The sequence below is a fragment of the Aegilops tauschii genome, chromosome 5 (assembly GCF_002575655.3).
Source record: "Aegilops tauschii subsp. strangulata cultivar AL8/78 chromosome 5, Aet v6.0, whole genome shotgun sequence".
Classification (NCBI taxonomy): domain Eukaryota; kingdom Viridiplantae; phylum Streptophyta; class Magnoliopsida; order Poales; family Poaceae; genus Aegilops; species Aegilops tauschii.
In genome coordinates, this window is record NC_053039.3 from 234659310 (window position 1) to 234731009 (window position 71700).

The following is a 71700-nucleotide window of genomic DNA, read 5'->3' on the forward strand; positions in this document are numbered from 1 at the left end:
CCTCGGTTCCCCCTCCCCCGGTCTATGGAGGACCGGTCCCTAAACCTCATATTAACCACCTTGGTCCTCCTCCTAAGCTTGTAAAGGGTGATTTTCCTAATTGGGTTTTTTGCATCAAGTCTTATTTGAATCACAGCTCAACAAATCTTTGGAGAATCATCGAGCAAGGCTTCTACCCACATGATCCAAACAATTTCACCCCAAGAGAAGAGGCGGACAATCAATACAACCACCCCGCTTTGTTCATTCTTCAAGCCGCGGTTCCTCCTGAGGATCTAGCTCACTTGCGTCCCTTCACTCGTTCAAAGGATTGTTGGGAACACATCATATCTTTGTACAAGGGGAGCTCAAGCATCCAACGGTCCAATTTTGAAGTGGTCCTTGATGAGGCCGATAAATTTGTGATGCTAGAAGATGAGGATCCTCATGATCTCTACAGGAGGGTGACAACTCTTGCAGTTGCTCTACAAGACCATGGGAGCAAGGATACAGATGACAATTGGATCAAGCGCAAGTTTCTCAAGGCCATCATGCCTTTCAACAAGGCCATGTCCTCCGTGATTCGTTAAAGACCGGACTTCCACAGCTTGTCCTCAAGTGAAGTGTTGGATGAGTTTATTGCCATGAACGTCATGAACAAGATCACTGACAATGCTCTAGCCCATGTCCGGTCAAAGAAAAGCTCACCCACCCTTGCCTTGAAGGCCAAGGCCATTCTGGAAGAATAAGAGGAGAGTTGCCCCGAAGATACCAAATATGCTTACCATGACATGGCTCTTGTGTCAAGGCAATTTTGGGGGAACAAGAGGAACTCAAGGCCCAACTTCACCAAGAACAACTCAAGTGGCTCAAAGAACAAGCAATGAGTGAGGACTTGCTACAATTGCGGCAATGTGAGTCACTTTGTGGTGGATTGTCCTTATGAGAAGAAGGAAGACAACGGTGGCAAACTCATTCACAAAGACAAAGCCAATTCCTTCCTAAACAAGAACAACTTCACCAAGAAGATACCTCCAAAGGGCTTGGTGGCACATGAAGAGTACACCTCCGATGATGATGATGATGATGATACAAGTGGTGAAGGAATGTCAATGGCAACCGTGGCCATTGCCACCTCTTCCCCTTCCAAGGTGTCTCTCTTCGGCGCCCCCAACGAGAACCTCATCGCCAACTGCCTTGCCAAAGGTATCAACAAGGTAACCCCCAACATCAAAACCACCATCATTACTACTCCCTCATTGTTAGATTGTGTAGATGATAGCGAGGTGATGAATGTTGATGAGAATGAGTTTAATAAATTCTTGAGTAAGCTCAAGGGTGAACCCAAGAAGCACTTTGTTGCTCTCTTGGAACAACTTGGTGAGGCCAATGATATCATTGAGTCTCATGAGGATACTATCTCCAAGTTGGAGGGACATAGTCATGATTATGCCGATGAGATTTCGGATCTTTCCATTTCTCTTGAGGAAGAGCGAGGACTTTGTTTGGCTCTTGAGGAGTCACACAACGTTGTTCTTTCTAAATTGCAAAAAGATCTTGATCATGCTAATGTTCTTTCTCATGTGCTTAAATCTAAGAAAGCTGCACTTGGGATTGATCATGGGAAACTCAAAGAGGAGTTTGATATACTCAACAAGGCTCACAAGTCTTGAAGGGTGTTCACACTTCCCTCAAGGAGTCTCATGATCAACTCCAAGTGAAGCTAACCAAGGAGATAGCTACATGTCCTCCTTTCGTTCTAATTGATAATGCAAATGCTACTAACCCTTGTTGTGAGCATGTGCACCTTGTGGTGGAGAATGCCAAGCTGAAAGATGGGAAAATTTTGTTTTTGCCACTCTAGCTTTTGCCTACTTTGCTTATGCCACTCTAGAATTTGACATATCACTTTTGCCACTCTTAGTTTTTGACAATACATCACAAATGCCATTCTGTGGCAAAAGCAATAACTTTTCATTTCACTTTTTCCACTCTAGATTTTGACAATGTATCGCAATTGCCACTCTAAAATTATTGCTTTGCCACGGAATGGCAATTGTGATGTATTGTCAAAAACTAAGAGTGGCAAAAGTGAAATGTCAAATTCTAGAGTGGCATAAGCAAAGTGGTCAAAAGCTAGAGTGGCAAAAACAAAGTTTGCCCTTGAAAGATCAACTAGAGAAAGGCCTTGTGACTTGTATACAAGGCGAGAAGAATCTCAATGACCTTTTGAGTAATCAAAAGGAAGTTGTAGCAAAGGAAGGACTTGGGTATGTACCCAAGTCAAAGAATAAGAAGAAAAACAAGGCCAAGCAACCCATCCCAATCAAAGAAGTCTTCGTAAGCGGGAGAGGGTGCTCATGAGAAGAAGAAGAAGAACATGGGTATGGGTGGTAATGCCAAGAAGGGCAAGGCTACCCCATCTAACCAATCTAGCGACTTTAACCCTTCATATGTTCTATGTCGTGCTAGTGGTGGGCATGTTTATGCCAAAGTTGTTGGTTCTTCTTATGAGTACATTTAATGGTCTATATGGGTTCCTAAGACCCTTGTTGCTAACCTCAAAGGACCCATTCAAAAATGGGTACCTAAATCCAAGCATTGATATCTTGTAGGAGTTTGCTTCCAGTGGGGTGTCATGGTTGCTCAATAGTGGAGCAACAAATCATATGACCGAGAGCAAGGACTTGGTGGTGGATGTGCATCCAATTCCATCTATGCCCACCCATGTCCAATTCGGTGATCCTTCAACATCTAAGGTATTGGGACTTGGCAAGGTGGTCATCTCTCAAGATTTTATCTATTGAGAAGGTCATGCTTGTGGAGTCCCTTGCATACAATTTGCTTTCTGTTCGTCAACTTGCACTTATGGGATTTGCAACATTCTTTGATCTTGATATTGTGGCCTTTTTGTGGAGCAAGACTCTTAAAGTAGCTTTTGTTGGGCATGTCGAGAACGGTCTCTATGTGATGAACTTTTCGGAGCGACCCACTAAGACCGCAACTTGCCTAATGGCTAAAGTTGATGTGGGATGACTTTGGCATCACCGACTAGCCCATGTCAATATGAGATCTTTGCAAACTATCCTCAAGGGGGGCCATGTTCGTGGACTAACAAATGTGAGTTTTCCCAAAGACCGTGCTTGCAGTGCTTGTATCGAAGGAAAGCTTCATGAAACGGCTCACCGACCCACAACTATCATCTATTCGAAGAGGCCCTTGGAGCTCCTTCACATGGATCTCTTTGGCCCTCCATCCTTTGATAGTCTTGGGGGAATAAAGTATTGCTTGGTGATTGTGGATGATTACTCAAGATACACATGTGGGTATATTTCTTCAAGAGGAAGAGTGAGACTCAACAAACCGTCGTCAACTTTGCAAATGAAGCTCAACGTCAATATGAGGCAAAGATATTGATGATCCGAAGTGACAACAGCACCAAGTTCAAGAACTATACCTTGGGTGAGTTTCTTAGTGATGAGGGAATCAAGCACCACTATGCCGCACCCTATACTCCTCAACAAAATGGTGTTGCGGAGAGGAAGAACCGGACATTGATGGACGCGACAAGAACCATGCTGGCAGAATTCAAATCTCCATACAACTTTTGGGCCGAAGCCATCAACACTGCATGTCATGCATCCAATCGGCACTACCTCCGCAAAGGCCTAAACAAGACTCCCTATGAAATACTTACCGGTAACAAGCCCAACCTCAAGTACTTCTGGGTGTTCGGTTGTAAGTGTTTCATTCTCAAGAAAGGTGTTCATTTGTCTAAGTTTGAACCTAGAGCTCAAGAGGGCATATTTGTTGGTTCTGCTACAAACTCTCATGCTTACCGTGTCCTCAACAAGTCCACCAGACTCATTGAGGAGACGTGTAACATGAAGTTTGATGAAAATAATGGCTCCCAAGTGGAGCAAAGTGGTCTTTGTGATGTAGGTGATGAAATTTCTCCCCAAGCCATAAGAAGACTGGGGATTGGTCAAATACTCCCCATTGAGGAACCCCTTGTGGTCGAAGGAGAAGGACAATGCTCTACTCAAGTGGAGCCATCACCGACGCTAGACCCACACGCTTCCGAAGAACAATGTGAAGGCCCTCAACCAAGTGAACAAGATCAAGGGCAAGGTCAACCTCGTGATGAAGGTGGTTCACCGAATGATGCCCAAGATCAAGTTCATGACACCGAGCAAGCTCAAGATCAAGAGCAAGCTCAAGACGGTGCTCAAAATGATCAAGATGGTGAACCTCAAATCCCTATTGAGGAACTTCTAGAGCGCCGTGCCGCCAAGGTGGATTCCAATCTCAAGCATCAACAACATGTCATGGAGAATGTGCTTGGAAGCTTGAGAAAAGGGGTAACTACTCGTAGACAATTGTCAAATTTTTGTGAGCATCACGCGTTTGTTTCGTGTGTTGAACCCCAAAAGGTACATGAGGCGCGTGATGATGTGGATTGGCTCGAAGCCGTGCATGATGAACTCAACAACTTCAAGCACAACCAAGCTTGGGAATTAGTGCCAAGGCCAACGGGGGAACACAATGTCATTGGGACCAAATGGATCTTCAAGAACAAGAAAGATGCGAACGGTGTGGTTGTTCGAAACAAGGCAAGATTGGTGGCACAAGGCTACTCCCAAGTTGAGGGTATCGACTACGGTGAAACCTTTGCCCCCGTTGCTTGTCTTGAATCTATTCGCATGTTGCTTGCATATGCATCTCATCATGATTTTAAGTTGCAACAAATGGATGTGAAGAGTGCATTTCTTAATGGTCCTTTGAATGAGTTGGTATATGTCAAACAACCTCCGGGATTCGAGGATCCCAAGCTCCCCAATCATGTATACAAGCTCAACAAGGTGCTCCATGGCCTTAAACAAGCCCACGTGCGTGGTATGAGCACCTTACCGAGTTGTTGCAAGATCGTGGGTTTGAAATTGGGAAAATTGATCCCACTCTTTTTACTAAGAGGGTCAAAGGGGATTTGTTCATATGCCAACTATATGTTGATGATATTATATTTTGTTCTCCTAACAAATATTTCAATGATGAGTTTGCCGCACTAATGACCGAGAAGTTTGAGATGCCTATGATGGGAGAGTTGAAGTTCTTTCTTGGGTTCGAAGTCAAGCAAAGGAGAGAAGGAACGTTCATCAACCAAGCCAAGTATACCCAAGACATGCTCAAGGATTCAAGCTAGATGATGTCAAGCTGGTCAAGTTTCCATGCCCACCAAATGCAAGCTTGACAGTGATCCCAATGGTAAAGCGGTGTATCAAAAGGTATATCGCTGCATGATTGGATCCTTGCTTTACCTTTGTGCATCTAGACCGGATATCATGTTGAGTGTGGGAATTTGTGCATGGTTTCAAGCCGCACCTAAGGAAATCCACTTTGTGGTGGTCAGGTGAATCTTTCAAGATTTGGCTCATACCCCAAACTTTGGCTTATGGTAACCCAAAGGAGCAAGCTTTGATCTCATGGGTTATTCGGACTCGGATTGGGCGGGAGACTATGTGGAGAGGAAGTCAACTTCCGAAGGGTGCCAATTCCTTGGTCGCTCTTTGGTGAGTTGGTCTTCGAAAAAACAAAATTGTGCGTCTATCTCCTCCACTGAGGCCGAAGATGTAGCCGTTGCAAGTTGTTGTGCACAATTGCTATGGATGAGGCAAACTTTAAAGGATTAAAATGTCACTTGTGACAAAGTGCCTCTTCTATGTGACAATGAAAGTGCTGTCAAGATTTCATACAATCCGGTGCAACATAGAAAGACGAAGCACATTGAGATTCGTCATCATTTCATTCGGGACCACATCAAGCATGGAGATATTGAGATCATCTACATCAACACTCAAGAGCAACTAGCGGATATTTTCACCAAGCCTCTAGATGAAGCAAGATTTTGCGAGTTAAGGCATGAGCTAAATATCATTGATTCGAGCAATGTGGCTTGAACCTAGGCACACCCCACTGCATTCATCATTGTATCTCGTTCTAGATGTAGGCATGGACATAGGGGAGTATTGTTCTCTCAATGAACTCTCCCTCCCCCCATTATGCATAAATCAATCAAGTCTTTCACATTAGCCATTTCTTGATGGTACTTGTGCTTCAAAGATGAGTTTTGGCCATGGGCCCAAGGTTAAAATCATCACGGTGCCATACCAATTGACTCAAACATAGGTGGCTTCGGCCACCGCCCTCTCTTTGAGAGGTTACTTCTCAAGTTGGCTATTTGTTGTATCTAGTCTTGAGGACTTTGTGTGTGTTTTGAGTTGCTTCAAGGTTTCTTCTCTTTTCTCTTGCTTTAGTACTTGGAGTGTCTCTTCCTTTTGCTTCTTGTTTCTTGTCTCATCCCGAGCCTTTCCTTGTTCTTTCCTTCATTTTGCATAAGCCTCCTTTTCCATTTTTATTCCTGCTTGCTGTCGTCTGTGCGGTACTACCATGGAGTCCGGGTGGTACTACCGCCTTGCTCCCCTGTACTACCGCCCGAGCAGTACTACCAGGCCTCCTGCCATGGGTTCGTACCAGCGGGGCGGTAGTACCACTCCCCGAGCGGTACTGCCGCTTAGTGAGTGGGTGTGGGGCGTTATGAGTCGGGCAGGGGGAGTTTCCACTCCCCCATACCCATTCACCTCCCGCCTCCTCTCCATTCCTCTGTCAGGCAATGAGCAAGCACCGGAGGGCTGCCGGTTCTGGGCCGTCTCCCTCGATTCCGTCCTTTGGGATCATTCCCCACCCTCTCCTCATGCCATGGAAGCCGGTATTGCCCCCGTTCCTCTCTCCTATGACTCTATTTCTTGAATCTAGGTCTTGGGCTCTATGAGTTGATTTCATCGATTTTTGGTAAAATCGAGGATGAGTAGGACTTGGGAGACTGCTAGAGTAGGTAGATTGAAGGTTTAACCGCGAAAATTTGAATTTGGCACCTCCGGTAGTACCGGATCTCTCCGCGGCAGTCATCAGCCCCGCTGACTTCCGCCTCGAGCAGTACTACCGCTCCTCTGGAGGTACGGTACTACCGCCTCGAGCTGCCAAATTCCAGTTTTTACAATTCACCCTTCAGTCTTGTGTATCTCCTTTTCTTTGGCTTATGCAATTTGTTTACTCATGTGTTCCTTCGTGCTTTTGTGTGTGTGTTCCAGGTGGTAGTAGCTCCGGGCATCAGGCTCGTTGCAAGAATCCCGCACGTACCGGTGGCTCCAAGCGTTACCGTTCTGCTGATGTGCCAGAGAGTGGCACCGTGCCAGAGAGTGGCTTCATGCCAGTGAGTGGCTCCAGTGATCAGCCAAGATAGAGAGTCAAAGTGATTGCTTCCAAGGGCAAGGGGACCAAGGGTGCTCATCAGATGCCTGCCCTGGAGTTCTGTTTGGCGCATAAGCGCAATCCGTACCGGGTCCCTCAGGATCCTTCGCTTGCCAGTCATCCGTTTGGAACAAGATGCAGCAGTCTATCTATCATGATGTGCTGAAGGGAAAGAAGAATTTGTATGTGAAAGTCAAGTCCATTGACCTCACTCATATGGAGAAGGACTTGACTTACTTTGGAGCCGCTTTGTAGAGGTGCGAGGAGCTAGATATCAAGAGGATCATATCATTCAACAAGGACTTTGACGCGGAACTTGTGGCTCAGTTCTATGCCATAGTGCACTTTGGACATGATGGGGACAGGACTCTTACTTGGATGACCAATGGTTGATGTCTGTTAGCTTCTTGGAAAAGCTTCATGGAAAGTCTATCCTATGATGATAAGGGCGCCCAAAGCCCAATTGGGTTTCGCCCTCACCGGGAGGCTACTACTACTCACAAGGAGGCTCTTTGACCTTTCTCTACCAGGAAAGTGTCTGAAACTGGGCACGTCTCCTATTAGCTCTGGCCCTTTCTTGATATCATGCATCGGATCTTCAGGAACACTCTGTTTCCTCGCCTTGGCAACCATGATATGGTGCACTCCTTTCTGGTGGACCTACTTATCTTCTGCCAGAAGCAGCAGGGCACTCAGGAGGTGTTGGACGTTTCTCATGTTATGTGGTCAGAACTTCGCTCTGCGGTCATGCACTAGTACGCGTCGGTGCTATATACACAATTTTAACCCCTTTCCGCGACGGCATTTGGAACCGTCGCCAAGTGAGTGTGGGCGACAGGAGGGTCCTTCCCACACGACCCAGAAACCGTCGGGGATAGGCCCTCCTGGCACACAGGCTGGGGCAAAATGAGCTCGTGTGCGATCGGGCGAGGCATCAAAACCCAATCGTTTCGTTCGTATGTACATCCCACTCGTTGAATCCCAGAAAAACATTTCCGTTCGTATGTATATCACACACAGTCAATCCAAGGAATACGTTTCCGTTCTTATGTACAGCCCACACAGTCAATCCAGGGAAAACGTTCCCATTTGTATGTACATCCCACACAATCAATCCAGGAAAAAAGTTTCCGTTCGTATGTACATCACACACAGTCAATCCAGGGAAAATGTTTCCGTTCGTATGTACATCCCACATAGGTTTATCTATAGGCTCATGTGTGATAGGTGTAACTATCGCACACGCTCTGCCTTGGTTAACCATTTGCTTTTATCAACTACATCACACACGATATGATGAAGAAAACTGTGTGGCATTGGGCTATCCATCACAAGCGCTTTTACTGCTAGAACCGTTTGCAAAGTTCCATGACACATTTAGCAGGTTTATTAGTTTACAATTAATAATTCCAGTATTATGCAAATTCACATTTCATATCGAATAGTTGTTTGCCAATTTCATATCAGGCACATAAATATATTTTAACATCACAGTACGATAGCTACCTGAAAACAGCACAATACAACATATAGCTAGTTCAACTTCATAAGAACAATATTAGAACAATATATTCATTTCCCTAATCGAGATCATCCATGCTCGTCTTATCCTCCTCCTTTGCCAACACCATCTTAGCAAAGTCTGATTTAAAAAATCTGAGCTCATTCTTCACCTTCCTCTTTTTATCCCGCATCTTCAAACATTCTTCAGCATTGACAACACTTTCTCTAAGCCTACCTCTGTTCTCTTCCTCATACATGCTCCAGAGCTTTGCTAGGCACATCTTCAAAGACTGTGGCCACTCTTGATCAACCCACTCCAAGTAAGAACACTTCCGTTCATCCTATAATATTTAAAACTAGATCAGTAACAATTGTAGGGGAAATGGGTTTATAGAAACATAGAAAATCACCAATACTTATTTTGAAAAACTGAAGAAACAAGTTAATTATGAAATATCTTCTTAAAAAGATCAATGTGCAAATGAATTAATTGCTACTGAGACAACAACCAAATTCTGAAACATCAGAAGCTATAATTAACTACAACAACGCTACAAGTTCTTACTCATGTACTATAAATAACAAATTGAACATTTTATGAGGAAGGTAAATATAACTGCAACAGCATAGCGAGAGTGTTTGGATGACAACAAATTGGTACTAATAGGTGTGTACATGCACAAATTTAGTAACATAGAACTAATAGCACTAAGGCCGTCCACTATGTATGCCAAAACCGATGTAAAGACAACTGTTGCTACATCTCGCACCGGTGCCCTAGCCGATGCAGTGGGAAAAAATCAGGGACCCGGACTCCAGAGCACCTAGTTGCTCCGATGCCCAGTTCCTTCGTGCCATAAAGATTTAGTATTTTACTGCTTGGCTGCTCGGATGTGTGGACCAAAGTTGGCTGCACAAACTGCTGAAGCGGTGCCAAATAATTTTCTAATGGCACCGTTGATGAGATGGCAACATTTTTAGATACTAGGTACAAACTGTGACACTGTATTAGGATGCGTTTGGTTGAAGGTGTGGTATGAATGGGTTGGTACCGTGACAGTGTCTGAATCACATCTAACAAATGATTTGTAACAACGAAAGAGGGTCTAACCTTCTCTGCACATGCGAGAAACTTCCTCCCGCTGTCCATAGATTCAAACGCAACTAGCTTCACGCATGGAGATTGATGGTGACAACGAGCAGACAGATCTTCAGCCACCCCGCTCCATTCGTTGCAACTAATGGTCCTAGGGATCTACAAGAGGAAGAAATGACTCAAATCGACCGTCGGGTTAAAATCCTTCATTCCAAGTCATAGCCCGAGATAGAGAAGAGAGGCACACCCAGGTGGTGAAGGAGTCGTCGTCGGAGGAGGAACCATTGGAGAGGTCACTGAAGAAGACCATGGCGACCCTGGCGGTAGGATGCGAGACGGCAACAGCGAGGAAGCAAGTGAGGAAGCAGCTATAGCTTAGGAAGGAAGGAAGGAAGGAGGAAACAGGGGAAATGTGACTTGTGGTCGGGGAGAAAAGGGGGTGGGGAAGGGGGGTGGGGGTAGATATTTCGGCGGTAGGCCAAAAATTTCGAAATGTGGAGGGAAACTTTGTGCGCGGTGCCACCGGACACCATTCACTTTGAACGATTGTGTACATCGCAAACGATTCTTCTGCTTTACGCGCATGGGATGAGTTTGATAATTCAAATTTTGGGAAATTTCCCCGGGTACGTCATTGCATAATTTAACATTGCTTGCTAATTTGGGCACACAAAAGAGTGTACACCACACAGGCCACACTTACTGAATCGAGCAATTTTAGTAATTAAACAGAGTCAATTGACCTAAACATTGCTCTAACAAAAGACCAGCATTAAAAACAAAGCCTAAGTATGCATAATTTTAACAAATCCGCCGCCGCACCGGCCTATGCATCGCCGGTGTGAGATAAGACGTCGATGACTTGTCTGGCGACATGCCACCGTTGGTGGACTCTGTGTCCCCTGCTGAAGTCGACCGCATCCTCGTCCTCGTCCTCGGCGCCGCCCTCAAGGTTGTAGTATTCGTAGTAGTGGCTGCGCCAGAGCTCGCGTTGGTACTCCATCGCCAATTCCTCAATGGACAAACTCTTCTCTACCTCGACCTCGGCCACACGCAACTCCTCCTCCCGGTGCTCCTCGATCTCCGTCTCCCCCTGCATCTCTAGCTCCCACTCGACGATCTCATGAGGAAGCATGTGCTCCATGGCCACCGCCGCCTTTTTGGACGTGGGTTGCATGCTGGATTCCGAAGTGGCCTGGAATATATTGGCATGCGCGTCCTTGATCTTGGCGTGGATGGCCTCGACCCGGGCCAGGGCGACATTGGCGGCACGGATGCCAGCTCGAGCGCTCTTGGAGTTTGCAGCCGCCCTCGCAGCAGCAGCTGCAGCCATCTCGGCTACTGCAGCTGCCATGTCGGCTGCTGCAGACGCCCTCTCGACAGATGAGGTCGCGCTCAATGCGGATGCGGTGGCACTCTCGGCGTAGGCGGCGGCACTCGGGGAGGACGCGGCCATCGTACGGGCCTTCATGAAGCGTTTCCACGGCGTCATCTTTGCAAAAAGGGGGTGCGGGAATGGGGATGGGGATTCATGGATTCGGGGGTTGCCAGCACTGGAGCAGACGAGCCGGCGAAGCTTAAGGAGGAAGACTTAAATAGACCCAGAAATTTTCATCGCAAACGGTTCCTACAAAAAAACTGTGTGTGATGTTGTGGATATTTTTTACTAGCTGTGAAAGACGAATTTGGAGTAAAGTGGCAATGGATGCTGTTTTAAATGTACGAGAAAATTGCTAGTACTGATACAACTGTCATGTCAAATTTTGGAAAATTTCAGGGGTCATTTGATGTTTTAAGAAATTTAAGTGATTTTTTAGCCATTTAATGACCGTAATTCAAATTTGAACTACATGTACATGCAACAACTAACCATAATGGTTTGAAAAGTCATATTTTGTGTACTTGTGTGCGATTTAATTCCATGTGCAGTAAATTGGAAGGAATTTTCAAACATATTGGTCTAACGGCTATGACATAATTAAGCATGGAGTGCCATGGCATTTAAATTCCAAAAAAATAAAAAAAGATCAGAAACACATGAAACCTTGCTTGATGTAATGTCATGCCACCAAGATGATGTGGTAAAACATTTGGCATGTTTGACGAAAGTTTGGACACACACCCCTCACAAACCGAATCAACTCACTAGAAGGCTCGTGGTTCCGAGAGGGAACAACGCATGTTTGATGGCGAACGGGAGATAGCTTCCCCTTACGGCCTTCAAATTTTTTCTACATTTAACGTGCACTAATACAACTGTCATGTGAAAATTTGGAAAATTTGAGGGGTCATTTGACCTTTTAAAGACATTTAAGTGATTTTGTAGCCATTTAATGACCGTAATTCAAACTTGAACTACATGTACATGCAATGGCTAACCATAACGGTTTGAAAAATCGTATTTGTGTACTTGTGTGCGAGTTAATTCCATGTGCAGTAAATTAGAAGGAATTTTTAAACATATTTGTCTCACGGCATGGACACATGCACGGAGTGCCATGGCATTTAAATTCCAAAAAATTAAAAAATAATCAGAAAAACATGAAACCTTGCTTGATGTAACGTCATGCCACCAACATGATGTGGTAAAAAAATTGCCTGTTTGACGAAAGTTTGGACACACACCCCTCACAAACCGAAGCAACTCACTAGAAGGCTCGCGGTTCCGAGAGGGAACAATGCATGTTTGATGACGAACGGGAGATAGCTTCCTCTTACGACCTTGAATTTTTTTTCTACGTTTAACATGCACTAATACAACTGTCATGTGAAAATTTGGAAACTTTCAGGGGTCATTCGACCTTTTAAAGACATTTAAGTGATTTTCTAGCCATTTAATGACCATAATTCAAATTTGAACTACATGTACATGCAGCGGCTAACCATAACGGTTTGAAAATCATATTTGTGTACTTGTGTGCGAGTTAATTCCATGTGCAGTAAATTAGAAGGAATTTTCAAACATATTGGTCTCACGGCATGGACACATGCATGGAGTGCCATGACATTTTAATTCCAAAAAAATTAAAAAATGAACAGAAACATGAAAACTTGCTTGATGTAATATCATGCCACCAAGATGATGTGGTAAAAAATTGGCCTGTTTGACGAAAGTTTGGACACACACCCCTCACAAACCGGAGCAACTCACAAGAAGGCTCGTGGTTCCGAGAGGGAACAATGCATGTTTGATGACGAACGGGAGATAGCTTCCTCATACGGCCTTCAAATTTTTTTCTACATTTAACGTGCACTAATAACAACTATCATGTGAAAATTTGGAAAATTTCAGGGGTCATTTGACCTTTTAAAGACATTTAAGTGATTTTCTAGCCATTTAATGACCGTAATTCAAATTTGAACTACATCTACATGCAACGGCTAACCATAACGGTTTGAAAAATCATATTTGTATACTTGTGTGCGAGTTAATTCCATGTGCAGTAAATTAGAAGGAATTTTCAAACATATTGGTCTCATGGCATGGACACATGCATGGAGTGCCATGGCATTTTAATTCCAAAAAATTAAAAAATGATCAGAAAAACATGAAGCTTGCTTGATGTAATGTCATGCCACCAAGATGATGTGGTAAAAAAATTGGCTTGTTTGATGAAAGTTTTGACACACACCCCTCACAAACTGGAGCAACTCTTTAGAAGGCTCGTGGTTCCGAGAGGGAACAATGCATGTTTGATGATGAACGGGAGATAGCTTCCTCTTACGGCCTTCAATTTTTTGTATATTTAATGTGCACTAATACAACTGTCATGTGAAAATTTGGAAAATTTCAGGGGTCATTTGACCATTTAAAGACATTTAAGTGATTTTCTAGCCATTTAATGACCGTAAATCAAATTTGAACTACATCTACATGCAACGGCTAACCATAACGGTTTGAAAAATCATATTTGTGTACTTGTGTGCGACTTAAGTCCATGTGCAGTAAATTAGAAGGAATTTTCAAACATATTGGTCTCACAACATGGACACATGCATGGAGTGCCATGGCATTTTAATTCCAAAAAATTAAAAAATGATCAGAAAAACATGAAACCTTGCTTGATGTAATGTCATGCCACCAAGATGATGTGGGAAAAAAATTGGTCTGTTTGACGAAAATTTGGACACACACCCCTCACAAACCGGAGCAACTCACTAGAAGGCTCGTGGTTCTGAGAGGGAACAATGCATGTTTGATGATGAACGGGAGATAACTTCCTCTTACGGCCTATAAATTTTTTCTATGTTTAACGTGCACTACTACAACTGTCGTGTGAAAATTTGGAAAATTGTAGTGGTCATTTGACCTTTTAAAGACATTTAAGTGATTTTCTAGCCATTTAATGACCGTAATTCAAATTTGAACTACATCTACATGCAACGGCTAACCATAACGGTTTGAAAAATCATATTTTTACTTGTGTGCGAGTTAAACAATCATCAGACGATGTAAATATCTGGTGTTCAAAAAAGAAAGTGTAAAGATCTGGCAAGACAACCGGCCCCCACACGATTGGCACTCTATTTCGTGCCTCGAGATTTGGTAGGTGAGTGGCGGGGCTTATTAATCAGACACGGATTTTGCTGCAGGAATCATGTATAATTCATACTACAGTACTCGTAAATTCTGGCGACCGGCATGTGTACTATTCCCGTCGATCTAGATCTGGCCGCCAATAAATACTACCTTGCTCACGTCGTCCCGCCTACATTCTCATCTACTTCCTCCCCTTTGCTCACCCTCTCCCTCTCTCTCTCTCTCTCTCTCAAATCTCTGCCATGGCGCCGCCGGTCTGCCCACGCGCCGACAAGGAGTCACCGCCCCCCGAGGATGCTCACTCTAAGAGCAGCGACGAGGACCCCTACGCGCCGCCGGACGAGGTTGCGCTGGACCCCCCAACTTTGGATTGGTTTTGGGGGCAGTACAATCTTTATCTATGGAAGTCGCTGCCGCCGACTGAGAAAGCCAGAAAAGTGGCGTTCAAGAAGGAGATACCGGAGGAGGAAGCCAGGTACCAGGCAGCCTGTGAAGCCCGTAATGCCGCCTGGAAAAAGGAGGCGGTGGAGCTTTGGGGGCGAGCGTGTCGTCATGCGGAGGTGTTGGAAATATGCCCTAGAGGCAATAATAAATTGGTTATTATTATATTTCCTTGTTCATGATAATCGTTTATTATCCATGCTAAAATTGTATTGATAGGAAACTCAGATACATGTGTGGATACATAGACAACACCATGTCCCTAGTAAGCCTCTAGTTGACTAGCTCGTTGATCAATGGATGGTTACGGTTTCCTGACCATGGACATTGGATGTCGTTGATAACGGGATCACTTCATTAGGCGAATGATGTGATGGACAAGACCCAATCCTAAGCCTAGCACAAGATCGTGTAGTTCGTTTGCTAAGAGCTTTTCTAATGCCAAGTATCATTTCCTTAGACCATGAGATTGTGCAACTCCCGGATACCGTAGGAATGCTTTGGGTGTACCAAACGTCACAACGTAACTGGGTGGCTATAAAGGTGCACTACAGGTATCTCCGAAAGTGTCTGTTGGGTTGGCACGAATCGAGACTGGGATTTGTCACTCCGTGTAAACGGAGAGGTATCTCTGGGCCCACTCGGTAGGACATCATCATAATGTGCACAATGTGACCAAGGAGTTGATCACGGGATGATGTGTTACGGAACGAGTAAAGAGACTTGCCGGTAACGAGATTGAACAAGGTATCGGGATACCGACGATCGAATCTCGGGCAAGTAACATACCGATAGACAAAGGGAATTGTATACGGGATTGATTGAATCCTCGACATCGTGGTTCATCCGATGAGATCATCGAGGAGCATGTGGGAGCCAACATGGGTATCCAGATCCCGCTGTTGGTTATTGACCGGAGAGTCGTCTCGGTCATGTCTGCATGTCTCCCGAACCCGTAGGGTCTACACACTTAAGGTTCGGTGAAGCTAGGGTTATAGAGATATTAGTATGCGGTAACCCGAAAGTTGTTCGGAGTCCCGGATGAGATCCCGGACGTCACGAGGAGTTCCAGAATGGTCCGGAGGTAAAGATTTATATATGGGAAGTCTTATTTTGGTCGCCGGAAAAGTTTCGCACTTTATCGGTATTGTACCGGGAGTGCCGAAAGGGGTCCGGGGGTCCACCAAGGGGGTCCACCAGCCCCGGGGGGGCACGTATATGTGATGATATTATATATATTCTATGATGAACTAATGAACAATTAATATATATATATATATATATATTATGAATCCATTTTCTATCTATTTGTGTATACAAATTTGAATCTAGCTGTCATCATCCACATATACAGAATGGAAAGCGTATACACACACATTGAAACAGAACATATAAGAACGGAAAACAGAGTACACACATTGAAACAGAGCAATAAACTGAGCAATACTATCCAAGGTAAACATATAAGCTCGAGGATGTGACGGCCATGTTCCTCTACTGCGCCCAGGTGGACACCTGGGCCAAGGAGGTGGTCGAGCCTACCGACCAGCGCGTTGGCATCGAGCGGGCCGCGGACAAGGCAAACGGCGTGACCCATGTGAACGGCGCGGCGGGCGCCCGGTGCAAGTACGGCGCGGCCGGCCTCTGGTGCAAGTACAGTGCAGAGGGCCACTGCCCACCCTGGCGAGGAATGGGGGTACTGACGGGACGTGTACCGAGCTGTGACGCCCTGTCAACAGCAGGCAAGCGCCGATGGATCCGCTCTTGCTATGCGGTGCGCCGCGCCTCTCGCTCTGCGGTGCTCCAATGGTCCCGCCATGCGGTGAGCCGCAGCCTATCGGCGCGGACGCGCCTAGCTTACTCTACGGCGAGCTGCAGCCTCTCGGCGCTGACATGCCTATCTTGATCCGCGGCGCTGAAGCGCCATGCACCAACGGTCTGCTCAACCCTGGCGATGACGCACATCACGGCATCGTCCATCATGTTGCCGGGGAGTGCCTCGGCCTCGACCGACCATGGCGCCTACTCGTTTTCCTCGTCGACAAGGTTGATGGCAGAGGCAGCGCTTTGGTGGGTTGGCGTGCTTGGAAAAGGTGGTTGTGCTACAGATTGCGCTTGTTGCCTCCGTGCGTCGCGCACCGCCTAGGTTTATGCGCAATATCGCTGGGTGGCGGGAAACCGGTGAGGAAATGGCAGGAAACGGTGGCGTGTTCATAAAATGCCATCAATTAATGGAAACTTAGAATAGAAGGAACATCGAGCTAGCACAAGAAGTAGATGATGATCAGATGATCGTTTAACCTAGTTAATTATGCATGTAATAGTTTACTTTGGTGTGTGGAAATGTCATGTGTGCACTAGCCACCTATGTAATTTGATGTGTGCCGCGTATTACACACATCTTGTTTATGTGAAACGTTTGTGTTCTCTTGGCTCAACACAAACAGTTTATCGGAATGAACTCTATGCCCTCCATTGCACACACCTAGATCTGGCTGAACCGTTTCTGTTGCGTTGCCTAATCGAAAACAGTGCATCCGAGTGAAACGTATGTCGTATATCGCACACAGACCTTGATCTGGCTAACCGTTTCTTTTGTGTTGCCTTATCACAAACAGTTCATCCGACTGAACTGTATGCCGTATATCCCACATGCCTTCATCTGGCTGCCCGTTTCTTTTGTTCTACCACATCGCAAACAGTTAATTGAACTGAACCATATGCCCCTCATCGCACACGCAACTAAAATCTGGACCGTGTTTGATGTATCCTTCATCGCAAATGTTTTGCATCTTTTTTGACGGTTTTTTACATCACCGTTTGCGATTAATGCATCGCACACAGTTTTGTCAAAGGGTCTCTGATCATAGTGTCGCGTTAGCAGCATGCTGCAGTAGTGATGGAGCGCAAGTGCATCATCTATGGTCCTTAATTACTTGATGCAGCTGATAGAGGAGACATGGACGTCTCCGTTTCTGGATGAGGAGCTTATCACTGGGGACTTAGTGTCTCATGATGTTATTCAGCTGAGGCAGAAGGAGAAGTGGGGGACTTCTGCTCCTGCTCTCCCAGAGAGTGACTTTGTCAGGTCTGATGAGGATGACGAGCCGGACTATGAGCCACCGTCAGAGGAGCCCTCTTGGGCTAGAAGCTTAAGTAGAAGATGAAGAAGTTGTTCTTCTTATAGGCTAAGGGACACTACAAGGCTCACGTGGAAGCAAAGAAGGCCCAAAGTCGTGACAAGGTCATCATGAGGCAAGTTGGCCTCGACCCTGCTAGTTGCTCCGAGGACAGGATCACTGACGAGGATGCTTGGATCAGACAACACTACCCATGGACTGATTCTGATGAGGGCACTGGAGGTCCATCACCTGCTGCAGAGGAGTCTGAGGAGGAGCACGATTGGTGATATCATGGAGTACTGCTACCACCCTCGTTCTTAGGTGTACTCTCCGCTCTTTTGGTGTCTCGATGCCAAAGGGGGAGAGAGTTCAGGGATTTGCTGTGTCCTGGGTCGAGTGTGTGTCCTCTTATTTGCCGTTGCTTTCCTCGCTCGAACTATTTCATTTGCTTTGGTTTGTGTCTGTCTTATGAGTTTGAGATCATATGTTGAAGACATATGTGCTACCCTATATCTATCTATTATGTCGAGTACTTCATGTTATTATTTCCCGTTGCATGTGAGATGTATCTTATGGTTATGCCCTTATCCATTTGCTCACATGTTATTACTTGCCTGCTATCTTGCTTATTATGTTTTTGCAAGTATTGCTCGGTCTATAGAATGTCGGGGGAGTGTTGATGCTAAATGTGTGTACTTTGCATTCCAAAAGCATATCTAAGGTAGTGCACACATCTAGGGGGAGCCTTCTATATTATGTAGACTATGGGTTTGCACACCTCGTTGCTATATCTTTAGTGCAAATCCCATGTTGTCATCAATCCACCAAAAAGGGGGAGATTGTTAGGGCATATGTATCCCTAAGTGGTTTTGGTGATTGATGAAAATGTGTTCGCGGACTAATCGTGTGCATTGAGCAGTTCAGATTATCAAACATATGGCTCAAGACGATTTGTGCCCCTCGGAGTTTCAGAGTGAAGACGGTTTTCTTTCCCGTGTTTCTTTTTCGATGGACTTGAGTCGTAGGGAAAATCGTACTATCAAGAGGGGGTCCGCTTCGGAAAGTGAAAGTGCAACTAATCCCCAGGTGGTTTTGGTAGTTCATAACATATAGCTCATTGAACTAATATCCTTTCAAGATAAATATTTCAAGAAGTTCAATGAATGGCATGGCATGGACTAGAGATGTGGATCCCTCAAAATGCTAAGGACACATATTGGCAAAAGCTCAAGACTCTTCATTTCTATTTTAGTGATCCAAGATCACATTGAGTCCATAGGAAAGCCAATACTATTAAAAGGGGATGAGGTGCTGCTTAATGGCTTGCTTGCTCAAATTCTTAGTGATATTGCTCCAAAGCCCTCAACCACTTTCTACATCCAAATATGTCAAAACCCTAAACTACAACTCGGCCCCACCGATATTTCCTACCCGGCGCCACCGAGTTCATATGACATAGCCACTGCCACAAACCCTAACAATTCGGTTTCACCGATACGGGTCTCGATCTCACCGAGATGGCCTTGCCAATGCTCTGTGACTTGTTGCATTTATTTCGGTCTCACCGAGTTGGCTTGACATTCTCTCTGTTGCCTTATTGCTTCACTTCGGTCTCACCGAGTTGATGCAATCGGTGTCACCGAGATGATGTTTGCCCTAAAGCCATAGCACACCAGTCTCACCGAGTTGTTCTAGTCGGTCCCACCGAGATTCCTAATGTTCACATTTTGAACTAATCGGTCCCACCGAGTTTAGCTATTCGGTCTCACCGAGATTGGTCAAATGTGTGTAACGGTTGGATTTTGTATGGAGGCTATTGTCGGTGTCAAAACCGGCCGATCTCGGGTAGGGGGTCCCGAACTGTGCATCTTAGGATCGAAGGTAATAGGAGACAAGGGGGACACGATGTTTACCCAGGTTCGGGCCCTCGTAATGGAGGTAAAACCCTACTTCCTGCTTGATTGACTTTGATAAGTATAGGGGTTACAAGAGTTGATCTACCTCGAGATCGTAATGGCTAAACCCTAGATGTCTAGCCTATGGAAATTCTGATTGCCTCTACGGACTAACCCCTCCGGTTTATATAGACACCGGAGGGGCCTAGGGTTGTACAGGGTCCGTTTACAAAAGAAGGAAACTATACATCCGAACGCTAATCTTGCCATCCACGCAAAGGAGAGTCCTATCCGGACACGGGGGAAGGTCTTCTACCTTGTATCTTCACGGCCATAAGTCCGACCCATAACACACGGCCCGGACACCCGAGGACCCCTTAATCCAGGACTCCCTCAGTAGCCCCCGAACTTGCCTTCAATGATGACGTAGTATCCGACTTTGCAACGCGGGTTCTCCATTATACTTCGGACCACTGACAATCTGGCTCTGACCTCAATGTTCTGCCTTTATGATTCCTTCCTGTTGTCGCTTCGATTTCCACGCGTCGGGTGAATACGAACGGTCCGTGATTTTTTGTAAATAAGCCCCTCACCACGCTCGGATGGCATCTATATAAGGAGATTTAGATCCCCAAATGACATCTCACACCGCGCAAAATAAAAACCGTCAAGATTAGCTACGAACAAAGCCTTCCAACATGGCCAGTGCTCCAGGCTCCTCTTCGCGCCCCCATGGCCCTCAAGAGGGTGATTGGCAGAGCTGCTCAGTGCCTCATCTTCAGCTGAGTCGACTCCAGACGCAGGGCTATCTTCCCCTCGCAGATCTAGTCTCCGTTCGAGCGGGTTTGGCCTCAATCGGCAACGATGCGATGGCTGAGAATTTCCCCAACCCCAATAAGGAGGAGAGGGTGTGCTTCATCCCATTCTTGCTGCGGGGCCTTGGATTTCCAATCCATCCCTTTCTCAGGGGCCTATTGGAATTTTAAGGCATCCAACTGCACAACCTTACCCCAGGTTCGATTCTGCACATCTCAGGTTTCGTTGCCCTCTGCGAACTATTCTTAGGCATCGAGGCCCATTTTCAACTATGGAGGAACTTCTTTTGCCTTGTTCCCCTCCATCGAGGAGGCTCCATATTTGAAGTGGGCGGTGCCGAAGTATGGTGTATAGCCGGATCCGGATACCTCATAGGAACTCCCAAAGAGGTATATCCAAAGCGGTCTTCGGAATGGTTCTACATGGATGACGTCCCACTGCCAGACCCAGTTCGGCGCGGCCTTCCTGAATTTTCCAGTGCTCCTTTAAAGAAGCGCCTCAACTGGCATCCCCGAAGTCCCAAGGAAGAGGACAGTGCGGAGATAAAGAGGTTGGTCAGCAAGGTCAGGTTGTTAGCCCATACCGAGCTCTCGATAGTCGAGGTCATGGCTATTGCAATAAAGAGGTGTGTCCAGCCTCTCCAATCCAGAGTAACTCCCTTATGGTGTTACAACGGAGAAGATGACGTGTCCCGTTATAGACGAAAGGGTCCGGATACCCCAGCCGAACTGGCCACAATCTTGGTCGATCTGTATAAGGGTGAGAAAGAAGAGTTCATCTGCTTAAACTTCCGGGAAGGCTACTCCATGTACAACCCCATTGAATGGGTAAGATTCTGATCGCCTGCGTCATTTTATTGCTGTTACAGATACTAATCAAATTTGCTCTTTGCTGCCATAAACAGTCATCGAGGAAGATGACCGAGGACGTCCACTGTCCCGCTCCACAGCCAGAGGATCATAACCGCGATCGAGACCCTGGCTTTCGCGAGGATCCGGATATACACATAGAGTTCGATGATGGGGTATTTTATCAGGCGAGCCTTGATGGCTCGGAAGTGGCTATCACCGCGGACTACCCCCGCCTCTATCCCTTTTGCATCGTAAGTATTCAGAGGGCTCTTAAAAGGAAATCCCTATTTGCACTTATGCCCATTATACTGATCCGAATTGTAATAGGATCGGCGCTCGGCGGACCGTACCTCCCCCAGGACAGCCCCCACACGGGGTAGTCGTTCGAAGCGAAGGGGGACCGGGAGTGCCCAGAAACCTCATGTGACGCCCCCAATTCAATCATACACTAATCATACACGCAAACGTGTACGATCAAGATCAGGGACTCACGGGAAGATATCACAACACAACTCTAAAAATAAAATAAGTCATACAAGCATCATAATACAAGCCAGGGCCTCAAGGGCTCGAATACAAGTGCTCGATCATAGACGAGTCAGCGGAAGCAACAATATCTGAGTACAGACATAAGTTAAACAAGATTGCCTTAAGAAGGCTAGCACAAACTGGGATACAGATCGAAAGAGGCGCAGGCCTCCTGCCTGGGATCCTCCTAAACTACTCCTGGTCGTCGTCAGCGGACTGCACGCAGTTGTAGGCACCTCCACTGTAGTAGGAGTCGTCGTCGACGGTGGCGTCTGGCTCCTGGGCTCCGGCATCTGGTTGCGACAACCAGGTAGAAGGGAAAGGGGGAAAAGAGGGAGAAAAGCAACCGTGAGTACTCATCCAAAGTACTCGCAAGCAAGGAGCTACACTACATATGCATGGGTATATGTCTAAAGGGCCATATCGGTGGACTGAACTGCAGAATGCCAGAATAAAAGGGGGATAGCTAATCCCGTCGAAGACTACGCTTCTGGCCACCTCCATCTTGCAGCATGTAGGAAAGAGTAGATGGTAAGTTCACCAAGTAGCATCGCATAGCATAATCCTACCCGGCGATCCTCTCCTCATCGCCCTGCTAGAGAGCGATCACCGGGTTGTATCTAGCACTTGGAAGGGTGTGTTTTATTAAGTATCCGGTTCTAGTTGTCATAAGGTCAAGGTACAACTCCGGGTCGTCCTTTTACCGAGGGACACGGCTATTCGAATAGATAAACTTCCCTGCAGGGGTGCACCACATAAACCAACACGCTCGATCCCATTTGGCCGGACACACTTTCCTGGGTCATGCCCGGCCTCGGAAGATCAACACGTCGCAGCCCTACCTAGGCACAACAGAGAGGTCAGCACGCCGGTCTAAATCCTATGGTGCAGGGGTCTGGGCCCATCGCCCATTGCACACCTGCACGTTGCGAGGGCGGCCGGAAGCAGACCCAGCAACCTCCATTACAAAGGAAGTCATGTTATGCGGTCCAATCTGGCGCGCGCCGTTGAGTCGCTGACATCACGAAGGCTTCGGCTGATACCACGATGTCGAGTGCCCATATCTTTCCCACGTAGTTGGTTAGTGCGTATAAACCAAATGGCCAGACTCAGATCAAATACCCAGAACTCGTTAAGCGTGATATTTTGAAGTAACCGCGGACGCCGACCAAGGCCAGGCCCACCTCTCTCCTAGGTGGTCTCCACCTGCCCTGTCGCTCCGCCACAAAGTAACAGTCGGGGGCCGTCGGGAACCCAAGCCCACCTCTACCGGGATGGAGCCACCTGCCCCTTCAGCCCCCATCTCCGAACAGTATCATAAGTAACGTAACATTATAAAGTATATAGCATATGCCCGTGATCACCTCCCGAAGTGATCACGGCCCAGTAGTATAGCATGGCAGGCGGACAAGAGTGTAGGGCCACTGATGGAACACTAGCATCCTATACTAAGCATTAGGATAGCAGGTAAGGGTAACAACTGTAGCAACAATGACAGGCTATGCAGCAGATAGGATTAACCGAAAGCAGTAACATGCTACACTACTCTAATGCAAGCAGTAGAGAGAAGGAATAGGCGATATCTGGTGATCAAGGGGGGGCTTGCCTGGTTGCTCTGGCAAGAAGGGGTCGTCAACAACGTAGTCGATCGGGGCAGCAGCGGCGTCAGTCTCGTAGTCTACCGGAGAATAAGAGGGGGAAGAAACAGTAAATACGGAGCAAACACAGCATCACAAAACATAACAAGGCAATACGCGGTGCTAGGGGTGACCTAACGCAGTACTAGGTGCTACCGGCGAAGGGGGGAAACATCCGGGAAAGTGTTCCCGGTGTTTGGCATTTTCGGACAGATGAAATGGAGGGGGATTGTTACATGTTCGCTATGCCAGGGACGTGTGGCGGACGAACCGACTGCGTATTTGGATTCGTCTCGAAATTCTGAGACACTTTCATGTACAAAGTATTTTCATCGGAGTTACGGTTAATTTTTTTATGATTTTCCAAAGTTTTAAGTATTTTCTAAAATTTCTGGATTTATTATATTTAGTTTAATCCGAATTGACCAAGTCAATTTGACTAGTCAAAAGCGTATGCATGGCCCACATGTCACAGGCTGTACCTAAAAATAAATAAAACTAACCTAATTAAATGGGACCCACGTGTCATAGGCTTAGATATTTTTATCTAATTTATCTTATCTAACCATATGGCCTATACACTACACCTAACCACTAATTAGCCTAACTACTAGTACTAATTAGCTATTAACCTAAACAGGGCCGGCCTCATCCAGAGATCCAGCCGGCCACACACACATGGCCTCACACACACACGCTGCACACACACACACGGCACACTACACAGGGCCGGCCAGAGGCACACAGCCGTGGCACAGCCGGCCACACACGGCACACACACACACAACCCGTCCATGACCATGGCCATGGCCAACAGCAGTGGCAGTATCAGGCAACGGCGTTGGAGGCAGCAAGCAGCGGCAGCAAACGACAGCGGAATAGCAAGCAGCAGCAGTTAAGCATAAGCAACACAGCCAACAGCAGCAGCGTGGCTAGGAGCAGTTCAGCAGCAGCAGGCGAGCGCAGCAGGGGAGCCCGGCAGCGAACGACTGTGGACGCGCGCGGCACACGGGGTGCGGGCGGCCAAGGCAGCAGGCGAGGGCGGGGCATGGCCAGGGCGCGGGCTGGCAGGCAGCGGTGCACGCGGACGGGGCCCTACTCAGGCTAGTGCGCACGGACGCGAAGCTTCGGCCATGGCGACCGAAGCACGGGGACGACGATACGGCGACGAAGCAAGGGGGTAGTAGGAGGAATGGAGGAGCAGCTCACCGGGAGGTCATAGACGAGCTCGAGATGGCCGGGGAGGCCCGGTGGTGGAGATCGATGGCGGGGACGCGCGACGACCGTGGCGGGAAGAAGAGGCGATGGCGAGGCTATGCGGTGTCCTAGCTTGAGCTGGCCCCCGGGACGGACGAAGGAGAGAGTGGCGGTCCTCCTGGATGTCCCCAGGTGGCGCGGGGAGCTTCCGGTGCGCGCGAACGACGACGGCACGGCGACGGTGGCGTCGGGTGTGGATGGGGAAGAGAGCAGCGGCGCGTGTGGGGAGAAAGGGGGAAGCTAGGGTCCGTCGGGGGCGTGGGCGTGTTCTTATACATCTCTAGGGGTTCGCCGGATGCACGACACGGCGGCAAGGATGGCCATGGAGGCGGGGATGGCCGCCACGCACAAGCCTCTGCCTCCTCTCTGTACTATACAGAGGAGGGAGAAAAAGGCTGGTGGTGGGCTTGGGCTGCCCACTGTAGCACTAGGCCTATAGTGCACGGTGGTCTTCCTCTTTTGTTTATTTTTCTTTTATATTTTTTGTCTTGTAATTTTCTTCATCGCTTTGTATTTTAATTTAATACCCCAAAAGTTTTCTTGAAACTAAAACTTGTCACATAACTAGTACGCAATGTTTTGAGCTAGCACACAAGATTTCAAGTGATTTGGAAAATACATAAACATTTGTTTATTTTTAAAAGGCTATTTTAGTTGTTACATGGGACTAATCGGTGAGTCAAATGATATTAGTTTCTACATGTCAATTAGTGAAAAATTTGCAACATCTCCAACATTTGTAGTTCTTATATTTGAAAACTTTTGTTGTTTGCCTATATTTTAAATTTGAATTTGAATCGTTTTGAACTAACGCGAGTTTATCTACAGTAACCGAGATGACGTGGCATCAGTAGCAGAGGTTTACTGTAGCTTAATTATCCGGGCGTCACACCTCACCGCCCTCTAAGAGGTACGTCCGCTTTAATACATGCCTGGGTATGAGTCCGGATTATTCAAAGTCTCCTTTATTCTTAATGCCAGGAGAAACACGCGGCAGACGGTGGAAAAACGCCCTGTTAGCCGAATGTCTGCCAATCCGGTACCGAACTCGTCAACTAGGACGGGAGCTGATGCAATGCCAGTTCCACCGCCTCATGAGGATTCAGACGACGTATCTGTCACGAATTCCGAAGTGGAGAGCGCGATGAATCACCATCTATTGAAAGAGGGCATGCGCGCTTCGGCCTTTTCCGAGTCAGAATTTACTGCACTCAGTTCGGTAGATGCATACCTCTGAGCAGCTCGAGACGGACTTGCCGGAGTCATTCAGTTGTTCTCAAAGGACATACAGGTAAAAATTTATGCAACTTGAATAGTAATATGCCAGTAGCCCCCGAGACTTGAAGCGGTGAAGCAAACCGATTTAAGGATCGATAATATCTGCAGGTTCTTAAAGAAAAGAACACTGCGCTAGCCTAGGAGCTGAAAACCAACCAGACGCAGCTGAATGCTGTCACCGCCGAACTGGTAGAAATGAAAAAGATCGCAGTGGGCGCGTCTGGGGATAAAAATCATGAGGGGAAGAAAAACAAACAATCCGAAGAGATGGAGAGCTTAAGGGCTCAGTTATCGGCCGCGCAGAAAGAAAATGAAAAACTGAAGGGCGGCATGTTCGGTATGTGTTTCCCCTTTTTTTATGCAAAACCCCTCTGGGCTCTCATGTTTGGTCCATAGTTCGGAATGTCATGACTTTGTTGACACAGGCCTGTTGACTGGTCGACCGGAGGAAGAAGTATCCGGATTTCAAGGTGACGTGCTAAAGGAACTGTCCGCGGTACATGCTCGGGCCCGAAAAGCCATGAAGAGTATGGTGAAGGCTTTATGGCCATCTGATACCCCTCCAGAAAGTATGGAGGGCTTGACAAACCTGTTCAAAGGTGCCCGGCGCCGGTTCGAGCTATGGAACACATCCGCCTGCCGTGAAGGCGCACGAGAAGCCTGGGCCATGGTGAAGACATGCTTCACCAAACTGGATCCAAATCATATGGCCCGAGTGGGACCACAAGGACCAAACGGGAAAGAAATTCCATTGAACTTGGTGTATGACCAAGTAATGATAGCTGCGAAATATTCGCAGGAAGACTGTAGGTTAGACAGTCTTATAGATGGAATAGATAAGGAATAGGTTTTTGATATAATGTATTAATGTACGTTTATGATCAACCTGTGTCTTTATCCGAACATGAGAAAAGTTTTGTCATCGCAGGCTTTCGGCTTTAACCTCCGAACCAAAATGATGGAGTGTTTCCGGATTCTTATTCGAAATGAAAAGAAGTATTTACTATGTCCGGAAACCAGGCAACCCAGTCATAATGCTCGAACAGACAAAAAATAGAGTTCAGGATGTATGTTATATTACGTGTGTAAGAAACATCTTCTAAGGAAAATAGTTCCGTTAAGGGTTCCTTTCCTTGGGTCGGCATACTATAATTACGCGTGCTAGGGCGTGTGATCCGTAATACGGAAAAAACTGTCTCGCACTGTTTAAGGTGGTTACAATAATGTAACAATCTGTCGTTTGATTGCCGACCAATTATTCTCTTAAGAACGCTAGCTTTCGGCTTCACCCGTCTGAGGTACATGTCCGGATAACCCAGTTGTAACAATCGCAGAGGTGCTCCCTTTACGCCCTAGCCGAACAATTAGGAATGTAGGGCATAAGCACAGGAGCAAGGCAACCCAGCTTGACAAAAACTTAAGTCATAGAGGTGCATATAATGGCAAAAAGATGTATATGAACAAACGACACATATATTGTAAGCTCTAGGCTCGGAATCTCTTCTCTATTCCTAATGTCTCAGTTGGTAGTCTTCGTTCCGGGTTTATTTTCGTCCCACCTTCCACTTTCGTCGGGTTTTTTCGTTGGTTTTTTTGCCATCCAGGTGCCGCCCCGGCCCCGGCCATCCAGGTGCCGCCGACCCACGCACGCCGCCGCTCCACGCGCGTGGTCTGCCCCTCCACGCCTCCATGCGCCGCTGCAGCCCACGCACGCCATCTGCCCCTGTAAACCTCCACGTGCCGCCGATGAGTTCGTCGTTGCCGATGGGATCGCCACAAGGTGAGTTGAATCAACCTAGCACACAACGCGGTGATTGGGAGATGGGATCTTCTGTTGCCCAGGGATGTACATCTGATTTTAAGAATATCATCTGAGTCCTGCGTCCCTTTAGCCTCCTCCCCTCCAACCTCCATGGCTCTGTGATGAAATCAAGGTTGACTGATGTTTGATATGAACAGAATAAAGTCTACAGGTCAAAGGGAAAATAGAATGGGCTTCCATATGATGGATGTACATGGGGGAAATAAGTCTGATATCTTGGTGTTTCAATCTCAGATTGAATTCTTCAACAAGATTTAGTCCAGGAGCAAGTCTACTGAGAAGAGCAAGGGTGTCGATCATGAATTTTTGTTTTAGTTGACTGTAGGTTTCATGTGGTATGTTTCCAGGTTCGTTCTTTGAATTTGTTTTCTTGTTAACTTCTGACGCTATAGATTTTATATCAGTAAAAGTGTCATCCTTGGTGATAAGATGGGACTATATTAGAGCTATTATTAGTGTATGCTAGACTGGATCAAATGTGGACATAAAAATGCAACAAAACTGCAAGTCCACATCTGATTCAACACACTTCCACTGTAGTGTTTGAGTGCATATACTGATGTTCTTTGATCAACATAGGGTGATGCTTGGTAGTTACCCCTCTCTCAGCCTTGCAAAGTTTGGGAGTGTGAATTTGCAACTTGGACACCTCATAGAATGTTGGTCCGAATATTCGAAATTGATCATGTATATATCCCTAGCAGATCTAAGATGTCACTACTCTTTTTTTGGTTGTCAGGAAATGTATTTTTGATCTCAGCTTCTAATGATGAAAAGAAGTAGTCAAGAATAAAATTTGATGTCCTTTGGCACCTTACAAGATGATAAACATCAACACTGATGTTCTGTTGTTCTGATAACTGCAAAATAGGAATGCATGGTACTTATGTAACCACATATGTTTCCTTCTTCACTTTTGGGAGGATATTTCTTACACCCTTTATATTGACTTGTCCCTGATCGTAATATTGCAGCATCAATGGGCATGAAGGGCGTGGGTTGAAGACCAATTATTCTACATTGTTCGGGCTATTTAAAGGTAACTGTACTAAACATCCTGTTCTTACTGCTCTTTACTCTTTAGTTAATACCATCAGTGTGGCATTCCTCCTTTTTAACGTTCTTTTAGTTAGTAGCAGTATTTTTGAAGTGTTTCTACCATTTCTCTGGAGGTTCTAGCGGTGTTCACGATATTAGGCTGTAATTGTTGCCAGCCTGATCTTGGTAAATTTTCCTTGCTTAGTCTTAATATTGAAACTTGCTCGGAGGATCCAACCAAGGCCACATTTTTGATAAATAAGATGCAAGATTCTATTCTGTCAACAGGCTTTGATGTGTCATCAGCAGCTCTATTGCAAGTCTCTAGCGTCGACTTACCCCAGTTCCTTCGGTTCAGATGCCGTTTCCTAATTGCTAGAGCTGCAAGGGTACATATTTACTTCCTTATCATCCTTGAGTCATGTTATCTGCGAGGGTACTTAATTGCTTACATGTTTGCAATTTCTATGTCGCTTCTTTGCTACAAAATGTAACATGTGATTTATCTTTTGCCAATCTTCGTCAAAGTGTTTTTGTTTATACATTGCAGGAACCCATAAGCCAATAGTATTAGATTTGGATGGCTTTCCAGGGATTGAAGTGGTTGGAGCTGCAGGCCGAACTCAAATTATTTGTTTTTTCAATACCATTTGTTAATTCAATTGCAAACATTGTGGTACACGTATTATGCTAATAGGTAAAGCTTCTGTTATTTACACCTTTTTTTATTTAACAAAATTGAATGTACAATTAGACGTTTAAGTAAGTTTTCTTTGTGTAGATACACCATCTAGCCTTACTCACGCCCAACTCTTTTTATCATTCACTTCCAACTATATTTTTCACTTTGTGTAGATAAAGACATGTCCCAATCTTCTTGGTCTGCTCACGTATGGTATGCATGAATCTCTAAGAATAATGTGGAATCATCTCATCTTCATGCTACTTCGCCAAGCAAGCTTACATATTTTTTGATCTATAGTTCATTTTTAATACAGGAGGCGATCTGAATTAAAGGAAGAACTCTATGTTGTCTGCTTGAATCAATTGTTCATCTCTACATTAACGAATAGGTATGGAGTTGCTTACTGTTACTTCAAATTATCAAGATTATCTGATACTTGGTATTTAGTGATTAACATACCACTAAATATAATATCTCATGGTATGGGGAAATGCAGAAGAATTTGTTCAGACTTCAGAAATGTGTGGTTGAGGAGACAGGAACACACAGCAGTCTGCACTACACACTTGACATACGTGCAAAGGTGAAAATTTCCCTTTTCTTGGTGCTTCTAATTATTGATGTCTCATGGTTAGGATAATAAGTATGTACTTTGTGATGCTTTTGTTTTGATACAGTTTGCATTATATATTATAGTTATATTTTGTCAGATGACATTTTTTTGTTATTTCTGATTAGAGCTTGCTGTGTCCATGTATAAATATTTTTGGGAGCGTACTATGACATTTCTGTGCCACGACACATTTGGTTTAGGTTTTTTAGAGCAAATAGGTGTATATATCATGATAATCGTTTTCTAAGCATGTTCATGAATATTACGTTTATGCTGGATCATTCCGAATTTTACTAACCTTGCCGGTAATGCATCTGTGCATGATCTTAATTGTTTGAATATTATCATTCAACATGAATGGGTGGCCTCACAACCAATATATAGTTGTACCTCAGTGGAACAACTTCATGTTAAACTGACGTACCAATCTGGCATATTGGCCCATCTGTACGTGGGAGGTTTTTTGGTGATATAATCATGCAGGTTAACCATCCATGCAATTGAAGTGACACGTCTAGATTTTTGGGGAAAAGTTGTGGTATATTCCCCGCATCTGCTCTTCATTGTCATAGCTACTTTGCTACCTCCCTGCAATCTGTATGAGTTGTGCGGTCTGATGCTTTTGAGTGAGAACACGCCTGATATGATTTACTTCTTTCTGCCCTGAATTAACAAGATGCTCAGTAACATTGTCTTGAAAAATAATGTATGCGAATGTGGATGTCAGATTGTTTTAAGGATTTGATTATGGTAGTTTTACCTATGACGATAACAAAATACAAAAGACACACACACTCACACACAAGTACTACTGAATTATGTTTTTCTATAGGTCATCAGATATGTTTGTGGAGGCTTTGGCTAGCAAATTTGTTAATTTTTGCACATAATATCCAATTAGGTTTGCCAGATTTATTTTTTCATTCTATTAGTTGCAGGCCTCATATGATAACTTGCTTTCCTTTTGCCCGCAGGATCTTCACTAAGATATATCGAGCAGAGCTCATCACGACATCCTGTGACGTTCTCAACCATGTTATCCTTCACGATAAACATATTTTGAAGGAGACAAGAGAGCATCCAAGCACGACCATGTTGAACTTGATGTCTTGCTGCAGTACAAGCGGCTGTTGTCCCTTGATCCAGGTATGATTTCCGAAGATTATTTCACTAATTAGCTATACCCAGTGTAGATCTGGCACGTCCACTTCTAAATGAACAAGATATTTCAAGGTGATGCATCGTGTCGTGGTCGTTGTCTGTGCTATCCGTCTTCCTCATTTGTGCTAATTTGATTACTCTTTTTTGAAGGCAGTGCATCGTCGGGTTTCTCATAACATGTTGGTAGATTTTATTTATTGTCTTCTTAAGAAATAGATCGACCCAAAACATTGTTCATATTTACAGGTTGATTATTTTCGTAGATTTATAATCCAAATACATGACCCAGTACAAGATTACGAGCTTGGAGTCGTCCTTCTTGTTTGGGAGGGCAGATTTGGTACTAAACACTTAATTGGTGTTGATAGACTTGTACTGTGAAAAATAATGGTAATATGAACAGACTGATAGTGGTATACATAGGGTGACAAGGAGTTATTATTTTCATTCCTATATGCAACTTTTCTGGCACTAACCAATAGTATTGTGCTGCCAGAACACTGTATGCTTAGTATTGATTAAATTTTATTATCAGCAAGTCATATGCCTTGGTTTGGTGGTACACACCGCAAGAGCTCCTTAAATTTAGGGACACATCAAGCCACAGTTTCATGGTTCTCAAGAACATTTATCTCGAGAAAATTCTAAATATTTTGATACCAAATTTGTCTTTTCGTCATCCCATTTTTCTGATGTAAGTTGGATGACCTTCATTCAGTTAGAAGTATAAGAACAGTAACAGCTGCTGAAGGGTTTTATTAAGTTAGAAAAAAACTTCCACAAAATCTTGTCACCAATAAAATTTACCTATAAAGGAATCATTTTAGAAAATAGATACAAGATCCTTGTCAGTTTGAGATGTTCAACTCCCAACTTGTCTTCTTTGTTCTGTTCTGTGCAAGTGTATCTTGTTGATTATGTGGATGGTGTACTTGTACATACTAAAATTGCGGGCAAAACAAAGTGATGGATGGTCTACAAGATGATATTGATGAATTAATCTTCAGGGTAAAATAAGCTAACCAACATGCATCTGTTTAGTTTGAAATAATATTGCCTTCAAAATGTATGAGTGCAGTCTTCGCATCTAATGTTGTAGAATCAAACATTGATGTTGCCTTACTAAGCATGTATGTAAATTCTCTTGGGAAGAAAAGGTATTAACTTGCAATTTGCAACATTGTCCCGAAAATACATGAGGTTCACACATATAATCATCTGTTTTATGTGGTTTGTTATTTGTGATCAATGCAAATGCTCAGAATTTTTAAAAGCGTGATCAATGATCTCTATTTATATCAAGATAACTAATGGAAAACTGTCTTTGACAACTTTAAACCTAACTCTCGGCACATTCTAATCTAAAAAGTATGGTACCATCTCATATGATGAATATTACTTTGGCGCACACCTCGTCCCCCTTGATAGCGGCGGTGGATCAACATGAACACTAGGGGAGGGGATCAAGGCGGTGGATTGACATGAACACTAGGGGAGGGGATCAAGGCGGAGAGCGGGGCGGTTGGCGGGGGACTCCTCCTTGGCTGTCTGTACGGAAGTATGGTGTGAAGGACAGAGGGCGCCATGGTGACGATGAGGTGGGCGCCATCTTATTTTAAAGGAGTGGGCTTCAGGGAGAAATGTCCTGCTATGGCGGAAAACCAAGCGGGAAGGGGAGGGTTCGACGGGAAAAGGGAAGGGTATGTTGTGGGGTGAGTTTTTTTTGTAGGACCGAGTGCTGGAGACTATATGGTAGATAGTCTGGACAACCATATTTCTCCATCACATATGGATTAGATTTAGGGGAGCCCGGACTGTCCAGATGGTTGGATTTTGAGGAGCCTGTTGGAAGCTTGTTTTATATCTGTACACGTTAGGACGTATGCGGGAAAAGGAACTTCAACCTTGGAGACGACCTAATCGTTTGGTTGATTCATTTATGTGAATCGTAGCACGTAGCAACGCACGGGCGTTTTACTAGTAATAATAAACTTCTACTTAAAAAGCCCGCAGTTATGGTGGGGTGTGTACATTTAAGGATGTATACCCTTCAAGTGTTTGGCTTATCCGAACACATCCTGGCGATCGTATAAAAACGAGAAGAAGAAAAATTGAAAAGGAGAAAAGGAACGAAAAAGAAGTATGGCCGGACTTATGCGTAGAATCTTCGGAGCCGAGTAGCGTTCCATGCGTTCGGCTCTAAACGATTGTCCGATGCATTACGAAAGCGGTAGGCTCCTCCAGTGAGAACTTCATCTATAATGAACGGACCCTCCCATTTTGGCTTGAGCTTGTCCTTTTTCTTCTCTAGGAGGCGTAAAATGAGCTCACCGACATTATAAGTCTTTGCCCGCACTTCTCTGCTTTGGTATCTCTGAGCCTGTTGTTGATAGAATGCGGAACGGGCTTTTGCAACATCGCGCTCCTCCTCCGGGCCGTCTAGGTCATCCTGCCGATTGAGCTCGGCTTCTCTCTCTTCATACATGTGCACTCGAGGTGAGTCATGAATAATGTCGCAGGGCAAGACAGCCTCTGCGCCGTACACCATGAAGAAGGGTGTGTATCTGGTCGTGCGATTGGGCGTGGTCCGCAGTCCCCAGAGTACGGAATTGAGTTCGTCGACCCAGTGCTTATCTGACTCCCGTAAGGATCGCACTAGTCTGGGTTTGATGCCGCTCATTATCAGGCCATTAGCTCGTTCGACCTGACCGTTTGTTTGAGGGTGATATACAGAGGCGTAATCGAGCTTAATGCCCAGGTTAGCACACCAATTTTTCACCTCATCGGCTGTGAAGTTAGAGTCGTTTTCAGTAATGATGATGTGCGGGACGACATAACGGTGTACGACACCGGATATAAAATCGATCACCGGCCCAGCTTCGGCCGTTTTTACTGGTTTGGCCTCTATCCACTTAGTTAATTTATTCACCATAACCAGCAAATATTTCTTCTTATGGCTTTCCCCTTTAAGGGGTCCGACCATGTCTAGCCCCCAGACCACGAAAGGCCAAGTAATGGGGATTGTTTAGGGCAGTGGGCGGCATATGGCTTTGATTGGCAAAAAGCTGGCATCCGACACAACGCTATACAAGGGCCTATGCATCTGCTCGGGCCGTGGGCCAAAAGAAACCTATACGAAAGGCCTTACTTACAAGGGCCCGAGCTGCGGCATGATGGCCGCCAAGACCAGGATGTATTTCAGCCAAGAGCTGCCGTCCCTCCTCTTCGGAGATACATCTTTGAAGAATTCTAGTAGTACTTTTCTTATAGAGTTCTCCTTCATGAACTTTGTAGGCTTCCGAGCGTCGAACTATGCAACGAGCCTCATTCTGGTCATCAGGGAGCTCCCGCCTATTAAGGTAGGCTAGGAAAGGTTCGGTTCATGGAGCAATGACAGCCATGATTACATGGGCTGAAGGTGTTATTTCGGTGCCCGAGCCCCCGATGATATCAGAATTGTGTTCGGCATCTGGGGGTGTGATTGGCTCCGGACTAATATTGCCGCTCTTGTCCTGCCACACCACGGATGGCTTGAAGAGCCTTTCCACAAAGGTGTTAGGTGGGACGGGGTCGCGTTTAGCGCCCATTCAAGCAAGGATGTCCGCGGCTTGATTACTGTCTCGAGCAACGTGATGAAACTCGAGCCCCTCAAATCGAGCTGATATTTTGAGTACGGCGTTGCGGTATGCCGCCATCTTTGGATCTTTTGCATCAAATTCTCCACTTATTTGGGATATTGCGAGGTTTTAATCCCCGCGCAACTCGAGGCATTGTATGCCCATGGAAACAGCCATTCGGAGACCATGCAGTAGTGCCTCATATTCGGCTGCATTGTTGGAGTCCGTATACATGATTTGTAGTACGCAACGGACTGTGTCCCCTGTAGGGGATGTTACAATGACACCAGCCCCCAATCCGGCTAACATTTTAGAGCCGTCGAAGTACATCACCCAGTTGGAGTATGTGCTATACTCTTTAGGGAGTTCGTCTTCTGTCCATTCGGCGACAAAGTCGGCCAACACCTGAGATTTAATAGCTCGGCGTGGCTTGTATGTTATTTCAAAAGGTAAGAGCTAGATGGCCCATTTGGCAATGCGGCCAGTGGCGTCCCGATTGTTTATGATGTCACTGAGTGGTACTTCAGAAGCCACCATGATCGAACACTCTTGGAAGTAGTGCCGCAGCTTCCGGGATGCCATGAAGACCGCATACGCTATCTTTTGATAGTGTGGGTATCACGATTTGCATGGTGTAAGAACCGCCGATACATAGTACACTGGTTTCTGGAGTGGGAATTGATGTCCCTCTTCTTGTCGTTCGACGACGAGTACCGCACTCACCACCTGGTGAGTTGCAGATATGTAGAGCAACATAGGTTCGCCAACACTTGGTGCGGCAAGGATTGGGTTGCTTGCTAACAAAGTTTTATTTCTTCCAATCCTGTTGTAGCTGCATCCGTCCACTCAAAGTGGTCGGTGTGTCGGAGCAGTCGATAGAGTGGTAGCGCCTTTTCTCCTAATCTGGAGATAAAGCGGCTCAGGGCTGCTACGCACCCAACTAGTTTTTGGACCTGCTTTAAGTCTGCTGGCGTTGCCAATTGTGACAAGGCTCGGATTTTTGCTAGGTTTGCTTCGATTCCTCTATTGGAAACGATGAACCCGAGTAGTTTTCCGGCTGGAATGCCGAAGACACATTTTTCCGGGTTGAGTCGTATGTCATATGTTCGGAGGTTGTCAAATGTGACGCGTAGATCGTCCACCAATGATTCGACATGTTTAGTCTTGATGACGACATCATCTACGTATGCCTCCACTGTCTTGCCAATTTGCTTTTCCAGACATGTTTGAATCATGCGTTGTTAAGTGGCGCCGGCATTTTTGAGCCCAAAAGGCATAGTGTTGAAGCAGAAAGGCCCATAGGGTGTAATGAATGCCGTTGCCGCCTGGTCGGACTCCTTCATCTTAATCTGATGGTATCCGGAGTATGCGTCAAGGAAACATAATGAGTTGTGTCCTGCGGTCGCGTCAATTATTTGGTCAATGTGGGATAGTGGAAAGGGGTCCTTAGGGCAAGCCTTATTGTGGTCTTTGAAATCGACACAAAGGCGTCAGTATTTATCCTTCTTTGGCACCATGACCAGGTTGGCTAGCTAGTCCGGATGCTTGATCTCTCTGATGAATTCAGCCTCAAGTAGTTTGGCCAGCTCCTCCCCCATAGCTTGTCGTTTGGGTTCGAAAAATCGCCGCAGCGTCTGCTTGACTGGTTTGAACCCCTTTATGATATTGTGGCTATGTTCGGCCAGTCTGCGTGGGATCCCGGGCATGTCCGAAGGGTGCCAGGCGAAGATATCCCAATTTTCGCGCAGGAACGCTCTTAGGGCGGCGTCGATTGTTGGATCCAGCTGTGCTCCAATGGCTGCTGTTTTGTGAGGATCCGTTGGGTGTACTTGAAATTTGACTATTTCGTCAGTTGGCTTGAAGGAAGTGGATTTGGGCCTCTTGTCGAGGATTACATCGTCCTTGTCCACTGTGGAGCGCAGAGTGGTTAGCTCCTCGGCCGCGAGGGCCTCGGATAGTGCCTCGAGGGCCAGGGATGCAGTTTTGTTTTTGGCGCGGAGTGCTATATCCGGATCACTAGTGATAGTGATAACTCCGTTGGGCCTTGCCATTTTGAGCTTCATGTACCCGTAATGGGGTATGGCTTGAAAGCGTGTGAACGCGTCTCGCCCCAACAGGGCGTGATATCCGCTATTGAAAGGTGCCACGTGGAAGAGCAACTCTTCGGACCTGTAGTTCTCCGGCGTGCCGAATACTACGTCAAGCTTAATTTTCCCTGAGCTTCGTGCTTCTCGACTAGGGATAATTCCTCGAAAGGTGGTGCCGCTTTGCTCAATGCGACTCTTGTCCATTTGCATTTTTTGGAGCGTATCTTGGTAGATGAGGTTATGTCCGCTGCTGCCGCCGTCAATGAGCACTTTAGTGAACCGAAAGCCATCCACAATTGGATTTAAGACCAAGGCGACTGGTGCTCGGACGGATCGGGCCCTTGGCTCGTCATCGGCGGTGAAAGTTATTGCCATATCATTCCAAGGATTTATTGCGGCTACCTGGTTAATTTCGGCGAGGTCGCTTAGTGCCCTTTTGCACCGATTATTTGAAGAAAAGGTCTCGAAGGCCGTAAAGACATTGAGATGGGTGTCCTCCGAAGAGTGCCTCTCTGGGGTGGTGTTGGTGAGGATGGCCTCGCCGCTCTTAGCCACCTGCCGCAGTACCCACCAAGCCCGAAGGCTATGTGTTGGTTCGTTATTCGGCATCGTGTGTATTTGACATGGTTTGTCAAGAAATTCGTCAAGTACAGTTCTATGTCCCGTGAAGGGCTTGATTTTCTTGTCAGTCGAATGATGATCGGGTGCCCCATAAGGGTGCGTCCTTCTTGCCCGTCCGGTGAGCTGCTTAAGGGCGGGAGGTGTTGGGGAACGTAGTAATTTCAAAAAAATTCCTACGCACACGCAAGATCATGGTGATGCATAGCAACGAGAGGGGAGAGTGTTGTCCACGTACCCTCGTAGACCGACAGCGGAAGCGTTATCACAACGCGGTTGATGTAGTCGTACGTCTTCACGATCCGACCGATCAAGTACCAAACGCACGGCACCTCCGAGTTCTACACACGTTCAGCTCGATGACGTCCCTCGAACTCCGGTCCAGCTGAGTGTTGAGGGAGAGTTTCGTCAGCACGACGGCGTGGTGACGATGATGATGTTTCACCGACGCAGGGCTTCGCCTAAGCTCCGCAACGGTATTATCGAGGTGTAATCTGGTGGAGGGGGGCACCGCACACGGCTAAAATATCGTATATCAAGTGTGTGTCCATGGGGTGCCCCCTGCCCCCGTATATAAAGGAGCAAGGGGGAGGCCGCCGGCCTAGGGAGGAGAGGCGCGCCAAAAGGGGGAGTCCTACTCCCACCGGGAGTAGGACTCCTCCTTTCCTTGTTGGAATAGGAGAAGGGAAGGGAGAAGGAGAAAGAAGGAAGGAGGCGCCCCCCTTCCCTAGTCCAATTCGGACCAGACCATGGGGAGGGGCGCGGCCACCTTTTGAGGCCTTTCTCTCCTTTCCCGTATGGCCCATTAAGGCCCAATACGAATTCCCGTAACTCTCCGGTACTCCGAAAAATACCCGAATCACTCAGAACCTTTCCGAAGTCCGAATATAGTCGTCCAATATATCGATCTTTACGTCTCGGCCATTTCGAGACTCCTCGTCATGTCCCCGATCTCATCCCGAACTCCGAACTCCTTCGGTACATCAAAACTCAATAAAACTGTCATCGTAACGTTAAGCGTACGGACCCTACGGGTTCGAGAACTATGTAGACATGACCGAGACACCTCTCCGGTCAATAACCAATAGCGGAACCTGGATGTTCATATTGGTTCCCACATATTCTACGAAGATCTTTATCGGTCAGACCGCATAACAACATACGTTGTTCCCTTTGTCATCGGTATGTTACTTGCCCGAGATTCGATCGTCGGTATCTCGATACCTAGTTCAATCTCGTTACCGGCAAGTCTCTTTACTCGTTCCGTAATACATCATCCCGCAACTAACTCATTAGTCACAATGCTTGCAAGGCTTATAGTGATGTGCATTACCGAGTGGGCCCAGAGATACCTCTCCGATAATCGGAGTGACAAATCCTAATCTCGAAATACGCCAACCCAACAAGTACCTTTGGAGACACCTGTAGAGCACCTTTATAATCACCCATTTACGTTGTGACGTTTGGTAGCACACAAAGTGTTCCTCCGGTAAACGGGAGTTGCATAATCTCATAGTCATAGGAACACGTATAAGTCATGAAGAAAGCAATAACAACATACTAAACGATCGGGTGCTAAGCTAATGGAATGGGTCAAGTCAATCACGTCATTCTCCTAATGAGGTGATCCCGTTAATCAAATGACAACTCATGTCTATGGCTAGGAAACATAACCATCTTTGATTAACGAGCTAGTCAAGTAGAGGCATACTAGTGACACTCTGTTTGTCTATGTATTCACATATGTATTATGTTTCCGGTTAATACAATTCTAGTATGAATAATAAACATTTATCATGATATAAGGAAATAAATAATACTTCATTATTGCCTCTAGGGCATATTTCCTTCAGTCTCCCACTTGTACTAGAGTCAATAATCTAGTTCACATCGCCATGTGATTTAACATTAATAATTCACATCACCATGTGATTAACACCCATAGTTCACATCTCTATGTGACCAACACTCAAAGGGTTTACTAGAGTCAATAATCTAGTTCACATTGCTATGTGATTAACACCCAAAGAGTACTAAGGTGTGATCATGTTTTGATTGTGAGATAATTTTAGTCAACGGGTCTGTCACATTCAGATCCGTAAGTATTTTGCAAATTTCTATGTCTACAATGCTCTGCACGGAGCTACTCTAGCTAATTGCTCCCACTTTCAATATGTATCTAGACCGAGACTTAGAGTCATCTAGATTTAGTGTCAAAACTTGCATCGACGTAACCCTTTACAACGAACCTTTTGTCACTTCCATAATCGAGAAACATATCCTTATTCCACTAAGGATAATTTTGACCGCTGTCCAGTGATCTACTCCTAGATCACTATTGTACTCCCTTGCCAAAATCAGTGTAGGGTATACAATAGATCTGGTACACAGCATGGCATACTTTATAGAACCTATGGCCGAGGCATAGGGAATGACTTTCATTCTCTTTCTATCTTCTGCCGTGGTCGGGCTTTGAGTCTTACTCAATTTCACACCTTGTAACACAGGCAAGAACTCTTTCTTTGACTGTTCTATTTTGAACTACTTCAAAATCTTGTTAAGGTATGATTACATAATAGATGGGGATACATACAAGGCATTCAAATGCCGCAAGAATACATCAATACATCATACATAGAAATCAAATCCGACTACGGATGAAACACAAATAAAAGCTCAAACGATATCCACCTTGCTAGCCCAGGCTGCCGACCCGAAACCTAACCCAAGATCGACGAAGAAGAAGAAGAACTCAAAACGGGCAAACATCGCTCTCGCGTCATGATCATCGCATTATCTGTACCTGCGATTGTTGGTGTAGTAATCTGTGAGCCACGAGGACTCAGCAATATCATTACCATGGGTATCAAGACTAGCAAAGCTTAATGGGTATGGAATGGATAAGTGGTGAGGTTGCAGCAGCAACTAAGCATGTATGGAGGCTATCATACGAGTACCAGAGTAAGATAAGAAACTACACAAACGTTCGCAAACATGTAATGATCACTAAGTGATCCTGACTACTTACGTTCAAACATAACCCAACCGTGTTCTCCTCTCGAACTTCCCCGAAAAGAGACAATCACGGCTACGCAACGCGGTTGGTGTATTTTAATTGAGTTTACTTCAAGTCCTCTACAACCGGATATTAACAAATTCCCATCTGCCACATAACCGCGGGCACGTCTTTCAAAAGTTTAAACCCTGCAGGGGTGTCCCAACTTAGCCCATGACAAGCTCACGATCCGCGAAGACAATCCTCCATCACGGGATCCTCCGATCAGACTCGGAATCCCGGCGCACAAGACTTTTCGACAATGGTAAAACTAATCCAGCAAGACCTCCCGGCGTGCCGACACCCTGATAGTAGCCGCGCGTATCTCGTCTCAGGCCACGTCCGGATGAGCGAAGCGTACAGGATCCAGATACCCCAAGTTGCGTAGGGGCGGTCTCGCACGGTGCTCTAGTTGGGACCAACACCATCGGCACTGGCCCCGCCCTGTATGTAGAAAATCCTCGGGTTCGCGACGCCCTATGCCAATTAATTATTAGGTTCAAGTATTATTATGGCAAATGTTAAAACCAATGTTGGGCCTTGCTGGAAGAGTTTTATTCAAAGCGAAACGTCAAAAGGGTCCCATACCCCTCATCGTGTTAGGAACGCAAAATCAAGGAACATAACACCAGTATGACGAAAACTAGGGCGGCAAGAGTGGAACAAAACAACATGCATAAGGCCGAGCCTTCCACCCTTTACCAAGTATATATGTGCATTAATTAAATAAAAGATATTGTGATATCCCAAGAATATCCATGAAATCCATGTCCCAACATGGAATAACCTGCAACTGCACCTGCAACTAGCAACGCTATAAGAGGAGCTGAACAAAGCGGTAACATAGCCAAACAACGGTTTGCTAGGAAGGGGAAAAATGTTAGAGGTTTTCATGGCAATTTGGGAGGCTTGAGAAACAAGTGGTAGGTAGCGCGACATAGCGATAGCATTGAGACAACTAGCATAGCAAAGATAGTAGTGAGATCCAAGGTGACGGTCATCTTGCCTGAAATCCCGCTAGGAAGAAGAATGAGTCCATGAAGTAGACGAAGCCAACGTAGTCGAACGAATCCTCACAATCGCAACGTAACCGGAACTATCAAGGAGAAGCGCAACCGGAAAGAAGCAAACATCATGGTAAACAACCATTACATAAACATGATGCACAATCAAGTACGATGCATGTTCGGTTTAAAGAGGCATGCCAAAGTGCAACAAGCAATACTATAAATTAAGTGGAGCTCAGTTGCATATTGAAGAAACACCACATGCAAGTATTTAGTTCACTCTCATTTATGTACCCAACAATATTAAATGTTGTTGAACATGGCAAGAGATGAAGCATAAGTAAACTAACTATTTAGGCAAGTTTAAATAGGGCCGGAAATAACAAACAAAAATTCCAAAAAATCCCCACATGTCATTAGCAATTTTAAGGCAAGCAACAATTTCAAACATTTAAATGTTGTTATCATGATGCGGATGACATATGCAAGTATATGCAATTTTATGAAAACTAGATGACCTATTGCGCCCATGGCGCAAAGGCCGAGTGCAAGCCAAGTATTGAAAGAATGTGCATTAAAATATGTAAAAACAAAATGAAACATATGGAAACAAGTATGGATCAATGATAAATATATGATGGCTATTTCAGAAGCATACCACACAGCAGTCTAAGCAGCAAATAACCGACAGTTAAATGCACAGGATGGTCTTAGGGGATTACATAAGATTCAAAAGGATGATAAACATAGAATTCTTGGTAGGCATCTATACTAATGCTAAGTTATATAACAAAGGGCTCTTGCAACTTGCTTATATTTAGTAGACGATCAGGCGCAGTCCTTTGGAAGTGCTTTTGAAGGCGAAAGCATATGCTTGCCCTTTGTTCATCTGTGCCTGACGGAAGAAGTGGCTCCAGCCTCTAGTGATGGTGGCCCTTTTGTCAACACCCTTGATAAAGCGGGCTGTAACAGCGATAGTTCCGTCTCCAGTAGAGTTCACCATGTTCAGCATTCATGTGTGGGAAAAGGGAACCCGTAGAAAAGGAAACCCTAAAGTACTGAAAATAACAGTAAAGGTCAGTTAGTATATCATTTTATACCATGTCATTGTATGAAACAGAACATAGAAATTACAAAGGATTACCATTCTTTTGCCGTCTGTTGCAAATGTTTTTGTCATGTGGCACACATAGTAGCGATCAGGCGTGGTGGTACTGTGGATTATCTTTCGCAGTCTATGAACATTATGGTTGTAGAGCTTAACTATGTTGCCACACACAATGTGGTGACTAAACTCATCTAAGTGGTGGATGCCAAGCTTACCTATGTTAAATTATACAAAGTTATACCATTTAGCAGTTGATGTGAGAGTTGTTGGAATGGGTAGAGCAATGTAGCTCTTACCACGGAGAATGTACTTTCCAGTGGATTTTCTTGCCTTTGAACTTTTGGATTGAGCTTGCTTTGCGTGGGCGATGAATATACTCGAATGGCTTGTTGTGCTTCCGACACAGTGGTTCGTCCGTGATGAATAGATAAGAAAATCATGGTAAGATAAAATAATCTCTATGATTTGAAACCTAAGTCAATAGTCATCATAAGTATGTTTTGAGTATCACCATGGGTAATTTGGCCACCGTTGATATCACTGGCTGTGTCTGCCTCCTCTTGTTTAACTGTTGTCATCTAGAAAGTAGTAGAATAATTAAGCTGACTTATCTGCCTGTGGTTTCAGTTGGGATGTTTAGCAGTGATGCATGTGTCTTAATATAGTGAGACTGATTATTATAGGACATAACTTCACAGGCCATTAGTAAGAAATTGCAAGTGTATCAGGACTGGATGTGCTTGCCACATATGTATTCCTATATGTAGATGGAAACAGGACAATATAAACTATGCAAGATATTATTCAGCAGAACAGCTCAGGTACATGGCGATCTTGAGACTGAGCGATGACTGATGGTTGTCCCCATATAGTGCCATCTTGCAACTTTCAGGAGCACATCGGCGAACATTAGCCAGAAGCCTTGAAGGGGCTAGGAGAATAAAGAATACATTTGAAGCATAATTTTGTCCACTTTTTAGTAGCATTCCACACAACTTTAATAGGAAGCCGTAGTCATGGTCTGACAATGAGCAAAAGAGTCTGACAATTCAAATATCTGATCTTAGTTTTAAACATGGATGTCTACTATGGAGCCGTGATGTATACTATGCAAATCAATCCAAATAGAGTCAAACACCAGAACAACCACACATCAAGAAGCCCTATCCATCCTAGACAAAAGAGAACAATCGATGAAGGAAAATACTCTCTCCTCCAGGAGCTTCACAAGATCCGAATTCTCTTGCATTTACACACACATAGATTCAAGAAAAAAAGAGCAGCGCTAGCGACCGCAACACATCATAGTCATAACCAAGAAAGAGACGGCGGTGGAGTCGGGTCAGCAAATCTTGCCTTGACCAACCAAGTGATCCCATCCATGCCGTCCGCGTACCTCAACCCGTCCTGCCGCCGCCAGCGGCCGCCTCAGGTTGGTGATGTCGCAGAGCGTCTTCCTCCTCACCGAGGTGGCGCTGGCAGAGCCGAGTTTCCGCAGAGCGTCCATGTCCGATGCGTTCCTGGTCTGCATCACCGCCATCTGTGGTGAATCGATCCGGCGGTCATAAACAGCGGACGCACGCGATGCCTCCAGATAAATAAAAAATGTAAAACTATAAAATATAAGCACTGTCATCATCAGATAGCTTAATTCATAAATCCTGGCACCTCCACCAAGCAGCCATTTCACATCTTCAGTACAATAAAAAGAATGTTTACTTGAAATGATTGACATGTTCTTGATGATTATTTAAATCACATAGTTTGCTCTGTCGTCAATCAACATAAACAGTGAAAGAAAATTAGAACACAGCACCTTTTTATGTAGAAGAGGCGAGCAGACTATTGGAAAACATGGCATATATTTCTGCATATGATTGAATGTGAAGTGGAGTACTGGCTGACCTTGCAAAGACTCCTTTTCTCGAGGGAGTTAAGACATACATATTAGAGGCAAGTAGAGAGCGGCCGTACTTGTCGTCGGCTTCCACGCAGCCGCACCATAAGCACGAAGCTGAGAGGCCATAAACATGCAGAGGCTACTTTTCAAAGATTACACTGATTACTCTCAAGGAAGAAAATATGTAATTCATAGAAGTATATCGACATAGCAAAATCTTTTGATCTCCATGATTCCACTGAGATTGATTTGCCTGGGGCTGGGGACCCATCCAGGACTATAGGATAGCAAAATCAATGAATCTAACAAATTGCAAGGTAATGGGAAATTTTGTGGCAATGAAGGACCAGGAGGAGGGAACCTGTGATAGCAGGGTTGATTCAGTTAGGGGTGATGAATCCCGAGCTCTCCGGCACCAAAGAGTCCCTCTGTTGCCACCATCCTATGAAATTACTCTCAGTTAGATCGAGATAGTCAGGGATTCTCAAGCCTGTGCAAAATTCTAATCCCTCACAAGTCTGTAGATAAGCTATTCTACAATCGACTATTGGATCGAAAGATCCTGCAACTTTTTACATACTCGCACGGGGAAATCACAAGCGCCAACGACCCCAAGAGGTGCGCCTGGGTGAGAGGGGCGTACAAGGAGGTGGATGCCCCATAGGCAACGCGGAGGAAACAGTCAGAGGTGCAGGCGCCGCGCCGGCGTCCATGGTGACACCGCATACCAGCAGTCCGAGCGGCTAGGGCTAGTTGCGGATGATGTTGAGGACCTGCAGGTCGAGTTAGCGCAATGGAGATGGTAGAGAGCACAGGAAGGTGCTGGATGGCCGCTGGGACCGCCGGAGTGGGCTGGAATCGGCCGGTGGCTGCTCCCCTTCTCCAGATCGAGGCCATGCTGCTGGCGCCGTGAGGAAGAGAGGAAAATGAGATGAGGCGGGGAGGCGGAGCAGCTCTTCAAAATCTGTATGAACATGTTCTATGCTCGACCAATCCAAAAGGAATATCATTTCTATGGCTACAGTGACCATGCCTACAAGGCTACAATCAGTAAGCAGCAACCATTGTTTGGCAGTCTACACAATCACTGTTAGACCCCCTAGCTAGGAAGCAGGAAGCACCACATGTGCACACAGAACACCCAAAGAACTAACCCAAACAGGTAGTGCAGTGCACTGAAAAATGATGACACTACACAAGCATGCACACGAGAGAAAGCATACGAACATCTTCTCCAATAAGCAAGGAGGAAGCGTGTAGTTTTGAGATAAACTTAGAAACTAAGCATTTGAGATCAGCAATAACATAAACAAAATTCATAATCTAATTAACTGGTCCGCAAGAGAATCACCTATGATCTTTGTAAATTGATGAATTAGGGAGGGCTTCCATGTTTGCTTTTATCAAGTTTAGCTATGCTTTGATGTATTGTTCGGCAATGCTCAGGCTAGCAGCCTACAAATTAGAGGCATCATATATGTTTTGCTAGGCAAAAGGGAAAAACACAATCAAAATCTTATTTGAACGGACAACTCTTGCACTGAGATTTTACAAGAGTGATACCTTGGTGTTGCGTTCAGATTTAAACGACTCGGAGACCTCATGCCTACATTGAAAAACAAACCAAGTCCGTCAGCTTGGGAGAGGGCTGCTTTCCATGAGAAGCAATTATAAAATTCTATGACAAGAGATTGTAAGCATCTAAAATCAAGCCAAACTATCTAATTAGAAGGCATAGAAGGACTACACACTAATCTTTGTAATATAAGCATAAGCATGCTCATCTCCCCAACCAGGACGACGACGACTCCAACCAAGCATGTCCAGCTCTCTAAGGAGCCATGGATGACAAATATATGATTGTACACTAACTCAAATGATTAGCAATAAATAAAATATCACAACTAAGGTGGAAATACGAAGAGAGACAACCCGAGAAATTTTTTCAGGTGCAGCACACACTCCTGAAACCAGATGGAACATGCCGTGCAACCCCCACCACCACCTTCAGAAAATCCATAATAATCCTAATGTATGACCAAAAAGAGAACAAAAATTAGGAAGGTTAACTAAGGTACGGTATTGATGATTGCATTAGAAAAAATAAGAAAAAGATGTACTTCTATGTGGCACAATAAATGGTGCCGAGCAAATAAACTGTACATTTAGCTTTCCTGTTCGACCACACAGAAAATAGGACAGCCCAACCGAAGTACTAAATTAGTCTTTATGTGTGAAGGCTGGAAGCTATAGTCTGTTTAGTGATAGATTACCCATCAAAGCAAAAGTAATTCAAGATTTTCAATGGTATTCCAAAAAGTAATTCAAGACTTTGTCCTTTCTGTACATACCAATAAGAAAAGCTAGAGAAATTAAAAAATATCATCTCATACTACATTTCCTGCCGGTGAGCTTGTCAATCAAGCTGAGGTGAAAAAATATTCAGAGGTCCACCAGGCAGTTGTTGGCGCAGCCCTAGACTAGCTCTCTCTGGTTCACTCACGGACGGAGGTAGACGAAGGCACACTGAAGAATTTTGTGGCGACCAATACCCCGGCGACCAACGCGACGCCCCGGCGCTCAAACGCCCTTTTTTTCAGCTCGCAACTGCCTCACGGCTACAGGCACAAGCACAGCACTTAAGTAGTAGATGCACGCGCACAGCTCATCGGCCACACCGGCCACTAACCTATGCACCTACGCAGGACCCAGCCTCGCAACCGGCCACTAACCGCACGTACTCATCCACTCCTAGAAGAGCTCACCTAGCTAACTAACTCAGCCATGCATGTAGGAGTAGCAAACTTGGCCAGCACACTCGCCAACGGCCTGCTCTACGTGCCAGCCTGAGTACACACGCTACACACGATACACACATATGCCACGCTGCTGCGTCCCCGGAAGTGCCCGTGCTCCCCGCACTTGTAGCAGCGCCTGCGCCTGTTGCCGCCGCTCCCCGACGCCACGCTGCGCCCGTCGTCGTCGTCCCGAGCACCGCCGTGTCGACTCCCGTGCTGCCCACTGCGCCGCCGTCATGAGCAGCTGCTCACCCCCGCGCCCGCCGCCGTCTTGTCCACGGCGCCGAACCCGCTCGTTGAACGCACGCAGCCGCCCGAGCGCTTCGTCGAACGCCATCGTCGTCACGTCGTGGAACTGCTTGATGCCGGCGACGACGGGGAAGAGGCGATCCGGCACCGTATCCAGCAACTTCTTGACAAGTGCTGCGTCGTCCAGCGTCTCCCCGAGGTTGGCATACCTCGCCGCCATCGCCGCGAGCCTCCCGCCGTACACGTCGAGCTCCTCGCCGTCCGCCATCTTCATCCGGTCGAATTCGCCACGCAGCGTCCCCAGACTCGCCGCGCGGACCCGATCAGCGCCGACGAACCTCACCTTCAGGGAGTCCCATACCTCCCTAGCGGTGAGCTTCGTCGACACCTGCAGCAGCACATCCTCCGGCAACGCCCCGAGAAGCAACGCGCACACCATCTTGTCCTTCCGCGCGTTCAACGCCGCGTCGCCCGGCGCCACCGCCTCCCATACGGTGTGGACGTCGAGGATCGCCTGCGCCTTGATGGCCCAGACCGTGTAGTTGTCCGCGGTCAGCATCGGCATCGCCATCGTCGCCGATCCGCCCGCGCCGCCGCCGTGTGGGACGAGCGCCATGGTCGCCGGTGATCGCCCGAACCGAAGCTCATGCATGCAGCTAACAAGATCATGCATGTAGGAGTAGCAAACTTGGCCAGCACACTCGCCAACGGCCTGCTCTACGTGCCAGACTGAGTACACACGCTACACACGATACACATATGCCACGCTGCTGCGCCCCGCACGTCCCGCCCGTCACGCGCGTCACCGACGCGCCCGACAAGCCCGACGGCACCAATGTGTCCCGCCCGTCCCGCGCGCACCCGACGAGCCCGACCACACACGCCGTGGCTTATTCCAACAGCAGTAACCCATGATGCTTTTTTTATAGCTAGCAAAGTGAACCATATAGTAGATGGGAAACAATATAAAGGCCAAATAAAGCAATAATCCATTCATTTGTCGTAGCCAAAAAGAATAAATAAAATAGGATGTAAAAAAACAAATTAAAAACAGAGAAAAGAACAACAAATAGAAAATGGGAGGAGATAGAACAAGCAAAACTAAATCTAAGAAAATGAGAGCATACCAGGCAAAGTGAGAGTAGAGCAAATGTGCGCAGAAAAATAAAAAAACAGAAGGGGAGTTGAAATACCCACGGATGGGTTGGAGACGGCAAGGTCATCAAGAAGTACGCCTAGCTCTCGCGAAATGTGAAAATTTTGGAAGCATGAGCATCAAATCAGGTATTTCTACTTGCTCCCAAGCTGAAAACCAGAACATCCAGAAAACTATAAATTAATTGAGCAGGACAACTTCATCTCAGATTAGATGTTAGACATATATCCTGCTTTTGACATGGCTAACCGCTAAAAGATCCTCATGTTCGCGTAGTACAAAATCAGTTTATGGCAATATAACAGATCAAGTGCCTAAAATAATTAGCTTGGATCATCTTCGGCAATATTCCAACAAATAAGGTTATGACCATTCCTTATCACCCATAGCACAAACCCTCTGACTTTCAACTCAGCTACAAGATCAGCATCATATTTAAAGAGAGTTTATTAATTAACTACATAAAGCATAGGTATGGATAGCACATGGAAAGTAAAACCAGAGACGAACTTTAATACTTTCACCAAAGCATGGCAAGATATACGTTTGTTTAGCTACAACTACTTGATTATATACTAAGAGACTACAAATCAAACATGTCAGTAAATCAGGAGTAAGAACACCATAAAAATATCTTGGCAAACAATTAATAATTGGAGATGGGAAATAAACCAAGCCGAGATACTTGTACAATCGTTCAAGTAAATCCACGGAAGGTAAATGCCATATTCTTTTCTGTTCTAGAAGTGTGTAAATCAAGTTTAGATCATTTGGCAACAGAACTGACATCTGAAGCATATTATTGATAAACACAACCCACACTCTGTTTTCAAGAATCATACAAAAGCAATCAAAATAGAAGGCTGGGTAACTAAAACAACTTTGATTAAAGCTGTCACACTACAATCAGGATGGCTTTTTTTAAACCCACCCATAACATGCATGGCATGAATCAATATTTGCTCGACAAAAAATGTATAATACATTTACCATCACATGAAGGATTACATTCATAAATTAAAAAGGAAAAATCGAGAATCACTGAATACTTGTTAAATACACATGATAGGGAATATAGAGGTCAAGAATACCTGCTGAAGCACTGAATTCCACCAAAAATGTCCGCGACAGATTGAATAGCTCTCCAGATTCAGGTGAAATGCACATCCATAAAAACGCCTCCGCATATTTGTTGTCAAACAATGGTTTGCCTAAAAATAGTATGTCATACACATTTGTCAGTACATCAATCAGAATTTTGTTTCTATGAGAAATAAATCACTCACATTAGCACAAACAAAATGAAAGAAATAATCTCACTTGGAGCCTGAGCCATAGAAATTAAAACAATGCTTGAGCTAGAAAACATAACTCTAAACTGGACAGCAGCAGTTCCTTCTAAACTAGTGTGGGCCATCTTTTGTGGAGATAAAACCCGAGCATAAACAACACACGGACAAACTCTAGCCTTATGGTGACACACGAATCAGAAATTAAAAATGTGAGGATACAGGGAGGAAGATTGTTGAGACACAAGCACCTAAACCTGCAGGTCGACATCTCGAGAGCTGAAGGAAGAGGAGGGAACCGTGGCAGAGAAGAGAGGCGGCCATATCCTTGCTCCTGCTGCTCCGGCCGGCGCACGACCTCTAACTCCTCTCAACACCCCTGCAGCCGGCAGCTTCATCCATGAGACAAAGGGATGAAAAGAAGCGAGTGAGGACAGGGGGATAGATAGAGGGACATGTAGTTGCAGCTTCGCTAATCAAAAGAGGGGAGTACAGAAAGGAAGGAGGACGAACTTGCGTGTGTAGGTATGAAAGACGACGAGCCGGCGGCACTCCTTCCGGTGATCTCTCTCCCTCTCATCTTTTCTCTTCAGCAGATCGGATCGAGCGCCCTCGTCGTCTCCCTTTGCCGCCAGATCTTTGCCGTCGCTGGAGAGAATAGTGAAGGGGAGGAAGAGGCGGCGCGGTGGAGAGCAGGGCAGAAGGGGAGGAGGCGGCGGCGCCGTGGAGAGGGAGGGGAGCGGGGCGGCTAGGTTTGGAGGGGAGGGGAATGGGCGTGCGTGTGGCTCGGGGGGAGCGGGGGAGACGATGGCTCGGGCGGAGGGGGGGAGATGCAGGCCGGCTCGCTCGCTCGCACTATTTCGCTCGTGTGGTGCGGTGCGCCCTCGCGTTTTTTTTCCCACGTGGAGGGCGGCGCGGTGGTTTTTACCCCTCGCGTGGTGCGGTGCGCTCGAGAGATGGTTGTGCCTAGCACTTATCGAGGGTTTATATGTTAGATATTGACATAATATGATATGAGGCATTTGTCACCATGGCGGAAGGAAAAGGATGTCACGGCGGTGAAAATTGGAAATGGTGCCACAGCAACATTCTGGGTTCCGGTAACTCGTTGGGGTACCGGTGCAAAAGAGCAAGTGTGTGGATGTGCAGAACATGCTAGAGATGGTGGGGTGATCCCGGATTCCGGATGTCCCACGAGTTGGTGGCAAGGCAAACATGGAAGGAAAGGTGCAAGCGACAACTCGGACACGGTGCAACCACGAGCATCTCATACATCACACACGCATTCGTCCATGAGTGTCGTCTCGGCGTTATACCTTCGAAGCGGATCGGGTTTGATGCGTCGTAGATGGGAGTAGACGTTCTCGCAACGGTAGTGGAAGTAGTAGTACACGGGTCGTAGTGGGAAGTAGTGGTGCTATCGTTCATCAGCGATCATCGGGACAGCAGTGAAAGTAGCAGTACACGACATCTTATCGAGAATCACGGTGGCGGTAGTTGTACACATGTTGTAGTCGAACTTGATGGAACCAATGTCCTCGAGGGTAGTCGTGGTACTTGGGGTCTTCGGACTGCCGGTCTCGGTTCTTGCGACGGTAGTGGTACAAGGTTGGGAAGTAGTCGTACTCGCGAACTTGTCGGATCCACGGCGACGGTAGTGGAACTTGACGCACCGCCGTGTGTAGTCGTACTCGGTGTTACATGTAGTTGAACTTGAGGGGGTCTTGGCGTCGGACTTGCGGCCTTGGACAGAATCATGGCAGGGTTCAGCTGCTGCCCCACGTCCATGACGAAAACGAAGCTCGGGCATGAAGTCGAAGCAGCAAGCAGGGGCGCGGCGGCTGTGGTGGTGACTAGCAAGCGGCGGCCATGGGTGCTGGTGGAGGCCGGCGCAGGGCGAGAGGAGCAGATGAAGGCTCGGGCTCCTCAAGCCATGGGGATGGCCGGCAACAGGCAGCTGCGGGAGGCTGAGGGGAGCGGCGAGGTCGGCCGGATCTGGAGCTTGAGGCATCCGGCGGCGACGCTGGAGCAGGGCACTGGCGGTGCGAGGGAGAGGCCGCGCGCGGCAGAGACGGCTTGCGGGAGCTCCGGCGAGGGCACCGGTGGTCGGGGACGGGCGAAGCGGCGATGAGGAGGCCGGGGATGCGGAAGACGGCGTGGAGGCGCGGCACTGGTCGCGGGTGTGGGAGGCGGATCCGGAGCGGGAGGTCGCCGATGAGGAACTGGACGGGGCGGCGCGGGCTGACGAGGTGCTGCGGGGCGACGGTGTGGGAGGACGAGGGGGAGAGGGAAAGAGGTTGCGGCGCTGTCGGGAGGACCGGGAAGGGATCGAGGGAGAGAGTGGGGGTTCGGATCCTCTCTGGCGGCGTGAGCAGGGGAACGAGGGAGAGGGGGTTGACCGAGAGATGAGGAGGGAATCGGGGCTAGGGTTTAGGTGCGGCTGGGCCTAGGTGGTTAGGCCCAAGAGGCCGGCTGGGCTGCAAGGCTTTCTCTCTCTCTCTCTACTCTCTCCAAAACTCTTAAAAACAGAAAAGCAAAGAAAGAGAAAGGAGAGAAAAGAAAAGAGTGGTCAAGAATTTGGGCATGGGGATCATTTTCCTGGACTCACAAAAAATGCGAGGAATTTGACAAAAATAGTCTGAGGATTTTTAGAGGAAGTAAAATCCACGCCTGTTGGATTTGACTCAAACAAGTTTGAATTTCGAAACCCATTCAAATGAACTCCAAATGGGTTGAAATTATAGGGGGTGACCCTACACACCAGATGTGATTTATGGGCGGATTTTGAACATTTATGGAGAAGTAAAATTGCAACTCAATTTTACTAAAAGGTCGAAAAGGAAGGATAGGAAGTTGAGTCGGATAAAAGAAGAGTTGAAGAATAATGCAAATGTGTTATGGGTGATTCCAAGTTAATGGAATATTTATTATAGCCCCCTAATATATTGGAAGGATATGTTATAAAGAGAAATCATCATGCGAATTCCCTCGATTTAAATAGATCAACGATCTATGCAATTTATTTAGTTGAGTTTTAAAAAGGGGTTGCAAGATGACATGATGCAATGCACGTGATGCAAAGATGAAAGCAACAAACAAAACAAAACACACGACGAATCTCAGAATCCATGGAAGGCATCTGGAGCGCCGGTCTTGGGGCGTCACACCGAGATGTACTCTAGGCTTGCTCTCATCACAAATGAGATTGCCGGCTTAGGAAGCGAAGAGATGACTGACAAATTCATCATCAAGAAGATCCTAAGAGCCTTGGATGGAAAATATGATACCGTGTGCACCTTGATCCAAATGATGCCGAATCACAAAGATCTCAAGCCCGCAGAAGTCATTGGTAGAATTGTTGCTCATGAGATGTCACTCAAGGATAAGGAAGAGCTCCACAACAAGTGAAGTGGTGCTTACAAAGCTTTAAGTGATGCTCCTACAACATCAAGTGAGAAGCAAGTCTCCAATGAAGAATTGAGCTTAATGGTGAAGAACTTCAACAAGTTCTACAAGAATAGAAGCAAAGAGAAAAGCTCCAAGTCAAGGTCCTACAATGACAAAAGATCTTCTAGTCGTGATCGTAATTGCTACAGTTGTGGAAGACTCAGACACTACTCCAATGAGTGTACGGCTCCCTACAAAAAAAGAGAAGATTCACCAAAAAGGAGGAGTAGAAGAGATGAATCACCTCCAAAAGAGAGAAGGAGTAGAGATGATCGTTATGAACGAAGACCCTCTCGTAGACGCAAGGATTCGGAAAGGAAGGACAAGTCATCAAAGAGCTACACAAGAGGAAGACATCAAGCTCACGTTGGTGAATGGGTATCCGGTTCCGACTCCGACAACTACTCCGAGAGAAGCTATCACTCTCACTCCGGCTATACTCAAAATGAAGGTGTTGCCGTTCTTGCACTTGTGTCATCCAACTCCTACGACATATTTGACTCACCAAATGAAGGAATTGGAAGATGATTCATGGCTAAAGGCCCTAAGGTATCACACCCCGAGTATGTTGATTTCAATACTGATGAAGATGACTTGCTAGGTGATGATGATTTACTTGTTGACAATGCTAGTGATGAAAACTATGATAAACTTGCTAGTAATCATGTTAATCAAGATGAAACGAATGAAAATTACAAGGAGGAGATTGAGCGTCTAACTAAAGAACTAAACACTCTTAAGTTAGCTCATGAAACAACTCTAGAGGATCATAGAGAGCTCCTAAGGACTCATGAGAAGCTACGCTTCGAGAAGCTAAATTTAGAGCAAGAACATGAGTTTCTAAAAGCTATCAATGATGATCTTCGAAAGAAGAGTTCTTCTTATCTTGCCAAACATCTCATCTTGTCTACTTATATGCCACAAGTAAAATCTAGCAATAAGAGCAAGAAAGATTCTTCCTCTAGTAGTAACAATAACCATGCTAAATCCAATATTGTTGCTTCTAGTAGTTCTCTTGATTCCACTAATGATTCTCTTAGCCAAGTTACACTTGATCAAGAAAATAGCTTATTGAAGGGAATTATAGAGAAAGGTGTTTACAAGAGCCTTGCCGGAAGTAAGCAATTTGAGGAAATTGTACGCAAGCAAGGAAGGCACCGGAAGAATCAAGGTGTTGGTTTCGAACGAAAATTTCAATGCCAATGGAGTTGAGTGAGAAGAAGATCAATACCCCAAGACGAAGAAAATAGCTTATTGAAGGGAATTATATAGAAAGGTGTTTACAAGAGCCTTGCCGGAAGTAAGCAATTTGAGGAAATTGTACGCAAGCAAGGAAGGCACCGGAAGAATCAAGGTGTTGGTTTCTAACGAAAATTTCAATGCCAATGGAGTTGAGTGGGAAGAAGATCAATAACCGAAGACGATGTTTGTTCCTCAACAAGACAAGTATGACCCCACTTCTTTCAAGGGAACACAAGCTAAGACGATCTTCCACCACAAGACCACAGGCTAAAAGGCAAGGACAAGCTTCAAGAAGAGATTGACTCATTTGAAGAAGCTCCTAAGGCCATGGTCAAGTGGGTTCCCAAGACTACATCAAGCTCTACACCATCAAGTATGACTACAACTCCAAGGATTCCCATCAAGTTGATGTGGATCCCAAAGAAGAAGAACTAGAGTGTTCTTGAGGGTGACTTCGCCAACATACTTCACTCATATTCATTTTGGCGAGAACTTGTTCAATCAACTTTCATATCCTGCACTAGTTCATGGAGTCACAAACCCTCTTGTTGGTAAGACAAGGGACAAGGTAACCTAATGCTTTCATGGACATCATCATATGTGAAATTCACTCTATGTCTATGGATATCCTTGTATGTTCCTTGTGGGACTAACCCATGTAGGTATTGAAAGTGCAACACTCCAATGGATTGCTCCAAAAGATCTACATCAACATTGAGCATCCACATCTTCAACATCTACATGAAGTCATCATCGACAAAACCCAAGGTTAGTTCATCCCTCTTAGGGGGGATATCACATCTAGGGGGGCTTTGCTCTAAGAATTGAGCTAAAGCAACTCTAATGGTGTGTACACATCAATGCTTTATGAAAAAGTGGTAACCCCACTTGTGCTTAAACAATGAGTATGACCTACGATCAAATGTTCTCATTTGACTCCTCAGTCAATATACTCATATATAGATGACCCAGTCATCGTCAATTGCTTGATAGATGCTAGAATTGTTTGTGCATGCTTTGTCACATATTTCATTTGCTATGTAATTGTGTGAGCATGTTGGTTGCATAATTTCTCCATTCGAGGACATCCATTTGTTGTTTTGATTGTCTTGCTTTTTATTAGCCAAATGGATGGACAAGAATGCCTAAGAACCTTCTCTAGCTATCTATGTTTTTTCTCTTCTCAAACTCTATTCATGCTACATCACAAAAATTGAACAAGTATTTTTCGGACCCCCCGGGTGAGGAGCCCTCGGGGCCACCGATCCGTCAAGGGGTGCCTTCCAAAACCTTCTTGTGAATTTCGGTCAGACCAACACACTCATATTTGTTGGGGATCGTTGCAGAATTTTAAAATTTTCTACGCATCACCAAGATCCATCTATGGAGTTTACTAGCAACGAGAAGGAAGGAGTGCATCTACATACCCTTGTAGATCGCGAGCGGAAGCGTTCAAGTGAACGGGGTTGATGGAGTCGTACTCGTCGTGATCCAAATCACCGATGACCGAGCGCCGAACGGACGGCACCTCCGCGTTCAACACACGTACGGAGCAACGACGTCTCCTCCTTCTTGATACAGCAAGGGGGAAGGAGAGGTTGATGGAGATCCAGCAGCAGGACGGCGTGGTGGTGGAAGTAGCGGGGATCCCGGCAGGGCTTCGCCAAGCGCAAGCGGGAGGGAGAGGTGTCACGGGAGGGAGAGGGAGGCGCCAGGGGCTAGGGTACTGCTGCCCTCCCTCCCCCCACATATATATAGGCCCCCTGGGGGGCGCCGGCCCTGGGATCCCATCTACATGGGGGGGGGCGGCGGCCAAGGGGGGAAACTTGCCCCCCAAGCCAGGTGGGGCGCCCCCACCCCCGGGGTTTCCAACCCTAGGCGCAGGGGGAGGCCCATGGGGGGAGCACCAGCCCACCAGGGGCTGGTTCCCCTCCCAATTCAGCCCATGGGGCCCTCCGGGATAGGTGGCCCCACCCGGTGGACCCCCGGGACCCTTTCGGTGGTCCCGGTACAATACCGATAACCCCCGAAACTTTCCCGGTGGCCGAAACTGGACTTCCTATATATAATTCTTCACCTCCGGACCATTCCGGAACTCCTCGTGACGTCCGGGATCTCATCCGGGACTCCGAACAACTTTCGGGTTTCCACATACTAATATCTCTACAACCCTAGCGTCACCGAACCTTAAGTGTGTAGACCCTACGGGTTCGGGAGACATGCAGACATGACCGAGACGACTCTCCGGTCAATAACCAACAGCGGGATCTGGATACCCATGTTGGCTCCCACATGTTCCTCGATGATCTCATCGGATGAACCACGATGTCGAGGATTCAATCAATCCCGTATACAATTCCCTTTGTCAATCGGTACGTTACTTGCCCGAGATTCGATCGTCGGTATCCCAATACCTTGTTCAATCTCGTTACCGGCAAGTCACTTTACTCGTACAGTAATGCATGATCCCGTGACCAGACACTTGGTCACATTGAGCTCATTATGATGATGCATTACCGAGTGGGCCCAGAGATACCTCTCCGTCATACGGAGTGACAAATCCCAGTCTCGATTCGTGCCAACCCAACAGACACTTTCGGAGATACCCGTAGTGCACCTTTATAGCCACCCAGCTACGTTGTGACGTTTGGCACACCCAAAGCACTCCTACGGTATCCGGGAGTTGCACAATCTCATGGTCTAAGGAAATGATACTTGACAATTGGAAAAGCTCTAGCAAACGAACTACACGATCTTTGTGCTATGCTTAGGATTGGGTCTTGTCCATCACATCATTCTCCTAATGATGTGATCCCGTTATCAATGACATCCAATGTCCATAGTCGGGAAACCATGACTATCTGTTGATCAACGAGCTAGTCAACTAGAGGCTCACTAGGGACATGTTGTGGTCTATGTATTCACACATGTATTACGATAACACAATTATAGCATGAACAATAGACAATTATCATGAACAAGGAAATATAATAATAACCATTTTATTATTGCCTCTAGGGCATATTTCCAACAGTCTCCCACTTGCACTAGAGTCAATAATCTAGTTACATTGTGATGAATCGAACACCCATAGAGTTCTGGTGTTGATCATATTTTGCTCTAGGGAGAGGTTTAGTCAACGGATCTGCTACATTCAGGTCCGTATGTACTTTACAAATATCTATGTCTCCATTTTGAACACTTTCACGAATGGAGTTGAAGCGACGCTTGATATGCCTGGTCTTCCTGTGAAACCCGGGCTCCTTGGCAAGGGCAATAGCTCCAGTGTTGTCACAGAAGAGAGTCATCGGGCCCGACGCATTGGGAATCACCCCTAGGTCGGTAATGAACTCCTTTATCCAGACTGCTTCCTGTGCTGCCTCTGAGGCCGCCATGTACTTCGCTTCACATGTAGATCCCGCCACGACGCTTTGCTTGCAACTGCACCAGCTTACTGCCCCTCCATTCAAAATATACACGTATCCGGTTTGTGACATAGAGTCATCCAGATCTGTGTCGAAGCTAGCGTCGACTTAACCCTTTACGACGAGCTCTTCGTCACCTCCATATACGAGAAACATATCCTTAGTCCTCTTCAGGTACTTCAGGATATTCTTGACCGCTGTCCAGTGTTCCATGCCGGGATTACTTTGGTACCTTCCTACCAAACTTACGGCAAGGTTTACATCAGGTCTGGTACACAGCATGGCATACATAATAGACCCTATGGCCGAGGCATAGGGGATGACACTCATCTTTTCTCTATCTTCTGCCATGGTCGGGCATTGAGCTGTGCTCAATTGCACACCTTGCAATACAGGCAAGAACCCCTTCTTGGACTGACCCGTATTGAACTTCTTCAATATATTGTCAAGGTACGTACTCTGTGAAAGACCAATGAGGCGTCTTGATCTATCTCTATAGATCTTGATGCCTAATATATAAGCAGCTTCTCCAAGGTCCTTCATTGAAAAACACTTATTCAAGTAGGCCTTTATACTTTCCAAGAATTCTATATCATTTCCCATCAATAGTATGTCATCCACATATAATATGAGAAATGCTACAGAGCTCCCACTCACTTTCTTGTAAACACAGGCTTCTCCATAAGTCCGTGTAAACCCAAACGCTTTGATCATCTCATCAAATCGAATGTTCCAACTCCGAGATGCTTGCACCAGCCCATAGATGGAGCGCTGGAGCTTGCATAACTTGTTAGCATTCTTAGGATCGACAAATCCTTCCGGCTGCATCATATACAATTCTTCCTTAAGAAAGCCGTTAAGGAATGCCGTCTTGACGTCCATTTGCCATATCTCATAATCATAGAATGCGGCAATTGCTAACATGATTCGGACGGACTTCAGCTTCGCTACGGGTGAGAAAGTCTCATCGTAGTCAACCCCTTGAACTTGTCGATAACCCTTAGCGACAAGTCGAGCCTTATAAATGGTCACATTACCATCCGCGTCTGTCTTCTTCTTAAAGATCCATTTATTTTCTATGGCTCGCCGATCATCGGGCAAGTCAGTCAAAGTCCATACTTCGTTTCATACATGGATCCTATCTCGGATTGCATGGCTTCAAGCCATTTGCTGGAATCCGGGCCCGCCATCGCTTCTTCATAGTTCGAAGGTTCACCGTTGTCTAACAACATGATTTCCAGGACAGGGTTGCCGTACCACTCTGGTGCGGAACGTGTCCTTGTGGACCTATGAAGTTTAGCAGTAACTTGATCCGAAGCTTCATGATCATCATCATTAACTTCCTCCCCAGTCGGTGTAGGCACCACAGGAACATCTTCCCGCGCTGCGCTACTTTCCGGTTCGGAAGGGGTGACTATCACCTCATCAAGTTCCACTTTCCTCCCACTTATTTCTTTCGAGAGAAACTCTTTCTCCAGAAAGGACCCGTTCTTGGCAACAAAGATCTTGCCTTCGGATCTGAGGTAGAAGGTATACCCAATGGTTTCCTTGGGGTATCCTATGAAGACGCATTTCTCCGACTTGGGTTCGAGCTTTTCAGGTTGAAGTTTCTTGACATAAGCATCGCATCCCCAGACTTTTAGAAACGACAGCTTAGGTTTCTTCCCAAACCATAATTCATACGGTGTCGTCTCAACGGATTTCGACAGAGCCCTATTTAAAGTGAATGCGGCAGTCTCTAAAGCATAGCCCCAAAATGAGAGCGGTAGATCGGTAAGAGACATCATAGATCGCACCATATCCAATAGAGTGCGATTACGACGTTCGGACACACCATTTCACTGAGGTGTTCCAGGCGGCGTGAGTTGTGAAACGATTCCACATTTTCTTAAGTGTGTGCCAAATTCGTGACTTAAATATTCCCCTCCACGATCTGATCGTAGGAACTTTATTTTTCTGCCACGTTGATTCTCAACCTCACTCTGAAATTCCTTGAACTTTTCAAAGGTCTCAGACTTGTGTTTCATTAGGTAGACATACCCATATCTACTTAAGTCATCAGTGAGAGTGAGAACATAACGATAGCCACCGCGAGCCTCAACACTCATTGGACCGCACACATCGGTATGTATGATTTCCAATAAGTTGTTGCTCGCTCCACTGTTCTGGAGAACGGAGTCTTGGTCATCTTACCCATGAGGCATGGTTCGCACGTGTCAAATGATTCGTAATCAAGAGACTCCAAAAGTCCATCTGCATGGAGCTTCTTCATGCGCTTGACACCAATGTGACCAAGGCGGCAGTGCCATAAGTATGTGGGACTATCGTTATCAACTTTACATCTTTTGGTATTCACACTATGAATATGTGTAACATCACGTTCGAGATTCATTAAGAATAAACCATTGACCAGCGGGGCATGACCATAAAACATATCTCTCATATAAATAGAACAACCATTATTCTCGGATTTAAATGAGTAGCCATCTCGCATTAAACGAGATCCAGATACAATGTTCATGCTCAAAGCTGGCACTAAATAACAATTATTGAGGTTTAAAACTAATCCTGTGGGTAAATGTAGAGGTAGCGTGCCGACGGCGATCACATTGACCTTGGAACCATTCCCGACGCGCATCGTCACCTCGTCCTTCGCCAGTCTCCGTTTATTCCGCAGCTCCTGTTTTGAGTTACAAATATGAGCAACCGCACCGGTATCAAATACCCAGGAGCTACTACGAGTACTGGTAAGGTACACATCAATTACATGTATATCACATATACCTTTGGTGTTGCCGGCCTTCTTGTCTGCTAAGTATTTGGGGCAGTTCCGCTTCCAGTGCCCACTTCCCTTGCAATAAAAGCACTCAGTCTCAGGCTTGGGTCCATTCTTTGACTTCTTCCCGGCAACTGGCTTACCGGGCGCGGCAACTCCCTTGCCGTCCTTCTTGAAGTTCTTCTTACCCTTGCCTTTCTTGAACTTAGTGGTTTTATTCACCATCAACACTTGATGTTCCTTTTTGATCTCCACCTCCGCTGATTTCAGCATTGAATATACCCCAGGAATGGTCTTTTCCATCCCCTGCATATTGAAGTTCATCACAAAGCTCTTGTAGCTTGGTGGAAGCGACTGAAGGATTCTGTCAATGACCGCGTCATCCGGGAGATTAACTCCCAGCTGAGACAAGCGGTTGTGTAACCCAGACATTTTGAGTATGTGCTCACTGACAGAACTATTTTCCTCCATTTTACAACTGTAGAACTTGTCGGAGACTTCATATCTCTCGACCCGGGCATGAGCTTGGAAAACCATTTTCAGCTCTTCAAACATCTCATATGCTCCATGTTTCTCAAAACGCTTTTGGAGCCCCGGTTCTAAGCTGTAAAGCATGCCGCACTGAACGAGGGAGTAATCATCAGCACGTGATTGCCAAGCGTTCATAACGTCTTGGTTCTCTGGGATGGGTGCTTCATCTAGCGGTGCTTCTAGGACATAATCTTTCTTGGCAGCTATGAGGATGATCCTCAGGTTCCGGACCCAGTCCGTATAGTTGCTGCCATCATCTTTCAGCTTGGTTTTCTCTAGGAACGCGTTGAAGTTGAGGGCAACGTGGGCCATTTGATCTACAAGACATATTGTACAGATTTTAGACTAAGTTCATGATAATTAAGTTCATCTAATCAAATTATTCAATGAACTCCCACTCAGATAGACATCCCTCCAGTCATCTAAATGAAACATGATCCGAGTTAACTAGGCCGTGTCCGATCATCACGTGAGACGGACTAGTCAAGATCGGTGAACATCTTCATGTTGATCGTATCTTCTATACGACTCATGCTCGACCTTTCGGTCTTCCGTGTTCCGAGGCCATGTCTGTACATGCTAGGCTCGTCAAGTCAACCTAAGTGTATTGCGTGTGTTCCGAGGCCATGTCTGTACATGCTAGGCTCGTCAACACCCGTTGTATGCGAACGTTAGAATCTATCACACCCGATCATCACGTGGTGCTTCGAAACAACGAACCTTCGCAACGGTGCACAGTTAGGGGGAACACTTTCTTGAAATTATTATAAGGGATCATCTTACTTACTACCGTCGTTCTAAGCAAATAAGATGTAAAACATGGTAAACATCACATGCAATCAAATAGTGACATGATATGGCCAATATCATTTTGCTCGTTTGAACACCATCTTCGGGGCGCCATGATCATCTTTGTCACCGGCATGACACCATGATCTCCATCATCATGATCTCCATCATCATGATCTCATGAAGTTGTCACGCCAACGATTACTTCTTCTTACATGGCTAACGTGTTTAGCAATAAAGTAAAGTAATTTACATGGCGTTATTCAATGACACGCAGGTCATACAAAAAATAAAGACAACTCCTATGGCTCCTGCCGGTTGTCATACTCATCGACATGCAAGTTGTGATTCCTATTACAAGAACATGATCAATCTCATACATCACATATATCATTCATCACATCTTCTGGCCATATCACATCACACAGCACATGCTGCAAAAACAAGTTAGACGTCCTCTAATTGTTGTTGCATGCTTTTACGTGGCTTCTATAGGTTTCTAGCAAGAACGTTTCTTACCTACGTAAAACCACAACGTGATATGCCAATTTCTATTTACCCTTCATAAGGACCCTTTTCATCGAATCCGTTCCGACTAAAGTGGGAGAGACAGACACCCGCTAGCCACCTTATGCAACTAGTGCATGTCAGTCGGTGGAACCTGTCTCACGTAAGCATACGTGTAAGGTCGGTCCGGGCCGCTTCATCCCACAATACCGCCGAAACAAGATAAGACTAGTAGTGGCAAGAAAAATTGACAACATCTACGCCCACAACTGCTTTGTGTTCTACTCGTGCATAGTAACTACGCATAGGCCTGGCTCATGATGCCACTGTTGGGGATCGTTGCAGAATTTTAAAATTTTCTACGCATCACCAAGATCCATCTATGGAGTTTACTAGCAACGAGAAGGAAGGAGTGCATCTACATACCCTTGTAGATCGCGAGCGGAAGCGTTCAAGTGAACGGGGTTGATGGAGTCGTACTCGTCGTGATCCAAATCACCGATGACCGAGCGCCGAACGGACGGCACCTCCGCGTTCAACACACATACGGAGCAGCGACGTCTCCTCCTTCTTGTCCAGCAAGGGGGAAGGAGAGGTTGATGGAGATCCAGCAGCAGGACGACGTGGTGGTGGAAGTAGCGGGGATCCCGGCAGGGCTTCGCCAAGCGCAAGCGGGAGGGAGAGGTGTCACGGGAGGGAGAGGGAGGCGCCAGGGGCTAGGGTACTGCTGCCCTCCCTCCCCCCCACTATATATAGGCCCCCTGGGGGGCGCCGGCCCTGGGATCCCATCTACATGGGGGGCGGCCAAGGGGGGAAACTTGCCCCCCAAGCCAGGTGGGGCGCCCCCCACCCCCAGGGTTTCCAACCCTAGGCGCAGGGGGAGGCCCATGGGGGGCGCACCAGCCCACCAGGGGCTGGTTACCCTCCCACTTCAGCCCATGGGGCCCTCCGGTATAGGTGGCCCCACTCGATGGACCCCCGGGACCCTTCCGGTGGTCCCGGTACAATACCGATAACCCCCAAAACTTTCCCCGTGGCCAAAACTGGACTTCCTATATATAATTCTTCACCTCCGGACCATTCCGGAACTCCTCGTGACGTCCGGGATCTCATCCAGGACTCCGAACAACTTTCGGGTTTTCGCATACTAATATCTCTACAACCCTAGCGTCACCGAACCTTAAGTGTGTAGACCCTACGGGTTCGGGAGACATGCAGACATGACCGAGACGACTCTCCGGTCAATAACCAACAGCGGGATCTGGATACCCATGTTGGCTCCCACATGTTCCTCGATGATCTCATCGGATGAACCACGATGTCGAGGATTCAATCAATCCCGTATACAATTCCCTTTGTCAGTCGGTACGTTACTTGCCCAAGATTCGATCGTCGGTATCCCAATACCTTGCTCAATCTCGTTACCGGCAAGTCACTTTACTCGTACCGTAATGCATGATCCCGTGACCAGACACTTGGTCACATTGAGCTCATTATGATGATGCATTACCGAGTGGGCCCAGAGATACCTCTCCGTCATACGGAGTGACAAATCCCAGTCTCGATTCGTGCCAACCCAACAGACACTTTCGGAGATACCCGTAGTGCACCTTTATAGCCACCCAGTTACGTTGTGACGTTTGGCACACCCAAAGCACTCCTACGGTATCCGGGAGTTGCACAATCTCATGGTCTAAGGAAATGATACTTGACAATTGGAAAAGCTCTAGCAAACGAACTACACGATCTTTGTGCTATGCTTAGGATTGGGTCTTGTCCATCACATCATTCTCCTAATGATGTGATCCCGTTATCAATGACATCCAATGTCCATAGTCGGGAAACCATGACTATCTGTTGATCAACGAGCTAGTCAACTAGAGGCTCACTAGGAACATGTTGTGGTCTATGTATTCACACATGTATTATGATTTCCGGATAACACAATTATAGCATGAACAATAGACAATTATCATGAACAAGGAAATATAACAATAACCATTTTATTATTGCCTCTAGGGCATATTTCCAACAGTCTCCCACTTGCACTAGAGTCAATAATCTAGTTACATTGTGATGAATCGAACACCCATAGAGTTCTGGTGTTGATCATATTTTGCTCTAGGGAGAGGTTTAGTCAACGGATCTGCTACATTCAGGTCCGTATGTACTTTACAAATATCTATGTCTCCATTTTGAACACTTCCACGAATGGAGTTGAAGCGACGCTTGATATGCCTGGTCTTCCTGTGAAACCTGGGCTCCTTGGCAAGGGCAATAGCTCCAGTGTTGTCACAGAAGAGAGTCATCGGGCCCGACGCATTGGGAATCACCCATAGGTCGGTAATGAACTCCTTTATCCAGACTGCTTCCTGTGCTGCCTCTGAGGCCGCCATGTACTCCGCTTCACATGTAGATCCCGCCACGACGCTTTGCTTGCAACTGCACCAGCTTACTGCCCCTCCATTCAAAATATACACGTATCCGGTTTGTGACTTGGAGTCATCCAGATCTGTGTCGAAGCTAGCGTCGACTTAACCCTTTACGACGAGCTCTTCGTCACCTCCATATACAAGAAACATATCCTTAGTCCTCTTCAGGTACTTCAGGATATTCTTGACCGCTGTCCAGTGTTCCATGCCGTGATTACTTTGGTACCTTCCTACCAAACTTACGGCAAGGTTTACATCAGGTCTGGTACACAGCATGGCATACATAATAGACCCTATGGCCGAGGCATAGGGGATGACACTCATCTTTTCTCTATCTTCTGCCGTGGTCGGGCATTGAGCTGTGCTCAATTGCACACCTTGCAATACAGGCAAGAACCCCTTCTTGGACTGACCCATATTGAACTTCTTCAATATCTTGTCAAGGTACGTACTCTGTGAAAGACCAATGAGGCGTCTTGATCTATCTCTATAGATCTTGATGCCTAATATATAAGCAGCTTCTCCAAGGTCCTTCATTGAAAAACACTTATTCAAGTAGGCCTTTATACTTTCCAAGAATTCTATATCATTTCCCATCAATAGTATGTCATCCACATATAATATGAGAAATGCTACAGAGCTCCCACTCACTTTCTTGTAAACACAGGCTTCTCCATAAGTCCGTGTAAACCCAAACGCTTTGATCATCTCATCAAATCGAATGTTCCAACTCCGAGATGCTTGCACCAGCCCATAGATGGAGCGCTGGAGCTTGCATACCTTGTTAGCATTCTTAGGATCGACAAATCCTTCCGGCTGCATCATATACAATTCTTCCTTAAGAAAGCCGTTAAGGAATGCCGTCTTGACGTCCATTTGCCATATCTCATAATCATAGAATGCGGCAATTGCTAACATGATTCGGACGAACTTCAGCTTCGCTACGGGTGAGAAAGTCTCATCGTAGTCAACCCCTTGAACTTGTCGATAACCCTTAGCGACAAGTCGAGCCTTATAAATGGTCACATTACCATCCGCGTCTGTCTTCTTCTTAAAGATCCATTTATTTTCTATGGCTCGCCGATCATTGGGCAAGTCAGTCAAAGTCCATACTTCGTTTTCATACATGGATCCTATCTCGGATTGCATGGCTTCAAGCCATTTGCTGGAATCCGGGCCCGCCATCGCTTCTTCATAGTTCGAAGGTTCACCGTTGTCTAACAACATGATTTCCAGGACAGGGTTGCCGTACCACTCTGGTGCGGAACGTGTCCTTGTGGACCTATGAAGTTTAGCAGTAACTTGATCCGAAGCTTCATGATCATCATCATTAACTTCCTCCCCAGTCGGTGTAGGCACCACAGGAACATCTTCCCGCGCTGCGCTACTTTCCGGTTTGGAAGGGGTGACTATCACCTCATCAAGTTCCACTTTCCACCCACTTATTTCTTTCGAGAGAAACTCTTTCTCCAGAAAGGACCCGTTCTTGGCAACAAAGATCTTGCCTTCGGATCTGAGGTAGAAGGTATACCCAATGGTTTCCTTGGGGTATCCTATGAAGACGCATTTCTCCGACTTGGGTTCGAGCTTTTCAGGTTGAAGTTTCTTGACATAAGCATCGCATCCCCAAACTTTTAGAAACGACAGCTTAGGTTTCTTCCCAAACCATAATTCATACGGTGTCGTCTCAACGGATTTCGACAGAGCCCTATTTAAAGTGAATGCGGCAGTCTCTAAAGCATAGCCCCAAAATGAGAGCGGTAGATCGGTAAGAGACATCATAGATCGCACCATATCCAATAGAGTGCGATTACGACGTTCGGACACACCATTTCACTGAGGTGTTCCAGGCGGCGTGAGTTGTGAAACGATTCCACATTTTCTTAAGTGTGTGCCAAATTCGTGACTTAAATATTCCCCTCCACGATCTGATCGTAGGAACTTTATTTTTCTGTCACGTTGATTCTCAACCTCACTCTGAAATTCGTTGAACTTTTCAAAGGTCTCAGACTTGTGTTTCATTAGGTAGACATACCCATATCTACTTAAGTCATCAGTGAGAGTGAGAACATAACGATAGCCACCGCGAGCCTCAACACTCATTGGACCGCACACATCGGTATGTATGATTTCCAATAAGTTGGTTGCTCGCTCCACTGTTCCAGAGAACGGAGTCTTGGTCATCTTACCCATGAGGCATGGTTCGCACGTGTCAAATGATTCATAATTAAGAGACTCCAAAAGTCCATCTGCATGGAGCTTCTTCATGCGCTTGACACCAATGTGACCAAGGCGGCAGTGCCATAAGTATGTGGGACTATCGTTATCAACTTTACATCTTTTGGTATTCACACTATGAATATGTGTAACATCACGTTCGAGATTCATTAAGAATAAACCATTGACCAGCGGGGCATGACCATAAAACATATCTCTCATATAAATAGAACAACCATTATTCTCGGATTTAAATGAGTAGCCATCTCGCATTAAACGAGATCCAGATACAATGTTCATGCTCAAAGCTGGCACTAAATAACAATTATTGAGGTTTAAAACTAATCCCGTAGGTAAATGTAGAGGTAGCGTGCCGACGGCGATCACATCGACCTTGGAACCATTCCCGACGCGCATCGTCACCTCGTCCTTCGCCAGTCTCCGTTTATTCCGCAGCTCCTGTTTTGAGTTACAAATATGAGCAACCGCACCGGTATCAAATACCCAGGAGCTACTACGAGTACTAGTAAGGTACACATCAATTACATGTATATCACATATACCTTTGGTGTTGCCGGCCTTCTTGTCCGCTAAGTATTTGGGGCAGTTCCGGTATCAAATATCCAGAAGAAAGCTCCTGCCAAGAGAGCTCCCATGTAAAAGGCCAGAAAGTCAACAGATACTCAAGAAACAATGAAGTCCACCCTTGAAATGTCTAATGATGATGATGAGGCTGCTAGAAAGAAGAAGAAGAGAGCTAGAACAAAAACTGCTAAGGTGCTTGGTAAGCCTTCCATGAGGGAAGAGGAAGAAGAAGAGGAACCTGCTGCATCCCCTACAAGGACTCAGAAGCTCATGGGTGATGCCATGAAGTCTGCTGGTTGAAAGTGCAACTAATCCCTGGGTGGTTTTGGTAATTCTTAACAACATATTGCTCATCGAACTAATACTCTTTCAAGATAATAATTTCAGAAAGTTCAATGATTGGCATGGCATGGACTAGAGATGTGGACCCCTCAAAATGCTATGGACACATATTGGCTCAAGCTCAAGACTCTACATTTTCATTTTAGTGATCTAAGATCACATTGAGTCCATAGGAAAAGCCAATACTATTAAAAGGGGATGAGGTGTTGCTTAATGGCTTGCTTGCTCAAAATGCTTAGTGATATGCTCCAAAGCCCTCAATCACTTTCTCATTTCAACATATGTCCCAAACCAAAAGTCAAACTCGGCCCCACCGATTTGATCTATCCGGCGCCACCGAGTTCATTTGACATAGCCATAGCCAGAAACCCTAATCGGTTCGGTCTCACCGATAGGGATCTCGGTCTCACCGAGATGGGATTGCAAACTCTCTGTTTTCCTTCATAACATTTCGGTCTAACCGAGATGAGCGATCGGTCCCACCGAGTTCGCAATGCAAACTCTTTGTTTCCTTTTCGTAACATTTCGGTCTCACCGAAATGAGCGATCGGTCCCACCGAGTTTGCCTGACCAACTCTCTGTTTGCCTATTACAGAAATCGGTCTCACCGAGTTCATGTGATCGGTCTCATCGATATTACGTTATGCCCTAACCCTAATGAAATCGGTCCCACTAAATTGACATGTCGGTCCCACCGAAAATCCTAACGTTCACATTTTGAACTAAATCAGTCTGATCGAGTTTGGCTATTCGGTCTCACCGAGTTTGGTAAATTGTTTGTAACGGTTAGATTTTGTGTGGAGGCTATATATACCCCTCCACCCTTCCTCCATTCGTGGAGAGAGCTATCAGAATGTGCCTACACTTCCAGCATTCATTTTCTGACCTACTCATGTGTTGAGACCAAGATATTCCAATCCAACCACAAGAATCTTGATCTCTAGCCTTCCCCAAGTTGCTTTCCACTCAAATCATCTTTCCACCAAATCCAAATCTGTGAGAGAGAGTTGAGTGTTGGGGAGACTATCATTTGAAGCACAAGAGCAAGGAGTTCATCATAAACACACCATCTATTACCTTTTGGAGAGTGGTGTCTCCTAGAATGGTTAGGTGTCACTTGGGAGCCTCCGTCAAGATTGTGGAGTTGAACCAAGGAGTTTGTAAGGGCAAGGAGATTGCCTACTTCGTGAAGATCTACCCAAGTGAGGCAAGTCCTTCGTGGGCGATGGCCATGGTGGGATAGACAAGGTTGCTTCTTCGTGGGTGGAGCCCTCCGTGGACTCGCGCATCCGTTACCCTTCGTGGGTTGAAGTCTCCATCAACATGGATGTACGATAGCACCACCTATCGAACCACACCAAAAATCTCCATGTCTACATTGCTTTTGCTCCCTCCAAACTCCTCCCCTTTACCTTCATATGCAATGATTTACATTCCGCTGCTATACTCTTAGATTTGCATATGTAGGTTGATTGCTTGACTTGTGATAAGTTGCTAAAATCTGCCATGACTTAAAATTGGGAAAAGGTTGGATTTTTATTTGGTCAAGTAGTCTAATCACCCCCTCTAGACATACTTTCGATCCTACAAGTGGTATCGTAGCTTTGGTCTCCATTTGCCTTGATTTCCATAGCTTTGGTGATCATAGCCTTGGTTTCACAACCTAGGAGTATGGCGTCTAGCGAGGGAAATTACCACCGTAGAGGTCCTTACTTTGATGGTATTAATTTTGCTAGTTGGAAGCATAAGATGAATATGCATATTCTTGGACATAACCTCGCCGTTTGGGCTATTGTGTGTATTGGCTTGCAAGGTGAATTCTTTGATGGGAGAGAACCGAATCGTGAAGCTACCGCAGAAGAATTGAAGATGCTGCAATACAATGCTCAAGCTTGGGATATCCTCTTCAACGGATTGTGCCCCGAAGAATTCAACAAATTAGCCGTGTTGAGAATGCAAAGGAAATTTGGGATACTTTGATTGATATGCACGAAGGTACCGACTCCGTCAAGGAATCCAAATTGGATGTGCTTCAAAGTCAACTTGACAAGTTCAAAATGAAAGATGGTGAAGGTTTCGCTGAAATGTACTCTAGGCTTGCTCTCATCACAAATGAGATTGCCGAATTAGGAAGTGAAGATATGACCGCCAGATTCATCATCAAGAAGATCCTAAGAGCCTTGGATGGAAAATATGATACCGTGTGCACATTGATCCAAATGATGCCCAATTACAAAGATCTCAAGCCAACGGAAGTCATTGGTAGAATTGTTGCTCATGAGATGTCACTCAAGGATAAAGAAAAGATTCACAACAAGTCAAGTGGTGCTTACAAAGCCTCATGTGTTGCTTCTACATCATCAAGTGAGAAACAAGCCTTCAATGAGGAATTGAGCCTAATGGTGAAGAACTTCAACAAGTTCTACAAGAGTAGAAGCAAAGAAAGAAGTTCAAAGTCAAGGTCCTACAATGACAAAAGATCTTCTAGTCGTGAGCGTAATTGCTACAATTGTGGAAGACCCGGACACTACTCCAATGAGTGTACGACTCCCTACAAAAGAAGAGAAGACTCACCTAAAAGGAGAAGTAGAAGATAAGAATCACCTCGAAGAGAGAGGAGTAGAGATGATCATTATGAACAAAGAACCTCTTGCAGAAGCAAGGACTCAGAGAGGAAGGACAAGTCATCAAGGAGCTACGTAAAATGAAGACATCAAGATCATGTTGGTGAATGGGTATCCGGCTCCGACTCCGACCATCACTCCGAGAGAAGTTATCACTCCGACTTAGAATATACTCAAGATGAAGGTGTTGCCGGTCTAGCACTTGTGTTGACCAACTCCTATGACATATTTGACTCACCAAATGAAGGAATTGGAAGATGCTTCATGGCTAAAGGCCCAAAGGTATCACACCTCGAGTATGTTGATTTCAATAGTGATGAAGATGATTT

The 71700-nt window shown here is 46.0% G+C and overlaps 1 protein-coding gene and 4 long non-coding RNA genes across 50 annotated transcripts; 2 read left to right on the plus strand and 3 right to left on the minus strand.

Annotated features, from left to right (window-relative positions):
• Positions 1 to 8702: 8702 nt before the first annotated feature.
• Positions 8703 to 25197, minus strand: LOC141023364 (uncharacterized). Of its 2 annotated transcripts, none has more exons than XR_012184533.1 (3): positions 24926 to 25197; positions 23686 to 23757; positions 8703 to 9131 (listed from the first exon to the last, which is right to left on the minus strand). It is a non-coding gene; the product is annotated as an uncharacterized lncRNA (long non-coding RNA). The 2 variants fall into 2 exon arrangements; XR_012184532.1 differs by lacking the exon at positions 8703 to 9131 and adding an exon at positions 22051 to 22372.
• Positions 25198 to 25634: 437 nt separating this feature from the next.
• On the plus strand, positions 25635 to 27257 carry LOC109749197 (uncharacterized). Its single transcript, XR_002229587.4, has 4 exons — positions 25635 to 25883; positions 25955 to 26264; positions 26360 to 26588; positions 26677 to 27257. It is a non-coding gene; the product is annotated as an uncharacterized lncRNA (long non-coding RNA).
• A 600-nt stretch (positions 27258 to 27857) lies between these two features.
• Positions 27858 to 32108, plus strand: LOC109749181 (uncharacterized). 2 transcript variants are annotated; one of them, XR_012184534.1, is made up of 8 exons: positions 27858 to 28408; positions 28813 to 28953; positions 29048 to 29112; positions 29662 to 29808; positions 29967 to 30006; positions 30110 to 30184; positions 30293 to 30379; positions 31384 to 32108. It is a non-coding gene; the product is annotated as an uncharacterized lncRNA (long non-coding RNA). The 2 variants fall into 2 exon arrangements; XR_005756945.3 differs by lacking the exons at positions 27858 to 28408; positions 28813 to 28953; positions 29048 to 29112 and adding exons at positions 29201 to 29297; positions 29400 to 29500.
• A 10647-nt stretch (positions 32109 to 42755) lies between these two features.
• Positions 42756 to 43704, minus strand: LOC141023365 (uncharacterized). The gene is made up of 4 exons (XR_012184569.1): positions 43574 to 43704; positions 43359 to 43456; positions 43099 to 43277; positions 42756 to 43012 (listed from the first exon to the last, which is right to left on the minus strand). It is a non-coding gene; the product is annotated as an uncharacterized lncRNA (long non-coding RNA).
• Positions 43705 to 44090: 386 nt separating this feature from the next.
• Positions 44091 to 51351, minus strand: LOC109749123 (uncharacterized). 44 transcript variants are annotated; one of them, XR_012184548.1, is made up of 11 exons: positions 50968 to 51288; positions 50706 to 50846; positions 50257 to 50376; positions 49207 to 49314; positions 46895 to 46989; positions 46526 to 46568; positions 46314 to 46417; positions 45606 to 45860; positions 45324 to 45404; positions 44968 to 45101; positions 44091 to 44602 (listed from the first exon to the last, which is right to left on the minus strand). XR_012184548.1 is itself a non-coding variant. In XM_040389432.3 (8 exons), the coding sequence occupies exons 1-7, from the start codon at positions 51032 to 51034 to the stop codon at positions 44996 to 44998; spliced, it is 609 nt and encodes a 202-aa protein (XP_040245366.1). In that variant the 5' UTR covers positions 51035 to 51316; the 3' UTR covers positions 44091 to 44602; positions 44968 to 44995. The 44 variants fall into 44 exon arrangements, 5 of the variants coding, with proteins under 5 accessions (XP_040245366.1, XP_040245364.1, XP_040245365.1 ...); XR_012184546.1 differs by lacking the exon at positions 45606 to 45860 and having other exon boundaries at positions 44968 to 45076; positions 46714 to 46989; positions 50261 to 50376; positions 50706 to 50833; positions 50968 to 51351; XR_012184545.1 differs by lacking the exon at positions 45606 to 45860 and having other exon boundaries at positions 46714 to 46989; positions 49203 to 49314; positions 50706 to 50833; positions 50968 to 51320.
• Positions 51352 to 71700: the final 20349 nt, after the last annotated feature.

What these genes read in the sequence shown, in the direction of transcription:
- LOC109749123 (XM_040389430.3), bottom strand. Translation starts at nt 51,034, where the DNA reads ATGAGAGGGAGAGAGATCACCGGAAGGAGTGCCGCCGGCTCGTCGTCT. An exon ending in TTTCATACCTACACACGCAA is followed by an intron (nt 50,834 to 50,967) that starts GTTCGTCCTCCT and finishes TGCCGGCTGCAG; the next exon opens with GGGTGTTGAGAGGAGTTAGA. An exon ending in CACCTGAAAAAATTTCTCGG is followed by an intron (nt 46,569 to 46,894) that starts GTTGTCTCTCTT and finishes TTTTCAATGTAG; the next exon opens with GCATGAGGTCTCCGAGTCGT.